The 72,089-nt window shown below is 40.9% G+C and overlaps 1 protein-coding gene across 1 annotated transcript; it reads right to left on the bottom strand.

Annotated features, from left to right (window-relative positions):
* Nucleotides 1-14,748: 14,748 nt before the first annotated feature.
* On the bottom strand, nucleotides 14,749-61,963 carry LOC124606887 (putative sodium-coupled neutral amino acid transporter 7). Its single transcript, XM_047138984.1, has 8 exons — nucleotides 61,814-61,963; nucleotides 39,370-39,494; nucleotides 32,091-32,289; nucleotides 31,817-31,952; nucleotides 25,818-25,968; nucleotides 16,586-16,848; nucleotides 16,282-16,481; nucleotides 14,749-16,188 (listed from the first exon to the last, which is right to left on the bottom strand). The coding sequence occupies exons 1-8, from the start codon at nucleotides 61,920-61,922 to the stop codon at nucleotides 16,004-16,006; spliced, it is 1,368 nt and encodes a 455-aa protein (XP_046994940.1). The 5' UTR covers nucleotides 61,923-61,963; the 3' UTR covers nucleotides 14,749-16,003.
* Nucleotides 61,964-72,089: the final 10,126 nt, after the last annotated feature.

The following is a 72,089-nucleotide window of genomic DNA, read 5'->3' as shown; positions in this document are numbered from 1 at the left end:
ATGTCAACCAGTAGGGTGATACCTTGTGGGCATACAGGCCCTCCCATTAAGGTTGTGTAAAGCCGTTGCATTGAATGGAAATTATATTGAAAAATAGGGTTTTCTTCACACAAATAGTGAGGAATAATATGGTGCATTGGAATTCTGAATGGAACTAACCTGGTTTCACGAAAAAAATGGTTGCTTTACTTATTGAACACCCCTTTGTATTAGGATTTATGGATAAACAGTGTAAAATGATTATTTCTATGCCAACATTAAATTATGTTATCAGAAGCGTTGAGCTGGCACCCAGTGTGTACCAGATATGTTCCATCAGGTTCAGATCAAGCCAACTTGGTAGCCAAGATATCAACTGCACTATCATGCTCCTGAAACCACAGTAGAACAATTCTGGTCTTGTACCAAGGACAGTTATCCTACTGAAAGACCTCAAGCACGAAGGATAGAAATAGTCGGCAATAAAGTTCACATCCACACCTGTCATGGTATCTTCAGTGACTTTCCCTCATGGCATAATACTGCCACTGCTGACCAGCATCCATGACACAGTGCACGTTTCAAGCACTTGTTCAATTGGATGATGGTGTATCTGGATGCAAACATCATCCTATGTAAAATCTCTAAGCGGTTCTAAGGCTTCCATCCAACACTTGTTGACCAGTCTGGTTTGGCAGTAGATGATAGCAAAAGGAAGGCCGAAATTTTAAATTCCAAATTTACGAAATCACTCACATACGAGAATCATATAAACATACTGTCATCTGACCATTGCACAGTCATGTATGGATGACATAATAATAAGTGTCTCTAACATAGAGAAACAACTGAAAGAGTTAACAACAAATAAGTTGGCACATCCGGATAGAATCCCAATTCTGTTTTACAAAGAGTGCTCTACATAATTGGCCCCTTACTTAGTTTGCATTTATTGTAACTCTGTTGACCAGCGCAAAATGTGCTGGAAAACAGTGTAGGTGACTCATGTATATAAGAAGGGTAAAAGAATGGATCTGCAAAATTACAGACCAATATTCTTAAAATCTATTTACTGCAGAATTCTTGAGCATATTCTGAGTTCAAATATAATAAATTTCCTAGAAACTATAAAGCTCATGCCCACGAATCAGCAGAGCTTTAGAATGCATTGCTTGTGCGAAACCCAGCCTGCTCTTTTCTTACATGATATACTGCTAACTATGAGTGAAGGGCAACAGGCAGATTCCATATTTCTAGATTTCTGAAAAGCATTCGACACGGAACCAAAGGTACATGCATCAGAATAGACTCCCAGATATGTAACTGACTTAAAGACATCTTAAGCAATAGAACCCAGTATGTCATCCTCAATGGCAAGTGTTCATTGGAAATGGGCAGGGGTAACATCAGGAGTGCCCTAGGGAAGTGTGATGAGACCATTGCTATTTTCTATATACATAAATGATCTGGCAGACAGGGTGGGCAGCAATCTGCAGTTGTTTGCTGTGGTGTACAGGAAGGTGTAGAAGATAAGTGAATATAGGTTGATACAAGATGACGTAGACCAAATTTCTAGTTGGTGTGATGAATGAAAATGTAAGTCAATGCAGATGAGTGGGAAAAACAAAACTGTGCTGTTTGGGTACAGGATTAGAAGTGTCCTGCTTTACACAGTCACGTCATTTAAATATCTGGGCATAATGTTGCAAAGCGATATGAAATGGAACCAGCATGGAAGGATTGTGGTAGGGAAGGCAAATTGTTGACTTCAGTTTATTGGGAGAATTTTAGGGAAGTGCGATTCATCTGTAAAGGAGACCGCATACAGGACACTAGTGTGACCTAATCCTGAGTACTGCTCGAGTGTTTGGGATCCACACCAGGTCAGATTAAAAGAAGACATTGAAGCAATTCAGAGGTGAGCTGCTAGATTTGTTACAGGTAGGTTCAATCAGCATGCAATTGTTATGGATGTTCTTTGGGAGCTCAAGTGGGAATTCCTGGAGGGAATAAGACATTCATTTCGAAGAACACTACTGAGGAAGTTTACGCAACTGGTATTTGAAGCTGACTGCACAATGATCCTACTGCCACCAATGTACATATCAGTTAGAGATCACAAAGACAAGATATGAGAAATTGGGGCTCACTTGGAGGCATGCAGACAGTCATTTTCCCCTCGCTCTGTCCGTGAGTGAAACAGGAAAGGAAACAACTAGTTATGGTGAAAGCTACCCTCCGTTACACACCATACAGTGGCTTGTGGAGTATGTGTGCAGATGTAGATATTGGTGTAATAAGAACCGGGTGACATATTTGCTTGGATCCACAGTCCAGTCTCAGTTGTATGCCTTTTGCAATTGCAATTAATTGTTTCGTTTGGTCATTACAGGAACACATAAGGGTTATCTGCTGTGGGAAACAGATAAGTAATGAGTAAGACATGCAAGCTAAGCTGCACAATTTTAAGATTTTATGACTTTACCTTACCATACTGGAAGTGCAATGCTGACATTCCAGAAACTTGAATGACATTTTCTAATACAATGACGCAAGCTTTTCAACAATAAATATCAGGCGTATAACGTCATATCAGTTTACACTTACGTTAACATTAAAGTTCTGTCGGAAGATGAGGAGTTGGGTCAAAACCGATTGCAGAGTAATAAAACAGAAGCATTAATAATGTCTTGGTGTAGTTATTTTACAAGAAAAAGAATAAGAAATAATGGAAGTAAGGGGGATTTAACTATTTTCAATATATTGGTAAATGAATGTGGCAACATCAAGAGCTTGGCTGGAAGTAGAGAGCAAAATGAAGAACATGAAAAATTAATCATCAGGCTACTGTACAAAGACTTACCTCACTATGCATACAGGGTGTTCGGGGTGAGAGTGATGAAAAAGGTTGACACTTATCTTGAAAACTAGTGGGTTGGTCTCCACGGCGGTGAAAGAGCATCAAGAAGAAATTAGCCAAGCTTTGTAGGGTCATGCGTTGGATGCTCAGTGTGCATGCAGAGGCAAACATAGGTGTGGATTGTAGCCATTCACAGAAGTTGAGATTTGCCCAGCAGGGCAAGATGATGTTTCCTTAGCAGATTTGCATACTGTGGCTGGCCAACATACAATGTTGTGTGTGCAAGCAGTGGTGTTCAAGCACACCACATGCACTGTTACAAATACCCCATAAGAGATGTCAAGGTAATATTAATACTTTATTTTCCAATGTACTTGTATTAACTACATTTTGATATATATTTGTAAATGTGTTTCTTTCTCTGCTTCATGTGGAGTTAATGGGATCTTTATAATGCAATTACTCACACACACACACACACACCCCTTTGTCTACATACATGTTCAATACGTATTACACATGTCACCTCCTCCTTGTCTGTCCACCCCCTCCTCCCCGGGCTCTCAGGTCAACTCCCTCCCTCCCTCCCTCCCTCGCTAACTCGCTCACTCTGCTCAGCTGTGTCCATCCACATGTTGAGCCCCACTGTGCCTGCCAATATTACCCACACTCATTTCTCTCCCCCTTCTCTCTGTCTACTTCTTCCTCCTCCATTTCTCTGAGCAGGAGGTGTGGAGTATTTATTTATTCCAATCTGTAATTGTACATGAAATATTGTGAACTGTGTTTGCAGTACCATTTCAAAAAAATACCATTAAGACAGTGAATAGTTCATAACTTCTATACTACAAAGAGAATTATGCAAGTGGAAGAACGCATTTGCAGGTATATCACCAAAGTAAGGAAAATAGTATGCAGTATACACAATTGACAATGAGGGAAAAAAATTAATTTAATGCAAAATATAATCATACAGAATGTTTATGATTGCACATCCTAGTGCTAGGATGAATATTCTCGAGTGTGCCCACCCCACAGGAATTGACATATAGGTGTCCAATGGAGAAACATGGAGATAAAAAAAAATCCACTCCACAGTATGTAACAGACTGCACTTCTGTGGCTTATTTATTGTAATCAAAAATGCAAGTTGGACATAATATTACAGTCTTGCATTTCTTGGACTGTGGGTACACTTGACCAATTGCTGTTAAGTTTCCTCAGAGGCATTGTGATGGTAGCAAACTGTGTAATGATGCAAGAAATGGTATGTTCCAAAACTAAGCTGTAGACAGCTGTATGTTGTTACCATGTAAATATTCCTGTAGTAACATTGTGTTATGAATCCAGAGAGCTGGAGTACCTGTGGCACTGATTCTACATGCATCTGCCTCCAATTAGTGATGTGAATTTTTGCACATATCAGCACCAAGGCCTTAGTGTTGCTGGAACTATGTCAATGGCCAGTAGTTTGTGTATGTTGTTATTTGTGCCTGGAAGAATACTGATGTGTACAATGAGCACAGATATGAGGACTGAATGACATTTGTGTTGGAACAAATATGCAAAAGTTATCCATTTGTTATTACTTATTACCGTAATATAATCCTATTGTAGCAGTGGTGTAAGGTGAATACATATAGGTCCAGTATGCAAGGTGCTGCTGCTTTGCACACAAGCTCACAACATCAGATGAAACAAATTTGTGAATGTGGCTATGGAAACACTTCACTGTTGCTTGTGCTATGTTAAAGGCTTTTGTTCTGATTTTTTAGTTTATAGCTGTTCAAAGCTTTCCAACTGTGAAGGCTTTCCCTATTCTGTATTGACTATTGTGCTGTCTTGTCACCACTTTGTGTGTTCTGATTGTCACTTAATACATTGTATTAAGCATTTCCTTGATGCAATGTGTAGAAGAACACATTGCATCAAGGAAATGCTTCCCAAGAATAGAAGATTCTCTGAGGATGGTTAAGTGCATCCAAAAACCTGAAGGTGTACTTTCAAGACATGTTGTGATGGGATGGTACATCCGCAACTGTTCAGTTGTGAGGAAATTGGATAATTTATTTTTTATTTTGACCATCTCAGTTGCACTGATATAAAATTCAGCTGTAGTGGTTACTGATTTTGGGCTGACACACTCATTTTCAGACCACACACCTTGCTATTAGCCATAATTATTGATACAATATAGTGTCAAAAAGCACAGCCAAGTACACAGTGAGCAGCAAGTACTGTCACTGATCATAGCATACGTGTCTGTTGCTACTGTCTGACACTGTAGCAACACACACATAGGCTAAAATCATTGAAGGGTACTTGTTGTCCACTGTATACTTTGCTGTGCTTTTTGGCACCATATTGTATCAATAATTATGGCTAATAGCAAGGTGTGTGGTTTGAAAATGGGTGTGTCAGCCCAAAATTTACCCACTACAAGTGAAGTTTATATCTAAGCAACTGAGATGCACAAAATAAAAAAAAATAAATTATCCAATTCCCTCACCTCAAGGTGTGACAGGTATCAGAATAAGTGACAACAAGAAAACCTACTACATGTACACCCTGCAAGCTGTGTCCAGAAAGTAACGACAACAAAACAACCATGTTTGCAAAATTACATGTCAGTTACTTGTAATCAAACTGCAATAAATAAGGATAAAAATTAGAAAATAAATGTTAATGCTTTCAAAAATAATTTCTCACAGTGAAAACTCATTTCATATTTATACTTTTTTTTATATTTATATGATTACTTGTGTCCAAACAGCCATCAGTAAAGTAACAAAAGAAGAATGGAAATACGAGAAAGAAACAATGTAATGCTTTCTAGGAAGGCCGCCTTATTGTAAACTGTGTGTTTCAAATTTACCCTATTTGAATATTAAAATAAGACATTTTCTTGAATAAAGTTCTGTATATTATCAACATTTTCAATAACATATTGGTATAAAACATTAGCAGCTGCACGAAAAACGTGATGGTAGAATTTCATTTTTTCAGTATTTTAATATTAGATAATACTGACCTGAACAGTACATTTGTACGGTAGAGATTGACAAAACAGCAGGGTTAATACACGTACCATGTCTCTCTCCTCCTCCTCCTCCTCCTCCTCCTCCTCCTCCCCCCCCCTCCCCCATCTCATCTCTGTTGTCCATCTCCTCGCCCAGTCTCTCAAGCCAGCTCCTCCTCTTACCCGGCCATCTACTCCTACACGTTCTCTATCTATCCACCTTACCCCCCCCCCCCCCCTCTGCGCAGTCATTCTCATTTCTCATGAACAAGTGTAGCCCCCAAGAGGCATGCTGATACCACCTGCACAACACATCTATCCTGCAGGACAGCCTGAAAATGCTTTTTGCTCACATCTCTACATCTCTGCTCCTGTAGGAACTGGTAGACTCTAATTCTCACAGTGCTCATTCTCATATAGCAAGCACTATATTAACCAAATTTTGTTGAAATCGAAGCAGTTTGCATTATTGAAGCCATGGATACTTTGTGGAAGCAACATAACTGGTTCACAAGGTACGACAGCAATATGTCATCTCACCTGGAGCAACATGGAGTGTGACTGCTCCATGCATCTGTATCACATGACACATGAGGGAAATTTCAAGTCGTCTGATGTGCCTCAAAAAATCGTTTTGTGTAGATGAAGCAATGCTATATCCATCTCTGTAGTTCATTTCTCACAAGGGAACCTCCCCATCGCACCCCCCTCAGATTTAGTTATAAAGTTGGCACAGTGGATAGGCCTTGATAAACTGAACACAGATCAATTGAGAAAACAGGAAGAAGTTGTGTGGAACTGTGAAAAAATAAGCAAAATATACAAACTGAGTAGTCCATGGACCACATAGGCAACATCATGACAGTGTGAGCTCAGGAGCGGCGTGGCCCAGTGGCAGCGTGAGCAGCTGCAGAACGAGAGGTCCCTGGTTCAAGTCTTCCCTCGAGTGAAAATTTTACTTTCTTTATTTTTGCACAGTTATTATCTGTCCATTCGTTCACTGACGTTTCTGTTCACTGTAATAAGTTTAGTGCCTTTGTTTTGCCACTGCATCGCAAAACCGTGCAATTAGTAGACGAAAGGACGTGCCTCTCCAATGGGAACCGAAAACATTTGATTGCAAGGTCATAGGTCAACCGATTCCTCCACAGGAAAACATGTCTGATATATTCTATACGACACTGGTGAGGGCATGTGCGTCACATGACAGGAATATGTTGTCGACCCACCTAACTTGTACACTTGGCGAATGGGTACAAAGATTCTTCTATCTTGCCCGATTTAGGTTTTCTTGTGGAAACATAAGAGTTTGTCACATAAACTGAAAATAAAAAATTAAACTTTTCACTCGATGGAAGATTTGAACCAAGGACCTTTCGTTCCACAGCTGCTCACGTTACCACGAGACCACAGCGCTCCTGCGTTCCTAATGTCCTTGATATTGCATATCTTCCCATGAACTACTCAGTTTGCATATTTTGCTTATTTTTTTTCACAGTTCCACCCAACTTCTTCCTGTTTTCTCAATTGATCTGTGTTCAGTTTTTCAAGGCCTATCCACTGTGCCAACTTATAACTAAATCTGAGGGGGGTGCGATGGGGAGGTTCCCTTGTCAGTGAAATTCTTACTTTTCACATAAACTAATACTCACTGTTTTGGGACTCATGCTTGCCCTCCACTATGCAGTCTCATTCAATTTTGAAGGAACTTTTCTTTAAAAAGGTTTTTGCTTATAAAGTCTGATGTGACAGCTTGATAATTCACTTGTATTCTTTTCAATCTTGCCCATTGTGATACTTCAAAACTAAGTAAAACACATTGCACATTTTGAAAAGTTTTCAGAAAAAAAAAATGTAGTTGCTGGTCAGTTTACTTTTGGTGCATTTTAGGTCACACAATGCTGCATGCCAAATGTAGCTAATATATCGAAATTGTTTTTAACACTGGAAGGACAACCATACCTCTTTCCAGCCTCAAGTAAATATGTGACACATTTGGAAGTAGTCCGCAAAGAAGCTGGCAGCAATGCACCACACACAAGGTTATCATCACCTGCTGCATTGCTCCTGAGCGAACACAGGAGTCTCACACGGGTAACTGTCACATTGCACGACCTTTATTGCAGTGTGTTGTACTGCATATCATATCACTTCAGCGACAACCATGCCTTAACATAATGTAGCAAAGCAGGACAAGATCTGAATACACAGAGAAAATGTGCCAAAACACTCTCTCGGTATAATAAAGATGACGAACTAAAGATCCTATAGAATGGTCCCTACAGAAAATTATTGATTTGAATACACTGAGGTGACAAGTCATGGGATACCTCCTAATATTGTGTCGGACCTTTTTCCCAGCGTAACGCAGCAACACTATGTGGCATGGACTCAACAAGTCTGTGGAAGTCACCTGCAGAAATATTGAGCTTCTATAGCTGTCCATAATTGTGAAAGTTTTGCCTGTGCAGTATTTTGTGAATGAACCGATGTCTCAATTTTGTCCCATAAATGTTCAATGGGAATCATGTTGGGCAATCTGGATGGTCAAATCATTCACTTAAATTGTCCAGAATGTTCTTCAAACTAATCATGAACAATTGTGGCCTGGTGACATGGCACATTGTCATCCATATAAATTCCATAATTGTTTTGGAACATGAAGTCCATGAATGGCTGCAAATGGGCTCCAAGTAGCCAAACATAACCATTTCCAGTCAATTATCGGTTCAGTCGCACCAGAGGAACAGTCCATTCCACGTAAACATAGCCCACACCATTATGGAGCCACCACCAGCTTGCATGTGTCTTGTTGATAACTTGGGTCCATGGCTTCATACAGTCTGTGCCACACTCGAACCCTACCATGAACACTTACCAACTGAAATCGGGACTAAGCTGACCAAGCTACAGTTTTCCAGTCATTTAGGGTCCAACTGATATGGTCACGAGCCCAGGAGAGGTACTGCAGGCAGTGTCATACAGTTAGCAAAGGCACTTGTGTCTCCCATCTGCAGATATACCCCACTAACACCAAATATTGCCGCAATGTCCTATCAGATAAGTTCGTCATACGTTCCACACTTATTTCTGCAGTTATTTCACACAGTATTCTTTGTCTGTTAGCAATGACAACTCTACGCAAATGCCACTGCTCTTGGTCACTAAGTGAAGGCTGTAGCCTACTGCATTATCAGTGGTGAGAGGTAATGCCCAAAATTTTGTATTCTCAGTACACTATTTATACTGTAGATCTCTGAACATCAAATTCCCCAATGATTTCCAAAATGGAATGTCCCACGTGTCTAGCTCCAACTACAATTCCATGTTCAAAGTCTTAATTCCCACCGTGCGGCCATAATCACGTCTGATGTCTTTTCACAGGAATCACCAGAGTACAAATGACAGCTCCAGCAATGCACTGCCCTTTCATACCTTGTGTATGCAACACTACTGGACTCAGGTTACACTCCTGGTACTGCCAGGGACTTTTCCTTGATGAGAGGGGACTGGAACAGAGTCCACTCAGCATCGCGATGCCAACTGAGGAGCTACATCACAAAGAAATAGCTGTTCCAAGGTCTGGGATGCTGATAACAACCAGGAGAACCATGTGCTGACCACATACTGCATCTAAATGTCGCCATATGGCAGAGGATGACGTGGCAGTCAGTCATCATCATGTGGCCTCTAGGCCCGACCACGAAAATTTTTTTTTCTGTTTTTAGCTTAGATGGAGTATGACAAGAAACACAGAAACAATGAAATCTTAAAATTTCAATTACAGTATTGTTTCAAATATCATGAAGTATCAAAACTTCATAACAGTAAGTAATGACCCTTAACAAATAAGGAAAACTGAAATTCCTCCCAAAATGAACTGTGCTGGAATCAATCTCAAATTTTAAGTTTGTGCATTGTACCAAAGGGTAATACTGTCGCCTAATAATGTAGTATCAAACCACATCACAAGATGTCAAAACTGCCACGGGCTATAAACTACTACTCTCTGCCAGTTCTTACTCTTGGATAAAAAGTATTTGTAAAATCCAAGTAACACAAAAGCAAGAACCTGATATTAAAGTACCTGTTGTAGATGCAATGAGTGGTCAGCACTGGCATGGTTGTTTAATAAGAATGGAGAATATACTGACAACCAAATTTTTTTACAAAGATATGAAAGAAAAAATACCAAGGTGAAAAACCAACATTAGCAAAGAACACTGCAGAAAGTAATACATGACAAGGCAGGGATTTTCAGTAGTTGTGGACAGCTGCTGCAAAACTGGAAAAGAACAGTCGCCCTGACAAAGATGTGGGATGCGAAAGAAATTGTCGACCTAAACATGGCATTCACAATGAATACCATACTAGCTACATAAATCAGCTCCAGAATCCACTTTTTAATAAATCCGGTAACTTCAAAGTGTTGCTATCAAACATGGAAATTTGAAGGCTGCTTCCTAATTTTGTGAGAAAGTGCAACTCAACTTTCTTTTTATTCATTGTCTTCTTCTCAATTATATGAAGGAAATAAAAAGGGCCAGGATTAGACAAATATTTTATTATTGTAAGTACATTAACAAATTTTTCAATTTTCAGATTAGTGTACAAAAATAGGAACTTTACAAAAATATCTAGTTTTCTGTCCTCTTGATATCACATGTAATGAGCGTACAGAATAGCACCACAATGAAGTATTTCTCATGTGTATGCATAATGTAGTACAAGTCTTACAGAATGGAATCTCATGGGGAATTTTTTAACACAAACTTAACATACTACTATCAACTTCATAACTTTTATAACATTTCTCTCACTACAAGTAGTTCATCACAGAATGTGCACATACTGTCTGGAGAGATGTAATGTGGCTATAAACAATTGAACAGGCAATAAAGATTCAGTTTCCATTAATACATAACAAAATATTTTTACACTAATATGATAAAACAATATTATCAGTTTCTTTAGCAGTACAGATAAGTATAACTGATAAAAAAGGTATCCATAACTGGATACTTTGCACCTTTCTACATTTTACAACTAATGACATAAAATTTGAATTGATAACTTTGCAGTTATGTTTAACTGCGCTTCTGAGTCTCTGTCTTGAGGTACGTACTCAACTTTCTGAAACAGTAGTTTTATGTTGGTGACCCCCTATTGTCGTAAACTAAATCATATACAGACATTTCATTTACTAATTTGACAATCTAGTGGGCCATCAAATAAAACACACTGCAGTATAGAATAAAGTACTTAATTAGACTAAAGATAACAAAATATTGGTATTCATTGCTTAAATGACAACTAAGAAAATGCTATGACATTCTTTTGGTAAGAACGATAAAAAGCTACAATGGAAAAACTACAGAAAAACTACAGCACAAGTCATTTTAAATCTCAGGTGAAAGCCACCCATTTTACAGGATGAACAGGAACAAAGAGCAATGGATGGAGAACAACAAATATTGAAATCCTATGATGATTATAAAATACTGTCAGAAAAAAGGTAACTGATATGTCACAGAGCTGCAATAATAAATGGTGATATAATGGCATTTAGGAAAATATTATGAAGCTAGCTGGCAACAGGTAGCCACAAAAAGGATGGAAAACATTCTCGAAACAAAAGAAAACTATCAAAACAGGTAAGTTGAACTAACACAATCAAAAAAAATTATATAACACATGGAAAGATTAACAAATGATACATAATAATAAAACAATTGGAGGATGCTGGTAGAAAGAAACAGCCTCAGCCAGCTGAAGGAAGTCTTCTAAAGCAGGGCCACACGCCACATTATGCCCACAGGAGTACTACAGTGTCTTAACAACTATGTCACCTCACATAAAGCCAAAAACTTATGTTGCGAAAGCTGCAGGCAATGTCTTACTTTGCAGTCTGCGCACAATATTTTTTTATGTTAAACTAGACCTATTATTCAGCAAAGATTTCATTTATTTCATCCTTGTTAGGGTTCACAAACTGGCTTGATATTATGGCTATAAATCCTGGAAACAACACAGCAGAGCACCTCAAGGTGACCACCAACTCCAACCTGCTTTTCTACTGAAGTATTTGTATGGAAATGAAACTGAAATGTGGTGCCACAGAAGAATGCTGAAGATTAAATGTGTTGATCACCTAAGTACTGAGGATTACTGAATACAACTGGAGAGAAAAGAAATTTGTGACACAACCTGACAAGAAGGGATTGGTTGATAGGACACATTCTGAGACATCAATGGATCACCAATTTAGTCTTTGAGGGAAGTGTGAGGGGTAAAAATTGTAGAGGGTGACCAAGAGAATGCAGATTCAGAAGGATGAAGGTTGCAGAACTTACTTGGAGATGATTTTGATCATGATGATGATGATGATGATGATTGAACAGGATAGAGTATAATGGAGAGCTGCATCAAAACCAGCCTTTGGACTGAACAACAATTACTATCAATTATATAATTAACAGCTGGATCACAGGTGGAGTAAGAGTTTTGTGCCAGGAGATGCACAAAATGTGAGCAACAAAAAATATCCACATCCAAATTCTCCGTTTCCTGTAAAAAATATTCCAAAATATTAAGAAGGTAATGAGATATGCAAAAAGAATGCATAATGATGAATACTTACATAGCCTAACAAAAGACATGTTCAACATTATTAAAATGAAACAGAAGAAGAAAAAAAGGCAAAAACACAATGAAAAAATATAACACTAACACGAGAAAACAATGTGACAACCCCCCTCTCCACTCCCACCCCCTCAGAAATAGTAAACACTTCTAACAACTTTTTGTAGGTGCTTCAGATGAGACTAACATTTCTATCTCAGACCGATGCAAATTTGTTTAAAAGCTTGGTATGTACCAAGACTGATTTTTTCAAACTTTTGCCAACAACATACAGCAAAAGCGGCAAGATCCTCACTTGACCTAAGAAGAAATATGTCATCAGCAAAACTATTGGAAGGCAAAATTAAAATGTTATAATTGTTTTTCAAGACCCCTACAACTGCTTAATAAAATTAAATGTGATTGTAATAACATATTTCTGTAAAGCATTAAAATTTTGCATCAACATGGAACACAAAACGAATTCATTTCTGGCAGAAGATGAGTAGTGTGTAGAAAGAAGTGACTGGGCTGCTTCTCAGTAGTGCATTGTTATGGAACTAATGCCACAGAACAATTCACTGTGTGTCACTAGTGAGTTTACAGTGAGGCACAGAGCTGGTCTTAGAGAGTGTCCACACCACGTGACATTAGTGATGCTGCGCTAGCAGATGAAGCTACCATAATTAGCAAGGCTCCAGCTAAAATTACAACTGTTTAACCCTTGTCACCTGAGGGAATTATTATCAGTCAGGTGACAGCCTTGAGGGGAGTGATGGCTGATGTTTTTCCTACCAGCACAGGTGAAGGACCTCACGACCACAATGAAAAATGCCCCAGATTATTAAATAACATTATTTGGAAGGCGGGTGATTTAACAGCTCTAATCCCGGGATTGGAATGACTCCTTACCCTCTCCCTTAAAACCCGCATCCTTTCGTCTTTCCCTCTCCTTCCCTCTTTCCTGACGAAGCAACCATTGGTTGCGAAAGCTAGAATTTTGTGTGTATGTATGTGTCTGTTTGTGTTTCTATCGACCTGCCAGCACTTTCGTATGGTAAGTCACACCATCTTTGTTTTTGAGTGATGGGTTTTATAGACTATCTCATCTTAAGTCTATGTGCATCCACCTAGTACATAAACAGTCTTTTCCAGTATCACACGGCCAAGCTGCCTGAGTAGATAAGGGGACGAATGAAAATAAAATACAAAATCAATGAAAGCAGGAACGGCAGTTTAAATTTGCCAGCTGTCTTGGCCATACTTCCTCTGCTTAGTTGTAGACCAGATATCACTGAAGCCAAAGTCACTAGAGCATAATTTTACACTGGCACTCTACTATGAAAGCAGAAACAAATTATCTTTGTTGAATAAATTTCCATCACCAATATCTGGCTAGCAATGGATGAGAAGTAACGCGAAATGAATTTCCATATCACATTTTGCTCCCATCTCATTTTCTGTATTCTAACATTCCCTGCAGTATCTCAGAGGAATGGCATTGATGGTTATCTGTCCCAGTAATAACGACTTAAGCTCTGCAGCCTTACAAGCACTCTTCAAGAATAGTGCATTATGAGCAGATACCTGGTTTCGCACTCTTCCACATCTATCTTCAGCATCAAAAACACAAAAAATAATGCTAATCTCTACGAATAATCTCATGGCTGCCTACAGTAACAGTTATACTTCATACATCTAAAACATAAGGCATCAATATGATGTCAACAACATGGGCTTGCACCATGCTGTAAGCCACACAAAGTCTGTGGTAAGTAGGGATAAAGATTTTAAATGGTAACTTCCATGTTCACAATCATGTCCTCCACCAAGAAGACCAGAGTGTTATGGAACAATTATCTCATTCTTGTTCACATAGTCCTAATGTAGTGAGACAAGTTTCTAGTCAAAAAGAGGTTACTAAAATCCAGAATCATCCCTTTTAACTTTAATGGGAAGAAAAGAAAAAAGAAAGCAAGAAAGAAAGAAAGAAAGAAAAGTTGGCATCACTCTGGGAAACTACTGCCGTGGCACACACACAAAACATACATACAAGAAAGGGCAACAATGCACCCGAGAGTCAACAAAAAACTACTCTCCACACCAACAGTATCAGTCTATTAACAGAAACTAATGAATGTAGTGGATCACCATCTATCAAAAAAAAAAAAAAAAAAAAAAAAAATTCCCCGGCTAGTAAAACACCATGCCATCAAAGATGTATATGTCAGTCTTAAAACCCAGAAAAATCTGCCTATTACTGTACAAATTTTCATAAAGCTTTTTGACTTTCTTTTATGCAACATTTTTGCAGCTAAAATATGCTCCCTCAGATTGTGTACTTGATAAAAATAAAAAATAAAAATTAGAGCTCACATTAACACAGTGTCCACCAGAAGCACAAATTATGAAAGTTTATCAAGGACTCTTCTTTCAGTTTACTTTAAATTAGTGTGAACTAATCCACTTAGTTCTCTCATTTATAACAAACTGGTTTAGAAACTAATCTGCAAAGTTACTAATTAAAGAATAGTCATCATCATCATCATCATCATCATCATCATCATGCACAGTTATCTGCCACGGACACAGCCTGCCTGGACCAATCCTTGCCACCATCTCCAATCTTCCTGTCACCTCTCTGTCACTAGTCTGGCTCACTCTTCTCTCTTCAGGATGATTTCTGCCATTCCTTTTAGCCATTTGTTCTTTGGCCTCCCTACTGGTCTCCTGCCTTGGCCTCCCTACTGGTCTCCTGCCCTTTATCTTTCTCGCACTCATCTTCTCAGGCATCTTTGCTGCCTCCATTCTCTTCAAATGCCCATGGTCACACCATTTTAAGCTTTTCTCCTCAATCTTCTCTTATACATTGTGGTATCTCCCCAACCCTTTCATATGTCATCTTTGAAGACTACTGAAACAGCTCTGTCAGCCGTACAGCAAAACTACCTCCCTCTGAATATTACTACCAGTCCCATTAATTTAAAAATAGTATTTACATTTTAAGTAATAAATAGAATTGTCCTCATCACGCTTTCTATGTAAAAAAGATAATTTGTAGAATAAGGATAAATTTAAAAAGTGGAAATCTACATCGCAGACTCAAAATATCATTTAAAATAGCATAGAAAGTACTGTCATTCACAAGGCATGACTGAAATCCTGATTCGTCATTTATCCTCCAGGCAATTTTGATATCATCAAATGTATGCAATGTAAACTATCTAGGTGGCTACTCCATTCTAGAGTTTCTCTGAGCATCACGACCAGTCTAAATTTACTGAAGCAATATGTGCACATTCTGTAAATTTATCAAATTAATTAACTTAGTATTTTAAAATTACAACAAAATCTGGAAGCAATATATATGAATCACATTTTATGATCAAGCAGTCAAAAGTTTTCAGAAATCATTAATGAAACTTTTAATAAGCACAATGTTGTCTTAACCAGATAAATAGGAATGTATAAATAAATAACAGATGTTTCCTACACCAGTGCTTGAGGGCACACACATGCACTGGCTACACACACAGTCTGATAGGTGATTGGTCTTTTTCTGAGAATCTTTCAATTGCCTGCACTAGGACTACTCCAAATACAAATGTCCCAGTCAGTATATACAACACAGACAAAAATACATAAAACCTGTCTTTATTTAAAAGAATAAGTGGATCTTTATGTAATGTTGACTGCATCCAGCATATACCTGCCAAAAAAAGAAAAAGCGAGAGAGAAATAAGTACGGCATTAGGTCTTATCATAAGTCAAAGACAGTTGTACTATAAGTATTTGTTATTACCTGGGAAAACAAATATGAAAATAGCTGCAAGACTTCCCAGACAATCTATCACAATTCCCATATCAGGGATGAGCACTGCTAAGAGCAATGTTAATATAAACCATGTTGTTGCTATTACAACTCGTCTCATTGGTTCTTTAACTGCAATATCAGCCTGACTGTCGTAGAAAAATGTACACCATATTTTGTTTACTGCCTCCCTACGAAAAAGAAAGAAAAACTTAGCTCCTTTTCATTTACCAGTTTTATGCTCATATTATGTATTAACCATGAGTACATTCCACAGCTAAAACAGTAACAGTACCTTCCACAGAATAGTAGTATTGGATAGGTTGTGTATGTCTTTATAGCAATAGCTGTAATACCAATCAGGACAGATGGATGGTATCCCGAATAAGACTCCAGAATATCACTTGTGACATCGGCACCAAATGTCAGGTATCCAAATGTTCCAGCTAGAGTGTATGACAGCATACAAATAAAGACAGCTGCTCCACAACATATTGAAAAATTAAATATGGTGCGTTCATGGAGGCAGGAATAAATTGGTATCACACTGACATGACACTGAAAAAGATATGTAAAAAAATAAATGACATCACCAGCAGGTACATATTAACTTAGTTCTGCCACCCAACCTACAATGTAAATTTTGGAATTTAATAGTAATTACAAAGATAAGAAGATACCCTGCAAGAAATACAATAAGCTTTAGAATTAGGTGGGGGAAAAAAATGACATTTCTACAGTACAATAAGTGAAACAGAATTATTTTGAGCATCACAGAATGAGACAGAAGTACCAAAAAATTAAAAAATTCTTCATGCAAGTTCACTAGAAAATATTTTATAAGGAACAGAAGAAAATATTGATTCACAAAAAGTCATCATCTGCAGTTTCCTTTTAACAATATCAATGATAAAGAATGTAAAAAATATGATGAAAATCAGGCTTATGCTTAGCTATTAAAACATGGAGGACCCACAACTAGAATGAGAGCTACAGACTTAAAGCTGTGCCCTCGTCAGGCATGGTAATTCTCACCATCTTTTTCGATGCCCGAGGTCTGATTCTCATCTAATTCCTCAATGGTGACATGAACTGTAGCTACACTCTGTAGCCTATGCATGTCCATCAGGAGCAAATGGCCTGGGCTGCTCATGGAGGGAGTGATTCTGTTCCACGATAACATGCGTCCATACAACTCTGAGGTCACAGAAAGTCTAATGGCCAAAGTTCAAGCAGCAGCAGCCTGGATATGTCACCCTGTGACTTCCATATGTTTGGTCCACTAAAGTAATATCTCAAAGGGAATTGCACGACTGGGACGATGAACTGAAGGACATAGTAGAGAACTGGCTCGCATCACAGCCATAGGAATTTTAAGAACAGGGAGTCCTTCCCTCGTAAAATAGTGGAATAGTTGTGCTCAAGCTGCTGGTGATTACTTTTCAATAAAGATTTCAATTGTATCCACAGTGCTGATTTGTACCTCTTCTTTCCAACACCTCTCATAAAACTGCAGCTCTTTCCCTCACCTTTATAACAAGAAGTGTCCTCTCGCATGTGATAACTGGAGGAATTTGACTTCTTTGTGTCAAAAAATCCTACCAGTTTACCTTTTAAAGCTAGAAGGACTTCACTTGTCAATCTGACTGGTGAGCATTTTTTAACACTTAATAAATAGTATATGTTCTAATTTACAGGGTTTATATTTCAGACTTCATGTATTTTGTCATCCACAGAAACTATAAACCACCAAACATCTATTATGAAAACAGAATAAATTATAAACATTTTTACCTTAAAGGAGCAGTCAGTCATTTTGATAGGTGAAGTATTTTTTTTACGTTTTGTGTATCTAAAGGATTTTTAAATCCACTTAGCTTATTTCACTGTGACGATCTCGTTCCATCTTTTTCCTGCCATTTTCCTCTATTCAGAGGAAACGTGGTCGCCGTTCTCTATAGAAGTTTAGTGCACATTATTATGGCACATCAGTCTTGCTATTCGACGTAGAATTACTGAATTACTTGAACAGTTTACCAGAAGAAGATTCTGAAGGAGAAGACTTTTTGAATCTGACGCGTTGGATCAAAGAAACAAAGATGACACGCAATATAAGTCTCACAAAACAGAACAAGGCAAATCATGAGAGTTGGAACATGAATATTCAGAACCCATAGAACAACATACAAAAAAATAATGATGATAGCTTATGAGTGACAGTGCTACACAGCAAGGTCATCAGTGTCCAACATACAAATAATCCAGTGCTTACAGGTTCAATTCCAGTTGTGCCAGAAATTCTTACTCCCAACTGACAAAGAAAGGGAAAGAATTGCATCCAACTCAGCATCTGGAAGCTGAAAGTGAAGAGCCTGCAGTCAATAAAAGTGTGGACTAATTGCACTGACCATGCACTTGGAAGATTAGGGCAACATAACATGTTGGTGGAAACTCCAGGACCAATGTCTAATGCTAAGAAGCAAATTTCTGTAAAATAATTATACTCTTCCTAGCCTTATACATAAGAGCTTTGCACAACCGCTCAAAAGTAACGTGCTCCTAAAATAGCGTGAACAGCTCCGATTTATTTTATGAGCATAACACGATGTCATAAGAGCAACAATGTACATAACTAAAAAATCATCCATAAAGTAAGTTATAATATGCCTAGTATATCTACTGATATAACTTATTCATACATCAAAATCGCAAGTGTCACTAATATATCCACTGTATGATACTTCCGCTTTAGATACTTGAAAATGGCCGAAATTGTACAATCGCACATGAAAGAAAGAGAATGGCAGCTGAAGGCATCAAGAAATCTTTCAAAAAATTCATCGCACTGAAACATCTTGTCACAGAGAGTTACATGTATGCTGGTTAGTGTTGAGAGAGTATAATATTCTACAAAACATAAAAACATTTACGGAAATTAGAGCCTGAGAAGTTCTCCAGGATGACACATGCTACTTGATATTGCCCACTTAGAAGCTGCCGCAGCCATTGTATATGCACATGGAGCATTTGGAGGAAAGAAATTCCTCCTCAAACTTCTATAGTCTCAAGTGTGTGGACTGCATTTTTTCCTCACATTATGGGACGAAAGAACTCATGGCAGTCAGGCAGTTTTTAAGATCTGATGACGATCATATTTTGCTGAAAGACTCAAGACCAGTAGCTTTGCAACAGCTATCCCACCCTGGAATACATTAGAGAACAACTGTATCCAGAACTGTAAATGAGATGCATTTATAATATTAGATGAGCAGTTCTATCTTGCCGAGTAAATGAACCAAGAGAACACAACCATAAGGGTGAATACAACTCTAAAAGAAGTTCCTCCAGCAGCAATGTCCACTGCTGGATCTTTGTATCATACACTCTTATATAAATCTGGTGACAACAACTACACCCTATCAGTGGAAGACCACAAAAATTATTGTCCTACTGAGCACAATGCGCCTCCCAGTTGCAGTGGACCAAGAAACACAGAAGACATTCCCTGGAACTGTGAGCTGCTACAATTCCACTGATATTCTGGACCTGATATCTCATCTGTACACTGTCAAGTCTGGCTGTTGCAGATGGCCTATGCACATTTTTTTCTCAATATGCTAGACCTTGTTGGAATAAATGCCCTTACCCTTTACAGAGAGACAATAGGAGAGGAAGTTACCCTGCGAATGTTTCTTTTCAAATTAGCAAGACTCTCTTCTGCTTATGCACAGTGAAGGAAAAGGTCTGGTCATACATTCATTGTGACCACTGAAATATACAAGGTACCAGTACAAAAGACCTGCCAGATAGCAAGATGAAAAAAAAAGAAACTATGTGTGCAGTACAAGCAATTTGTATGAGGTCCATGTGCTGGAAGCGTTCAGTACGTGTGTGCAAAGCATTTTGACAAAGGTGGTGGCTGTAATTGAAAATGTGCCACAGAGGAAAAAAAGTTATTTTTTAGTAATTGCCATAAATAGAAAGAAAAATGGACATATCATATGTCTGCCTGTGTCTGTATATGTGCGGATGGATGTGTGTGTGTGTGTGTGTGTGTGCGCGCGCGCGCGCGCGCGCGAGTGTATACCTGTCCTTTTTTCCCTCCTAAGGTAAGTCTTTCAGCTACCGGGATTGGAATGACTCCTTACCCTCTCCCTTAAAACCCACATCCTTTCATCTTTCCCTCTCCTTCCCTCTTTCCTGATGAAGCAACCTTGGGTTGCGAAAGCTTGAAATTTGTGTGTGTGTTTTTTATTGTGTCTATCTACCAGCGCTTTTTCGTTTGGTAAGTCACAGCACCTTTGTTTTTTATATATATTTTTCCCACGTGGAATGTTTCTGTCTATTACATTTTATAATTACACGTTCATTTCCATTTGTAAGTTAGTTTGAATGAATATTTAGTTAAATATAGTTTCCATAGAAAAATCTAAACATAACACATTGGTAGGGTAAGCAGAATACACTAGTGGCATTTAAAGACATTGTACTGAATTAATGCAATTGAAAAGAAAAAAAAAGAAAGAAAGGAAACAGCACCAGTCAAAATGACCGGAATTGCTCCTAAGCCAGTTATCCTACTGTGAAGCTCCATGATTCCCACAGCTGAAGTACTATAAGTGGTAGTCAAAGTTTCAATTACCACCTTAAAAAAAGTCATGTAGTTAATTTTAGGTTTGTTTGTGTATACATGCCTGCAGCTCAGGTATACATTGAAATCTTCATGCCACAGTACTCTAGCTTGCCACTGGAAGGAACAAAATAAAATGACACAGTCCACTGGCAAAGTGGAGAACTGTGTCTTAATCCATTGCATGTGGCAGAGGAACTGTCACGTTTGGATGAGATCTTTAGCCATCAGCACTGGCCTGATACAGCTGACATGAGCAGGTCCATCAGATGACTGAAGTGAGACTTGATATGTTACTTTGGTAACAAGATACTGGGAATATTTTTATTTCTATCTTTATCTTGTACTTTTTATATTTAATAGTAACACATTTTGTCTTTATGTATTTTCAATTCTGGTGATGAGTCATAAGAGTCAAAACTGATAATCCGGTTTAAGTCCAAGCAATGTGATCAAGACATTGTGAATAAAAAAGTATATACCTGAGTCCTAAAGGAAAGCATATTCAACACCAACTTCAAAATTACCTCACAGCAATGTACTATAATACTGGTATTATTGTAGGGATGTGAAGTTTCAATAATTAGTAAGAATGACAATGACACATAATACTCTAAAGGAAAACATTGTTAAAAAGAATTGGATTTGTGAGCAAGATACAAGGAAATGGAGGCTAGAAAATGAATATTTACTGGAGTTGTGTGAGCACTTTAATGTCTTCACAAGCTAAAACAGGCAATAGTCAGACAATGGTCAAATACACTACTGGCAATTAAAATTGTTACACCAAGAAGAAATGCAGATGATAAACATGTATTCATTGGACAAATATATTATACTAGAACTGACATGTGATTACATTTTCACGCAGTTTGGGTGCATAAATCCTGAGAAATCAGTACCCAGAACAACCACCTCTGGCCGTAATAATGGCCTTGATACGCCTGGGCACTGAATCAAACAGAGCTTGGATGGCATGCACAGGTACAGCTGCCCTTGCGGCTCCAACGCAATACCACAGTTCATCAAGAGTAGTGACTGGTGTATTGTGATGAGCCAGTTGCTTGGCCACCATGACCATACGTTTTCGGTTGCTGAGAGATCTGGAGAACATGCTGGCCAGGGCAACAGTCGACCATTTTCTGTATCCAGAAAGGCCTGTACAGGATCTGCAACATGCGGTCGTGCATTATCCTGCTGAAATGTAGAGTTCCGCAGGGATCAAATGAAGGGTAGAGCCACGGGTTGTAACACATCTGAAATGTAACGTCCACTGTTCAAAGTGCCGTCAATGCGAACAAGAGGTGACCGAGATGTGTAACCAATGGCACCCCATAGCATCACGCCAGGTGACACGCCAGTATGGCAATGATGAATACATGCTTCCAATGTGCATTCACCGCAATGTCGCCAAACATGGATGAGACCATCTTGATGCTGTAAACAGAACCTGGATTCATCTGAAAAAATGACATTTTGCCATTCGAGCACCCTGTCATCTTGACTGCTAATGATACGAGGCAGTAGGGATCCAGCACGGAGTTCATATTACCCTCCTGAACCCACTGATTCCATATCCTGCAAACAGTGATTGGATCTCGACAACCGCGAGCAGCAATGTCACAATACGATAAACCACAATCGCGATAGGCTACAATCCGACCTTTATCAAAGTCGGAAATGTGATGATACACATTTCTCCTCCTTACTCGAGGCGTCACAACAACGTTTCCCCAGGCAATGCCGGTCAACTGCTGTTAATGTATGAGAAATCGGTTGGAAACTTTCCTCATGTCAGCACGTTGTAGGTGTTGCCACCGGCACCAACCTATCGTGAATGCTCTGAAAAGCTAATCATTTGCATACCACAGCATCTTCTTCCTGTCGGTTAAATTTCGCGTCTGTAGCATGTCATCTGCGTTGTGTAGCAATTTTCATGGCCAGTAGTGTAGTAAAAATGTCCAAAGAGGGACTACCTAATGTAGCATTCTCTAGAAAAACGTAATAGACATGTGGAAGAAGAACTAGGAGTAGATGGTGGGACAACATCTGTGATGATGCAGCAAAGATGAATAGGTGAGGCTTGCAGACCAGGTTTGTTCTCTCTCTCTCTCTCTCTCTCTCTCTCTCTCTCTCGAACAATACAGTTGACACAGTATGTGTCTAATGCAATGCCAAAAAACCTGTTAAAAATTACACACACACACACACACACACACACACACACACACACACACACACACACACAGCTTGAGATTTACAAACACACACTCCAGTTCAAGGAGCTGTTGTAGGATCAAGTGATAAGCCTTGTTATTGGAATGGTTGCGGGGATTTATATTCCCTTTTATTGTCATCTTTTATGTTCATCTAACTACAATTAGTAAAAACAAAAAAAGGAAAAAACAAATACTGCTAGTTGGCATCAAAAATATTAATAAATGGGAATGAATAGTTTTCATTCTCCATGTAAAGAAATATAGCAACTGACATCCCCATCTCTTCCATAACTATGAAACAATAAAAGTAATCTGAGATGATGCATGGAAAGACAAAAGCGGATATTCCACATTTACTGTCCAAGACAGCTTTTCCTTTACACACTAACATGGCTCATAAAAATTTGTTTCCTGCAACATCTTTGACCATCACAAAACCATTTCGTAACACCTCAGATTATGTGCTATTATTCCTCAGAATAACACTATTTCAATCATTAATGGCTTAACAGCTCAACAGGCAAGAAGTCAATCATTAGTTCACAGTTGTGGGTAAGAAATTTCCATACACACTGTATCAGCACCAGTTGCGACCATCCACTCTGTCTAACATTATGCCTGACATTAATTACAATATTTTTTCTTTCTTTGGTCTTGTTTTATGAGTTATGTGTATACAGCTATTCCACTGACTATTATTCAAAACAGAATTTCCAGATTGCTGATGACAACAGGCCAATTAATTTGCTTTAAAATGATTTCAATGAAAAGATATCCATAATTTAAGATGTTCCACAAGCATGTGGCTACAGAATTTGGAATGAGCTAATAAGTATTTACAACTGGAGTGTTATAGCTCTGATTAAAGCCCTCATGTCTCTCTTCTTAGCAAACATCTTGCTTTTTACAAAAATGTCACATTTCAGAAGTTATTCGTAATTGAAGTTTTCTTCTTCCAGAATGTTTAACTTTTAACTAGTCATTATTTCCATTTCCAAAATTCAGTTACCTAGTTTTGAAGCTCTAATTTTCGTGATTGGAAAACTGCCCACTTCCATTAAGAAAACATGTTAGTGTGTTAAGTATTCAATCTAGAAAATTTCATATTTTAACCTATTTTGACAGAAATACTGAATTCTGCAGGAGCACATATAGTTTTCAGAATACAGTCCATATAACTTTCTTAATTTTTAAGTTGTTCAACTCCTAGTTAAACCTAATTAAACTTCGACTCTTAATGCCATATCCATTAATTTTACAAGTTACCAGTATTACTCATATGCAGTTTTACAAAGAATTATGCAGGATAATACTTCAGTTGGTCAGTGCCTAACAGTTAAACTGCAAAAATCAAACAATGGAAAATCCAGGATGGAATGTGAAAATGCCAGAGAAGGAAAGTTGCTACTCACCATATAGCGGAGATGCTAAGTCGCGATAGGCACAATAAAAAGATTCACGCACTCATAGCTCTGCGCCATAATGACCGTTGTCAGCAGTACACACACACACACACACACACACACACACACACACACACACACACACACACACCTACCTGCACAGTCTCAGAGAGCTGAAACTACACTCAAGTGTAGCTCTCTAAGACTGTAGACGTGTGTGCAAGTTACATTTGTGTGAGTATGTATGTGCGTGTGTGTATGTGTGTGTACTGCTGACAAAGGGCTTAATGGCCAAAAGCTATGAATGTGTGAATCTTTTTATTGTGCCTGTCACAACTCAGCATCTCTGCTATATGGTGGGTAGCAACTTTCCTTCTCTGCTATAGTTAAACTGCAAACATTTATATAAATATCTTTTGTGGAATTCTTTGAATCAGTCTGTGACTTGCTTTCATTGTAACAGCCCAGTGATCAACTTTTCTGTTAGGCATCATTTGTTGCAGTATCTTCATTTGGGCACTAGCATTTTTATTCTTTGTGAACTCCTTTAGGTCTGTCTGAGGGCAGCTATTATTTTGCAAAGATCATTTAAGTCCTGATCAGCTATCTAAATGTGAACAACTCCATATCATTATTGAACAGCTGACTGCCTATGGTCAAACAAATGATAAACCCTTCAGTTTCAATCATTTTTGTTAATATTATTCAGTCCCTAATTTCCTGCGATGAATGTACTGTATAAATTATCAAATACTGACTGAGCATTATAATAATTATTGTGTTAACAAATGTGGGAAAGTATCAAGCTAACTGCTGTAGCATTGCATTCATCATTTCAAACTGGTCATTAATCCAGATTTTGTCAAGACACCAAAAACTAGAAGACCAGCTAACAAGGTCTAGCGTAGCAAATAGGTTAGTCAGACAGCATGGCATGGAAAATTTCAAGACATTGCAGTGACATTATTGACCTCATACTTCATAGCTAATGGTTATTAACATCCATTTGTAGGGATATTAAGCAGTAAGAAATGTAGCAATGTGGCCAGACAGAATTCTCTACTTTCATATTTTACACAAACAGCCTCTCTCATCAAGAGCGATAAATTTGAGCAAACCTAGTAGGTCTGAAGTGAGTGAGTGCTGTATCTATTTGTTTCATGAAAGTAACAGTAAACTGAAACCACCACCACCACCACCACCACCACAGATAATGATGAGTCAAGACGCTGTGATTGTGTTTAGTATAAACCAAGTTATATTGTAAATACAAACCTGGTATCCAAAACAAATAACTGGGACCACCAGAAACATATCAGTCCATTCTGTTGGACTAGTTTTAATTGGACCAGGAGTAAATTCTCCTGCGAATTTTTGGTACACTATGAGCACCACAACATAAAAGACAGCTCCCACACCCAAATAGCTGCAAAGAATCAAACAAGCATGAAGAATGGTCTCATTTCTAAAATTTCACATTTGAAATAATGCATGAAAAGCATACATTAAAACCTACAATAGGTCTGAAAATAAGTTATACATGATTCACCAGTTTCTCTGTCATAAATAAAAGCTCTGGAACATATGTAACCTCATCCATGACTGATACTTGGAACAACTATAACTGGATAATAATGTCATGTCTCCTCCCCCCCCCCCCCCCCCCCCACCTCCCACTGAACATTTACATTCATCCCCAAAGAATTAGAATTTTTTAATTTTGGATGACAGCATCCATTTAATTTACAAATTTCATTGAGTTGTTGGCAGAAGGATAATCAAATATGCTTTACCTCTTTTATTAACATTTAAATATCTCTATACTACCTTTGTAGTTCTAAAAAAAAGTATCAACCATGTAAGATGCTATCTTATCATTCCATGAACAGGTATAACGACACAATTCAGAAGAAAATTGCGTACTAGAAGCACACACTATTTACATGGTAAACGAAACTTGCTCTACAAAATAATTTTAAATGACAAACATTAGTCCGACTAATTTATAAACGCATGACGAGTGTTTGGCTGCAGCTCAATACATGCACATACAGGTAACAGTTTTGAGATATGTTTACTGATTTACTTGATCTACAAAACTACATTCATTATAGAGGATAACATTGTAGCAATTGTTGAAAGGAGTATATACCTTCTTGTTATGACAATTATTAAAAACAGACATGCACTGTGAAGACAGCGTATATACAGAGTGTTACAGAATGATGACATTCACAAAATTTTGGAAAAGGCACCTGTAGCCAGAAACGTGAAACAGTTTCTACAGCACTATGAACTTTCTATGCATTTGGTAAGCGAAACGAAACACCACAATACTGTAGTTTGGAAAACTTTTATTGCTAAAACAGTAAAACTCAATCAAATATTGTAAACTGGCATAAATGTTCAATGTAATGACCACCAACTTCTTTACATAACGTGCAGTGACAAACCATATTTTGTCTGAGTGTGAAATTTCACACTCCCTTCTGAAGTTATCAAATGCTGTAAAGATCCACACAATACCTTGTACTCAGAACTGTTTCTACTGTTGTTGGGTACACAAGGGACTTTACATAACCACAGAGAAAAGAGTCAAGAGGAGGGAGGTCAGGGGAGCACACATGCCAAGGTACAGGTGCTCCCTTTTGATTACTCTGAAGTTGTCCGTGAGATATGACCCTCACCCAACAATCAAGGTGCGCTGGAGCACCATCATGCTGAAACCACAAACTAGTGCACAGCTGCAATGTAATGTCCACCAGAAGTTCAGACAAGGTACCTCAAGGTTCAAATACCATGCACCATTCAAACAATCTAGTACGATGTGTGGTCCAATAAGGTAATCTCTAAGAATTTCAGCCCAAATGTTTAATATGAGAATCTCACATGGCAACTTCTTGTTCAGGTGGTGTGTGGATATTTAACAGTCCATTGGTGGTTATTTCAGGAGTTAAAAACACCTTCCCTCATGTAAGTTGACTCGTCAGTAAACAGTACATGGTCTGGTCTGGAAAATTGGAGACAGCAGCACACTGATGAAGGAACTACTGCATAAACTCTACCATGGTTCAAAATCAGGCTGTCCTAGAGTCTGAACTGGTTGATCACAGAATGGCTGTAGGTAAACACTATGCAAAGCTGCCCAGACAGACAGTGATCTAACAACATTGCCTTCAAATTCAAAGGTTTGTGTCCTCCTCCTTGCATCTGCCTGATGTGTATCAGATGACACGATTTCTCTCCATCATACGATGATCAACTTTGGCGAAAAAATTGATGCTTGAAAGTCATCTGTTTGGATATGCTCCTGTTCACAACCAATGAGCAGCACTGACATTCTCAGGAGCTTCCCCATAACACAAATGCATATCAGCAAGCTCTGCAAATGTGTAAAATCACACAATAGAACATAGCTACAATATGTACACTGACTTACATTAACTAGCTGTGTGATTACAGCACATTGCTGGTGGATGGAAGGGGGAGAAGTGGTAGATGACACGCATTAAGTAACTAACTTCCTGTACACACCATAATTTTGTGTTTAGTCTTCTGTCTCCAGGAGTAAGAAAAATGAATGGATGGAAGCGTAGCTACCCAAATGAAAGTGTAATGTAATTAGATAGATAAAACAAAATCTACTCACAAAGCAATGGCAGGAGAACACACATGTAAAGGTATTGCTATCTGGAAGTTTTCAGAGCCACTAGCTCTTTCAGGCAGAAGGGGTGAAGGGGAAGGAAGAGGTGCGAAGGAAAAGGAGTAGTGAGGTTTAGTAGAGTGTTCAGGAAATGCACCCAGAACTCTAGGTCATGGGAGACTTACTAGACATGGTGAGAAGGTAAGGAAGACTGTAGCTGAAAGGTGAAAGATAAAGTAATACGCACAAGAGAGAATACTGACAAAACACCACGCACAATTTAATAAGAGCACAAAGCTATGTGAATTGTATGTGGTAGATGCATGAGGTGGGGAAAAATAGACAGGTCGGGAAATGAAAGATATAGAAAACTGAACGGGAATGTAGATAGGAATAGTTACTGAGAACAAATGCTGAGACCAGAGGAATTAACATAAATTATGGCCAGCTGGGTGGTGAGAACCGAGAACATGTTGTAACACTAGTTCCCCGCCCCCCATCTATGGAGTTCTGAGAAACTGGTGCCTGGGGGAAGAATCCAGATAGCACAGGTGGCACTGAGGTCATGACTGTCACGTTGCAGAACATGCTCTGCGACAAGATATTGTGTGTTGCCAGTAAACACCCACTGCCTATGCTCATTCATCATAACTGATAACTTGGTGGTCATCATGCCAATGTACATAGCAGAACAATGTTTACATAACAGATGGTATATGACATGTCATTTCACAGATAGCTCTCCCTTCAAAAGTATGTATTTTGTCACTTCTCTGCTCTAACTTGTGCACTGTATTTGGTCAGCAATCTCTTCCCCATCTTGCGTATTACCCTATTTCCCATCTTTAAGCTTTTGGGTTTTCAAATTCGTATGTTGCAGTTCCCTACATTCATTCTTTCCGTCTCACCCTGGCTGGAAAGTCTCCCCTGACAAGGGGTTCTACACAACCTTTTGAACTCTCCTAAACCTTGTCAGTCCTTTTTCTTTGCTCCTGTTCCTTCACCTTCAACCCATCTGCCAGGAGAAACAGCCACTGATTCCAAAAGCTTGCAAACTTCCGTACCTTTATGTGTATGTTCTCCTGCTGCCACTTAGTGAGTAGATTTTTTAGCTATCCACTTACATTAAATTTTCAAAAATTGATTATTTGCATTGACATACCCAAAGAATACATCAAACAATTCTTAATGCTGTAGAAATTTTACTACATTTCCAGCTATAGAGTTCCTTACTGCAAAGTGTTCCACATGTTCTCCTTCAAATATCCCGAATTTTTAAAATGCCATTCCATAACATCTTGTGTATCAACTTAAGAATTAATTGTGAGATAACAGCCATAACATTCAAAATTATTGCGTGCTGGCCACAAATAGTTACATTTACATTTGACATAAACTGGTCAAACGAAAATAATGCTGGAGCATGTTGCTGGGAAGCAAGAAGTGTAATGATATGACAAACCACATTTACATTTGCTAACATTATTCTTTCTTTTTTTTCTTTCAAGATAACAACAGATGCTACACATTGCTACAGAGGGAAAAAAACACGGATACACAGATATGGCAAAGGCAATCAGTTATGATCAGTGTTTCATGTTTGGCAGATAAAATGAATAATAGATACTGCAAACAGTTGGAAAATCATCTGGAGTACTGTGACCATTAGAGAAGCAGCTAGTTGAAACAAAGAAACATTAGACTATAACAGAATACAATAGGATCTTTATTGTCACATGACATATTATATCCAATCATTTGATTGAAACACTGGTGACTCGTCATGCATAAAAAAACATACACTAAATGAAAGCACATGCATGCACCCAGAAGCACATTACAACATGAAAAGATAAATACATGTTACATTTCTCCTTTTTTAAAAAAATTTTCCACAATGGTTAAAATTCTTTTTTCTTTTTAAGGATTTTTCATGCTAGCTTTTGTTGTTTATAAATATGGTCATACATAAAAATAATACATACCTCCATAAATAAGGAACATATTGATACACCTAGATACTTAGATACATAGTTTATATACATACATATTTCGTAAGTATGGACACATACAAAAAGAACATATACCTTCATTAAAAGAGAACCTAAACATACACACAATGTAGAAAAAGCACAGAAACAAACCAAATTTAATATCTCCTACTTGTCCTCCTTGTTTATAAAATCATCCACACTGTAGCAACATTTGCTTTTTGTCATGCAATATGAAATATGAAATATTTTCAAATAATGCTAATCTGTGGCAAGGCAACGTGATCTTGTTTATGCCTTGTTTCATAAGCACGTAAAAACGGATTTCCTTCAAAAAGGTGTGGGATTTTTAGCTCAAAGAGAAGTGTTTCATATACTAAAATATAAGAAATTGTCAATTGAAAGTATAACTCATGAGACAATATAGTGCTGAAAAGCAAAAACAACTTGAAACTTCCTTTAAACAGAAAAAGAAAAACTACATCATAGTGAGATGGAAAAGGTAGGTGGGGTGGGGGAGGGGGATGGGTGGGGGATGTGGAGGGGCAGATTATGTGAAGCAATAAGTAGCAATGATGGGAAGATGAAGAACACAGAGATATAATCAGAATACCAAGTATATTGTGAGAATTATGACAGGACATGTGAACTTTTTCATTCAATAACAAAAGAACACTATCAAGATACAAATTACCATTGTATTGTCAGTATTTTATGGCACTACTGCTGTGTCACACACAAATGTTTCACTGTTGTTAAATGTTTGTTCTAATTAGCTACTATTTCATCACACAAAAGTGGCACCTGATAGACAACAGACTGATGGAATTTGAAAACAATAAATGTTAAAGATGTATACTACTACTACTACTACTACTACTACTACCACTAAGATAGTAGTTTACATGAAGTGTCTTCAGAGATATGATCGTGTAACTCCCAAACATATAACACAACCATGTTGACATATAATATATATTTATCTGTATTCAGTATTAAGGCATAACATCAGTCTCACACTCTTTCAATTATGATATACAAAGTGGAACTCCTATTCAGTGAGGTAGAGCATTTAGATTGAAATTATGTGTCAACATATCATTCAGAAACCCATGTGATACAAGCATGACCCACATACCAAGTAACATAGTAGAATAAATAATAAAAAAAATTACTTAAGTCAATTCTCTGAGGCTGACTTTGGTATAGGCATGCATTTTAAAATAGTAGGTGCCACACCACAATGGGTAATTCAAATGATATAGCTCACCTCCAGGAAGAGGATAAATTTATTATTTGGAACTGCCAGTGCACAAGTTCTCTGAGAAAAATTCAGTTCATGACTAGCATTAACTAATTAATTCCCTACTTCACCAACAACATCTCTTATAAGACTTGCCTCTATTTTGTTTTGCTTTGACTTGACAAAAGACATGCTAGTAGGTAAGTATTTTCAGTAGTGAAGAACTTCATTCATGCAGCAATAAGACTGATAAAAATGTCAAAAGTCACAGTTACAAAATCTACCTGATTTCAGAGATATCCAACTCCATAAAAAACTACAAAAAATAAATCACAAGCACATGACTGTAACCTTTGTAGTTATATAACAGATCAGAGAAGTGTTATGTTCACCTTACCTGACATATTTGAGAAAATCAATCCTCCTGGAATAACAAAATGGAAGAATACACACTGTGGAGCTTGCCACTATTGTAAAGATGCGATTCATATACCAGTAATGGCAGAAGTCAGATCCATGAAGTGACGAAAATACTTCAAATAAATGAGAAAAATATTAATTTCAATGAAACAAAACAGAAATATAAAACAAAATACTACTAAACACAACAGATCCTTGCATAAAGAATCATGCAACTAGCTAATGAGCAAGAGAGAGAGTTTGTTGGGTACCTCTGTCAAACTGATCACCTATGATGACGAGGAAGGTGAGGCAGGTGCCAAAGCAGTACAAAGCGACACAGAGGCAACACGCGATAAGACCTGGAGTTCCACACAGACCCTCCAGTATGTCCTGCAGTGTGCGCGCCCCTGTCTCGTCTGAACAGTGTGCCAGCGTCACCAGTGCTCCCAGTATCCATACTAACAGTACCTATACAGACATACAACACACATCATTGCAGTGCTGCATCATCATACAGAAGCAAATACCTGACAGTTTAGCATGGAAAACAGTAGCATATTAAAATGATGGTAAATTACAAATGCAAGTCCGTCCCACCGCCCCCACCACATTTTTCCTTCTATATGCAAAGGCTAGTCTCTCAGGAAATGGCACAGGGATTTGAACATTGATTTTGGTAATAGACTGAATCATAGGAAAGTTTTGTGTATATAATTTACTACCACTAAGGTAGAAAATAATGTGGTCATAGATACACATTGCTACCTGTGCAAAGCCATGATGAGTCGCTAGTCGCTACTTTCATATGAAGTCAAACTGTCAGTCACAAGTGTTAAAATACACATTGATCAGAAATCAATCAATGATTAATAAGGAATTTCCCTCTGTTAGATTGTTATTTAAGCAACTGAAAAATTGAACTCTCAATAGTTGTCTTAACTGGTAGACATGAGCATACAGTCATACAAGAATTGTGCTGTTCGGTTCATTTGAACACAGAGAGGCACAGATAATTCTTCCAGTCAAGAGAATATATGGTGTGTATTGTTGCTGGCCTAAAGGAAACCATTATGTTATGTTCAATGTCATTTATGCACCAATCATAATAAAGTGTTCACCATTCTCACAGTGCTTTGCACGGAGGCCAGCAATTTTCACAGAAACAAACAGCTGAATCACAATGACGAAGAATAAATCATGGAACCAAAAAGGCATTTGCTATGAACACACAATTTTCGTTATGTACACCATATCTCTCCCAAGACTTGTCCGGTGCATATTCTCCAGTGCTTTGACACACAAGAGCTATTCAGAAAGTAAGTTCCAATCGGTCAAAAAATGGAAACCACTGTAAAAATCCAATGAAGCTTTGTACAGATGTGTTGGGCAGCATCTCTAGTAAGCCCGTTGATCACATCACTCTTTTCAGCTCTGAATGCACAGTGAGCACATAAAGATGCCTAAGAAATAGCGTCTCCTGCCAAATATGAGGGCCTGGTGAGAGATTTCACTTGATGTCACACAGCCCACATAACACAACTGCCACGCAGTTCCTCCTTCATGACAATCCTCGGCCACACTCTGGAGGGACAATGAAAATGCTCCTGCAGCATTTTTGATGGAAAGTGTTTGATCACCCATAATACAGCCCGTAAATGACTTCCCCTGAATTTCATCTCTACTTACATTAACAGCTGGCTATGAAGACAACATTTAGGAACAGGTAGTGAGCTGTAGACCAGCACAGAGAACTGGTGGATAGCACAGGCTGCTGCCTTCTATGTCAAGAGTGTTGGAAAGTTGATACAGTGCTATGACAAATGTTAAATAGGAGCAACGACGATGCATAGAAGTAGCTGGAAGATATAGCTAATTGTTGCAAATAAAACATTTTTTATTTTCACAGTGGTTTCCCTTTTGCAACCAATCTGAACTTACTTTCCAAATAGCCCCTCATACTTGCAGTTTTGTTATTGCAATGTGTAGCTAAAGTCCACCCAAACAAATACTGCTCACAGCATCTTTCAGGTGCAGAAGCATTGACTTGTTTCTCACTACAAACAAGACGACTTTTAAAGCGGAATTTTACATGTCTGCTCGAAGGAGCAGTCCTAAATTAGGCTAGAACAATTTTCATTTTATCAATACATATTAACATGGACAGTAAAACATGAAGAATAATCAGTACTCCAGCAGTGCTAGCACCATCCTGCTCCACACAGACTGCTGCCACCATGCAACAGTTCTGCTCAGTTGCTGCTAGTATGTTGTTTATTCTTACTGCTCTGCTGTCCCTGTTAATATTTTTTAATAAAACATCACACTAGACTAATATGGACCTGCTCTATTGAATGGGCACATAAAATTCCACTTTAAAAATAATTTTGTTTGTAATGTGAAAAAACCAATGCTTTCCGTTGATACTGAAAGATGTGATAAGCGGTACTTGTTTGACATGACTACAACCACACGACACAAAAAAAATTTCAGGTATCGGCCAAAACATCAGAGAAATTCTGCCTGACAACCCTTACAAGAGTCACACTGTATGTGAACTTGTGACCTGCAACAACTAGCTGCTGGTCCAAAAGACAGACATGAGTAATATAAGACTATAATTATGTTCATCTGTCTGATGATCCTCCTTGTATGACCTACATCTTTTTTAATGATATGAATATAATAGGGAAACATTCCATGCGGGAAAAATATATTTAAAAACAAAGATGATGTGACTTACCATACGAAAGTGCTGGCAGGTCGATAGAAACACAAACAAACACATACATACACACAAAATTCTAGCTTTCGCAACCAATGGTTGCTTCGTCAGGAAAGAGGGAAGGAGAGGGAAAGACAAAAGGATGTGGGTTTTAAGGGAGAGGGTAAGGAGTCATTCCAATCCCGGGAGCGGAAAGACTTACCTTCGAGGGAAAAAAGGACAGGTATACACTCGCACACACACACATATCCATCCGCACATACACAGACACAAGCAGACATTTGTAAAGGCAAAGAGTTTGGGCAGAGATGTCAGTTGAGGCGGAAGTAAAGAGGCAAAGATGTTGTTAAGAGATAGGTGAGGTATGAGCGGCGGCAACTTGAAATTAGCGGAGGTTGAGGCCTGGCTGATAACGAGAAGAGAGGATATACTGAAGGGCAAGTACCCATCTCCGGAGTTCTGACAGGTTGGTGTTAGTGGGAAGTATCCAGATAACCCGGACGGTGTAGCACTGTGCCAAGATGTGCTGGCCGTGCACCAAGGCATGTTTAGCCACAGAGTGATCCTCATTATCAACAAACACTGTCTGCCTGTGTCCATTCATGCGAAAGGACAGTTTGTTGCTGGTCATTCCCACATAGAAAGCTTCACAGTGTAGGCAGGTCAGTTGGTAAATCACATGGGTGCTTTCACACATGGATCTGCCTTTGATTGTGTACACCTTCCGGGTTACAGGACTGGAGTAGGTGGTGGTGGGAGGGTGCATTGGACAGGTTTTACACCGGGGATGGTTCCAAGGGTAGGAGCCAGAGGGTAGGGAAGGTGGTTTGGGGATTTCATAGGGGTGAACTAAGAGGTTACGAAGGTTAGGTGGACGGCGGAAAGACACTCTTGGTGGAGTGGGGAGGATTTCATGAAGGATGGATCTCATTTCAGGGCAGGATTTGAGGAAGTCATATCCCTGCTGGAGGGCCACATTCAGAGTCTGATCCAGTCCCGGAAAGTATCCTGTCACAAGTGGGGCACTTTTGTGGTTCTTCTGTGGGAGGTTCTGGGTTTGAGGGGATGAGGAAGTGGCTCTGGTTATTTGCTTCTGTACCAGGTCGGGAGGGTAGTTGCGGGATGTGAAAGCTGTTTTCAGGTTGTTGGTGTAATGGTTCAGGGATTCCGGACTGGAGCAGATTCGTTTGCCACGAAGACCGAGGCTGTAGGGAAGAGACCGTTTGACGTGGAATGGGTGGCAGCTGTCATAATGGAGGTACTGTTGCTTGTTGGTGGGTTTGATGTGGACGGACGTGTGAAGCTGGCCATTGGACAAATGGAGGTCAACATCAAGGAAAGTGGCATGGGATTTGGAGTAGGACCAGGTGAATCTGATGGAACCAAAGGAGTTGAGGTTGGAGAGGAAATTCTGGAGTTCTTCTTCACTGTGAGTCCAGTTCATGAAGATGTCATCAATAAATCTGTACCAAACTTTGGGTTGGCAGGCCTGGGTAACCAAGAAGGCTTCCTCTAAGTGACCCATGAATAGGTTGGCGTACGAGGGGGCCATCCTGGTACCCATGGCTGTTCCGTTTAATTGTTGGTATGTCTGGCCTTCAAAAGTGAAGAAGTTGTGGGTCAGGATGAAGCTGGCTAAGGTAATGAGGAAAGAGGTTTTAGGTAGGGTGGCAGGTGATCGGCGTGCAAGGAAGTGCTACGTCGCAGTGAGGCCCTGGACGTGCGGAATATTTGTGTATAAGGAAGTGGCATCAATGGTTACACGGATGGTTTCCGGGGGTAATAAATTGGGTAAGGATTCCAGGCGTTCGAGAAAGTGGTTGGTGTTTACTGTCCTACACTCATACTCTCTGCTTGAAATATCACTTTGCCACGAAGAAAAATGATCCTAATACTATTCCTAATGATCCAACTCCCCAAGACACTATCCAAATTGAACCCTGCCTGGAACAGTTCCGACCTCCGTCACAGTGGGACCCACCTCCTCTTCCTCAAAATCACCCTCTCCAAACCTTCCAGGAATTTCTGAATTCCAGCCTTGCTTCTCAATCCTTCTTAAAAAACCTTAATCCTACTCCCAACATCACCACTGCTGAAGCCCAAGCTATCCGTGATCTGAAGGCTGACCGATCCGTCATTCTTCCGGCGGACAAGGGTTCCACGACCGTGGTACTTGATCGTCGGGAGTATGTGGCTGAGGGACTGCGTCAGCTTTCAGACAACACCACATACAAAGTTTGCCAAGGTAATCCCATTCCTGATGTCCAGGCGGAGCTTCAAGGAATCCTCAGAACCTTAGGCCCCCTACAAAACCTTTCACCTGACTCCATCAACCTCCTGACCCCACCGACACCCCGCACCCCTACCTTCTACCTTCTTCCTAAAATTCACAAACCCAACCATCCCGGCCGCCCCATTGTAGCAGGTTACCAAGCCCCCACAGAACGTATCTCTGCCTACGTAGATCAACACCTTCAACCCATTACATGCAGTCTCCCATCCTTCATCAAAGACACCAACCACTTTCTCGAACGCCTGGAATCCTTACCCAATCTATTACCCCCGGAAACCATCCTCGTAACCATTTATGCCACTTCCTTATACACAAATATTCCGCACGTCCAGGGCCTCGCTGCGATGTAGCACTTCCTTGCACGCCGATCACCTGCCACCCTACCTAAAACCTCTTTCCTCATTACCTTAGCCAGCTTCATCCTGACCAACAACTTCTTCACTTTTGAAGGCCAGACATACCAACAATTAAACGGAACAGCCCTGGGTACCAGGATGGCCCCCTTGTACGCCAACCTATTCATGGGTCGCTTAGAGGAAGCCTTCTTGGTTACCCAGGCCTGCCAACCCAAAGTTTGGTACAGATTTATTGATGACATCTTCATGATCTGGACTCACAGTGAAGAAGAACTCCAGAATTTCCTCTCCAACCTCAACTCCTTTGGTTCCATCAGATTCACCTGGTCCTACTCCAAATCCCATGCCACTTTCCTTGACGTTGACCTCCATTTGTCCAATGGCCAGCTTCACACGTCCGTCCACATCAAACCCACCAACAAGCAACAGTACCTCCATTATGACAGCTGCCACCCATTCCACGTCAAACGGTCCCTTCCCTACAGCCTCGGTCTTCGTGGCAAACGAATCTGCTCCAGTCCGGAATCCCTGAACCATTACACCAACAACCTGAAAACAGCTTTCACATCCCGCAACTACCCTCCCGACCTGGTACAGAAGCAAATAACCAGAGCCACTTCCTCATCCCCTCAAACCCAGAACCTCCCACAGAAGAACCACAAAAGTGCCCCACTTGTGACAGGATACTTTCCGGGACTAGATCAGACTCTGAATGTGGCCCTCCAGCAGGGATATGACTTCCTCAAATCCTGCCCTGAAATTAGATCCATCCTTCATGAAATCCTCCCCACTCCACCAAGAGTGTCTTTCCGCCGTCCACCTAACCTTCGTAACCTCTTAGTTCACCCCTATGAAATCCCCAAACCACCTTCCCTACCCTCTGGCTCCTACCCTTGGAACCATCACCGGTGTAAAACCTGTCCAATGCACCCTCCCACCACCACCTACTCCAGTCCTGTAACCCGGAAGGTGTACACAATCAAAGGCAGATCCATGTGTGAAAGCACCCATGTGATTTACCAACTGACCTGCCTACACTGTGAAGCTTTCTATGTGGGAATGACCAGCAACAAACTGTCCTTTCGCATGAATGGACACAGGCAGACAGTGTTTGTTGGTAATGAGGATCACCCTGTGGCTAAACATGCCTTGGTGCACGGCCAGCACATCTTGGCACAGTGTTACACCGTCCAGGTTATCTGGATACTTCCCACTAACACCAACCTGTCAGAACTCCGGAGATGGGTACTTGCCCTTCAGTATATCCTCTCTTCTCGTTATCAGCCAGGCCTCAACCTCCGCTAATTTCAAGTTGCCGCCGCTCATACCTCACCTGTCTTTCAACAACATCTTTGCCTCTTTACTTCCGCCTCGACTGACATCTCTGCCCAAACTCTTTGCCTTTACAAATGTCTGCTTGTGTCTGTGTATGTGCAGATGGATACGTGTGTGTGTGCGAGTGTATACCTGTCCTTTTTTCCCCCCTAAGGTAAGTCTTTCCGCTCCCGGGATTGGAATGAATCCTTACCCTCTCCCTTAAAACCCACATCCTTTTGTCTTTCCCTCTCCTTCTCTCTTTCCTGACGAAGCAACCATTGGTTGCGAAAGCTAGAATTTTGTGTGTATGTATGTGTTTGTTTGTGTTTCTATCGACCTGCCAGCGCTTTCGTATGGTAAGTCACATCATCTTTGTTTTTAAATATATTTTTCCTACATCTTTTTTAACTGGTTGAAAACTTCATTGATCCAGCAACATGTGATAATCTGAAGCCAGAATGGTGAGCGAGCTCTTCCACATACTCAGTATAGAATTACACAGGTATTTCACCAGGTTCTGTCCATTTCCCTTTGTTGAATGATATTAGCTGATTTTCATTATGCAGCACTTATCTCAATAACTACCATTTTAGCACTCATGTGATGACAACTCTTTCCTTTTGTATATGGTAAACACGAGTGGTAATGTGGTAATCCCACCACCACCACCACCACCACCACCACCACCACCACCACCACTTCGACCCCCAACCCCACCCCTACCCACTCCCCCTCTCCTTCATAGGCACAAGATGGCTGTCTCTTATGAAACAGGACATAACCACCTCTTAATTACTTGGCAATTTTAACATACTGCAGTTTTGTTTAATGTTATTCTATTTATGTTCTAAATGACTTACCACCTGCACAACCACAGCAGTTGCTATTCCACCAGCCTGGTCAAAAGCTTGAGGGAAATTCAAAAGACCAGCTCCCAGGGCAGCATTCACTATCAGGAATATAGCTGATACTCGATTGGAGCCACCTGAAATTTATCATCATCACAGTGCACTTCTCAAACTGACAAATTTCTTTATACAAGGTAACTCAAAAAGGAAAAAGCAATTTCAATTGTTCATTACAAAAAAAATCTATAAAAAACAGAAAAACTCTGCACATGTCACTGGATGGAGGAAGGTTCAAAGTTTTGACACTGCCATACTGCTGCCTATTTGTAGCAACATGGTGACTACACTACCAGAGAAATCATTTTGCATGTTGGAATTTGCGCGGAGTCATTCTATTGTTCAAGTGCAATGTGCATTCTGCCCTCAATTAATCAAGAATCCACTTATGCACAAGCAGATTTATGATTAGCATTTAAATTCTTGGAAGTTGGTTGCATATGGAAAGGGAGAGTACTGGTCAACCACACGTCTCACTAAAATGTCAAGTTTATACGAGACAAATTCACACTGCGCCCTCTGAAGACTACAAGACAGGCAGGCCAGGAACTTCAACTTCCTCAGAAAATTGTGAGGAATGTCCTGACAAAATGTCTGCATTTGAAGCCCTAAAAGCTGCAGTTACTGCATCCCAGCAACCATAACAGAAGGTATGAATTTTGCATCTCAGTTCTCCAGGTTGTAGCAGAGGAAACTTTTCCAAATGACTCATCTTTTTGGGTGAATCAATGTTTCACCTATTGGATAAGTATTGGTATTGGTGTTTCTTTCACAGACATGACTTGGCAGCCCTCAAGATCAATATGCCAGGAACAGTGCAGCATTAGAACATGCCCATAGTGAGATGGTGCTATGACAATTTCAAACATATTCAACAGAACCACACCCAAGAGTATCATTCCTTGGTGTCGTCCACGGAATGAGGTCTCATGCAAAAATTGGTACCTAAAGACAGCACCAAAAGTAAAGACAATCACTGCAAGACACAGCAACAAAGCTGAGATATCTGCATAGACATGCCCCCAGTGTTTCCTTATACCACCTCAGCAAGAAAGTTATTTATGCCCGGAAACAGTGCCATTCAGCCCATTCTCTGTGTAATCAGCAATCAATTTTGATAATCACAACGACAATATCATCGCAGTACTGATCCGGCTGTGTGCAAATAGAACAGTTATCCTGAACTTATTATCAGTTGAGGACTATTGTACTCTGATGCGAACTCTCATTCTGTAATGAAGAACTGAATGATAAGTAGCAGCAGCAGCAGCATCAAATTCGTGTCATCTATGCGAGCACTAGTCATTTCCAAAATTATGTATTTACCATGGCCAAATTTTAATAAATTACTAGGTAATAATTTGTGTGTATTGCAGCATCTGCTAGGTCTCCTCCTGAACTTGCTACAATATGTCACATTGTAAACGAAGATGATCCTTTTGAGTTCTCTGTCTGCCAGCTAATAACGACACTAAAAGATGCAAGTTTTTTCAGTGAATAGTCTTCCCATTCTCAACGTGAACCATGACAGTATTCCTTTGCACCTTTGTCTCTTTCTGCATAACAGAGTATTTAACCATGTCTTTATCCCCATGAGAAATGTCTCTAAGTGAAGATATTCTTTTCCAGATGCATCAGACTGAACTACTGCAGCTTAGTGTACACCAGATGACCCCAGCGTTGTCCCAACAAGCAGCACCACAACCAGTAAATGCTCTGAGTTTCAATGTAGAGAGGAAAATTAGCCCGAACATCTTGTGCACCTGGAAGCCCTCTTCCTAACTTACAACATAAGGTGTAAATTGAACAATGGAAAATCCAGAATGGAATGTAATGCAATTTTATGAAAAGGGAAGTTGCTACACTCCCATGTAGTGCAGATGCTGAGTCGCAGAAAGGTACAACAAAAAGACTGTCACAAATAAAGCTTTCAGCCAGTAACACTCATCAAAAATCACACACACACACACACACACACACACACACACACACACACACAGTCTCTGGCAACTGAAGATTGAAGGTGTGGCACACTGTCCAGAAGAACACTTGACCCTACAATGTCTTGTTGGCCCTTTAAGTTTGGTTATCCATTGTTTTAAAGACTACTCCAGCTGCTCCTTAAGATGGAAGAATTTAAATCTAGCTGCAGCTACATGAAATTGTGCATCAAAATGCTTGCTGAACTTATGAATGAGTCTTCATAAGCAAACTCTTCAGGACGAGATTCTGGGTACAACTTAAGACAGTCTACACACGTTGCCTCTGACAGTGGACAGCGCACCATATTTTTAATGTTTTAAGCTGTGAAGTGGGCTCCCAGGTGTATAGTTGTCAGGTGTCGCTAGAACGAAGTGAGTAAAGTGTCAGTTGAGCTCAAGTTTGGGAGCCCATTGGGTCCAGACAGAGCCATGAGCTACATGAGTCCCCACTGCTGTGGATTGACCCTCAGCAAAACATTAGCAATTCAAGACATATGATATTCCCAACAAGTGTTTACAAAGGTTATCGGTGTTCTGCATTTTTGTGTTCAACTCAACTGTGTCAGCCACATCTCGCATTGCAGTGAGGATTGTGTGTGGTGACCATTGTTACATCATGTGACATAATAATCAGAATTTTGACCTGTCATGAGATTAACCATAATTAAAGTGTGAGATAAAAGTTGTGTCTGCTTCATACTGTGTCTAAACAGAATATATAAGCCAAACAGTGTAAAACATCTTTGCACTGGCATTTGCAAAACCCTTCATCACTGTGTCAACATTGTCAAGCAGCCACACCCTGATCAGAAACAACTTTCAAAGCAACTAAATCTGATTACCATTTATCTACTAGGTCATAGCCATATCAAATGTAAAGTTAGGCTGCCTTTTCGATAAATAACAATCAATGTCATATTAATCAGGTGTGTTTCAACTGGAAAGGTGTTCTCTTGAATGCCAGGATGCATTTCAGCAGTTAAAGGAGACATTGTTAAGGTGCCGCAGTCTGATTCATTTTGATCCAGCTAAGCCTGTTGTCTTGGCTGTGAATGCATCTTCTTAGGGGCTGGAACTGTGCTCTCCCATAAAATTGGTCCTTATAACAGCCCTATTGCTTTTGTCTTGAAAAGTTAACAAGGTACAGTACAGACACAGTCAACTTGGAAAAAAGGCTCTCACCATTATATATGCTGTTACCAAGTTCCTACAATTTTTCTATGGTCATAAATTCCATTTGATTACAGACTGATTAATTTTTAAGAGAGCGACTTCAGTTGTACTTACAATTTATTCAAACCATGACCAGTTTTGGAATGTTAAAATCCCATTCCTAACACGTGGTCAAGTGAGTTTATGCAAGGGCTCCAAATCATTGCATCTTGCATGGAAACTGTTTGCTGTCAGGCTGCCACACGGTATAAATGCCAGCCATGTGGCTGGCATTCATACTGTGCAGCTGCCCGACAGTGGGCAGTTTCCACCTGAGAAGAAGTGATTTGGAGCCCTTGCACTGACAGGCCAAACCGCACATTTTGTGTTACCAAATACAATAATTTTATACTCCTGAAGATGGGATTTTAACATCCTAAAACAGATTGTCTTTTGAATAGATCATTAGGACAACTAAAATGGATGACTTTAAATTAATTAATCATGCCTCTCAGCTGTGGATATTCTACAGACCAAATCTTGTGATTACAGATCACCAGCCTTTAACAGCTTTGTTCAATCCTTCCCAGCCTGTCCCAACACAGTTAGTGCAAAAATTGCAACCATGGGCTCTGTTGTAAAATTATCACCAGGAATTTTTGTACAAGCCCACTCCACGACATTCAAGTGTTGACTCATTTCAATTACTATTGATGCTGACAGAGTGTTTATTCATTTGACGAATCATGTTATCAAATAGATACTCAGGATTTTAAAATTCTTCAAAATTTTCCTCTTGGCTTTTGGTGTATTGCTGGAGCAACTACTTCTGACACACCTTTTCAGGTTGTTTTGCAATACATGCACTACAGGTGGCCATGTGTTTGAAAGAAATTCCCCACTCAGTGGCGCATAACTACTTTTCGCATTGCCACATGCTGTTCATGCGATCATGTGTTTTGCTGTTGCATACAATGATGATGCATGGGTTGTGATTCCTCACCAGGAAGATGTGCCTTTATTGCACCAATGTCATTGGCACATAGGTAACACACGGAAACTCGCCCAACATCATTGTACTTGGCAGGGCATGGACACCCGGATTCAGTAAACAACCAGTCTAACGTGTGTAGAGAGCATTAATCCACTCTGCCACAATGCTTTGAGTGGTCACATCCATCTGAACCATGGCAACACATACATATTAATTTTGTGGGTATATTCTGGAATACGCGAGTGTGACTGGTGGGAGATGACCACAGAAAATTTCCTTTTGAAATCCCTACATCAGCCACTACTGCTAGTAAGGTATAAGCTTAATCTTCTATTTTTTGTCTCAAAGGTCTTCCTGAGGTCCTTTTTTCTGACTGTGGACCACAATTCAGGTCAGCCAAATTTCAACAGTCTTGTACCAACAATGGCATATACTGTGTAACTACTGGACCTCTTCATCCTCACCTTAACAGTGAAGCTGAATGTTTCATTCAAATATCCAATAGTTACATACAGAAACTCTGTTCCTCCCACACATAGGAGCAAGTCTTACAGATTTTCATTTTTTCCTGCCACTCATTGCCATGTGATGGGAAGTCGCCGGCATCACAGTTATAGTTTGTTCTGCCACGTCAGAAAAAGTTTCAGCCTCAAGATGGAGTCTTCTTTAAAGTTCTTGGCAAGAAACAGCATTGGGAGAGTGTTACATCATTCATCTTACACCGTGCAAGTTTCTTCCAGGCTGCATCAGCGTCACAAGGATCAGCTGTAGCGCTCTTATGTCTGATTCTGCTGCAGAATTTTTGGCCACAGACCCAGTACACCACTGGCATCCACAGCAGCAGTCATCTCTGTCTCTCTGCTAGGCATGGATGGCACCAGCCAGCATGGTGGTGATGGATATCAATGTCGTGCCACCTCCGGTCCAGCTGCCAGAGACAATGTCCGTGGATCCGCCACTCCCAAACAGCAACACAACACCCCTTGAGTCCCACTTGCAATCCAACTTCAGTGTCTACATCACTGGATGCAGGCATGAACTCTGGGACCAGTTTTTCGGCCCATGTTCCCAATGATGTGCAATGTGCATACCAAGATGCAAACAAGGCACTGTCATCAGTCATCATCGTCACACTCCCTGTCTCCTTATGTACGCCTCCCCCCCCCCTTCCCCCCTAGCATAGACATTTGACAACACTACATGACGGTGACGTGACGTGGAGTTTGGGGGGGAAGGGGGGGGGGAGATAGGAGGCACACGGTGTCATCCACAGAATCAGGTCTCATGCAAAATTTGCTTCCCCAAGATGACACCACAAGTAAAGATACAAAGGTAGTCATTGTAATATGCAACAATGAATCTGAGATGTCACCGTCGACACCCCCCCCCCCCCCCCAGTATTTTCTTATGTCGCCACAGCCAGTTCAAGAGCAGTGCCACTGAGCCCATTCTATATGTAATCAGCGATCAATTGTAATCATCGCAGGGAAAGATCAGGCTGCATGTGAACAGAAGAGTTATTCTGAACTTATTATCAGTTAAGGACTTCTGTACTCTGATGTGAACTTTCATTCCATGATGAAGTGCTAAATATTATAAGTGTTAGCACCACTATCGATCTCATGACATCTGTGTGGACACTGTTTCCAAACTGAAGTATTTATGTTGTTCAAGTTTTAATAAATTACTAGGTAATAAGTTGTATGTGTCTTGTAGTATCTGCTCGACCTCCTTCTGAGCTAGTCTTGCCACAAAATGCCTCATCTTAATAACATATACTGTCATGGAGTAGATGCACTGATCACTTCATACCGCAATTTTGCCTTAATCCTAGGCAAATTTGCAAGTTGTCTTGAACTAACTCACAGCTAATCTCTCACCACCCTCAGCTTTTGCTTTTTCCACAAAAACTTCACTTTGGGTTACTGTTACACATGTACATTTACATATAACACAGCCAGCATGTACAAACAGGATCTGATGAGTTAGGTTTCAGATGAAATTACGCCAGATAAAGCAAGTAGGCAGAAAAAGCATATAGTAGTCCTGCGGATCTTTGGGCAAGAGCGTATTTTTTTCTTTCTTTCTTTCTTCCTTCCTTCCTCCTCCTCTAAAAAACTTCACCCTTACAAGTGGTCTATGCTGATGGCCAGTTACAGCCAGCTGCTCAGTGGCACTTTATTCATTTCTGCTTCTGTTTCCTCCTGCATAGTTAATAGTTTTCTATTTCTTACTCATGAGTGGGACAACCAATGAATGTTACATCTGGCTGCCTGTTTCAGAATGTTACCATTACAGTTAAATTTGAAGGCCATATGGGCTGCAAGGCTATGCACCTAGTCTATATTCCCACAACAATCAAATCAATCACCCTCGCACTCAATACGGACACATCAATAAAGAATGTTGTGGTTTTCCCCAGAAGATATGCAGTCGATATGCAGCAAGGAATGTCAGACCGCATTCACATAAAAGACACTGACTGCCAAAATTGTATCAGTAAATTGTCAAAGTATTCGTAGCAAAGTTCCGAAAATTACTGCCCTTCCAGAAAGTTCTTGCACTCAAATTATTCTCAGGATAGGGCTGGCTGAAACCTGAAGTGGAAGCCTCTGAGATATTTAGCAAGCCATGGAATGTATATAGGAAACACAGATTAGAGGCCACATGAGGGAAAGTGTCGATTGCAGTTGACAAAGATTTTCTCTCTACTGAGGTCGAAGCTAAGTGTGACAGTGAAGTTATCTGGTCGGGTATATCAGGTCCAGGTGAAACCACACTAATTGTTGGATGTTTTTACTGGCCCCCCAATTCTGCTCTGACAGTTCTAGATTCATTCAAAAAAATGTCTATGGTCAGTAGTGCAAAAATACCCAAATCATGCATTACTAGTTGGAGGCGACTTTAACCTACCGAGTATAGTCTGGGATGTCTATGGATTCAATGCAAGGGGAACAGACAGGCAGTCATGCAAAATAATTTTGAACACATTTTCTGAAAACTGTCTTGAGCAACTAGTTCAGCAGTTCACATGCAATGGAAATATCTTTTATGTTGTAGCTGCAAATGAGCTGAACCTTACCGACAATGTCAGTACAGAAATGGGGATTAGCGCTCATAATGTCATTATAACAAACTATGGCTACAGAAGTTAATAAATCAGTTAAGAAGGCTAGGGGAGAGTTTCTGCTAGGAAGAGCACATAAGCAGTTGTTACCATCTCACTTAGACAATGAATTGACATCATTTGGTTCCAGTAAGATGGATGTAGAGGAATTAAGGGCAAAGTTTAAGCAGACTGCAAATACTGCTCTGGAGTATTAAATGCCTAGTAACTGGATTAAGGGTGGAAAAGACCCACCATGGTTTAACAATGAGATCTGGAAACTGCTAAGGAAGCAGAAGCCGTTGTACTCTCGGTTCAAATGAGAACACACAAAGGATGACAAGCAAAGGTTAGCAGAGATTTGTGTGTCCTTGGACACGAAACATACAACAACTAGCACCATCATACCTTAGCAAAAGTTCTGGCAGAGATCCCAAAATAATTCTGGTCCTATGTAAAGTTGCTAAATGGGTCTAATACTTCCATCCAGTCACTTGTTGACCAGTCTGGTGAGGCAGCTGAAGATAGCAAAATGAAAGCTGAAATTTTACATTTCGTAATTCAAGAAATTGTTCCCACAGGAGAAATGAACAAATATACCATTGTTTGACAATTAGACAGACTCCCGTATGGAAGACATAGTAATAAGCATCACTGACAGATAAAAAACTGGAGTAGTTGAGAACAAATAAGTCACCAGGTCCAGATGGAATCCCAATTCGGTTTTAGTGACCAGCACAAAGTCCCAATAATTGCAAAAAAGTGAAGGTGACTCCTGTGTATAAGAAGGCCTAAAGAACAAACATGCAAAATTACAGACCAACATCACTAACATCAGCTTGCTGCAGAATCCTTGAGTATATTCTCAGTTCGAATAGAACAAGTTTTCTTGAGACTGAGAAGCCTATGTCCATGAACCAGCATGATTTTAGGAAGCATCGCTTGTGCGAAACTCGGCTTGCCCGTTTCTACATGAAATATTGCGAACTATGGATAAAGGGCAACAGGCAGATTCCATATTTCTAGATTTCCGGAAAGCATTTGACACGGTGTCCCACTTCAGGCTGTTGAAGAAGAATATAGAATAGGTTTCCAGATATGTGAGTGGCTAGAAGACTTCTTGTGCAATAGAACTCAGTACGTGGTCCTACATGGCGAGTGTTCATCAGAGACAAGGGTATCGTCAGGTGTGCCCGAGGGAAGTGTGATGTACATAAATGATTTGGCGGATAGGTGGGCAGCAATCTGTGATTATTTGCTGATGATGCTGTGGTGTATGGCGAGTTGTCGAAGCTGAGTGACTGTAGGAGGATAGAAGATGACTTAGACAAAATTTCTAGTTGGTATGATGATGACAGTTTGCTCTAAATGTAGAAAAATGCATGTTAATGCAGATGAGCAGGAAAAACAAACCTTTAATGTTCATATACAGCATTATCAGTGTCCTGCTTGACACTGTCATGTAGTTTAAATGTCTGGTAGTAATGTTGCAAAGCGATATGAAGTGGAGGATAATGAGGATAGTGGTATGAAAGGTGAATAGTCGACTTCAGTTTACTGGGAGAATTTTGGGAAAGAGTGGTTCACCTGTAAAGGAGACTGAGTACAGGATGCTGGTGCAACCTATTCTTGAATACTGTTTGAGTGTTTGGGAACAGTACCAGGTAGGATTGAAGGAAGACACTGAAGCAATTTGGAGGCAAGCTGCTAGATTTGTTACCGGTAGGTTCGAACAACACATAAGTGTTACAAAGATGCTTTGGGAACTCAAATGGGAATCCTTGGAGGGAAGGGTGCATTCTTTTTTTAAGAACACTATTGAAAAAATTCAGAGAACCGGCATTTGAAGCTGACTGCAGAACAATTATGTCCAACAAACATTGCAAGTAAGGACCACGAAGATAAGGGCTTGTATGGAGGCATAGAGATAGTAGTTTTCCCATTGTCCTATTTGCGAGTGGAACAGGAAAGGAAATGTCTGGTACTGGTATGGGGTATTCTCCGGCATGCAGCGTATGGTGGACTGCAGAGTATCGATGCAGATAAAGAAAACAGGAAACTTTCTACCAAAGGACACAATTTCACTGTTCAATAGATATATCCTTGAAAGTGAGATCCAAACATAAAGATGGAATACAGGCCTTACAGGCTATATGCATAATGTTAAGTTGAAGCACTATAGATATGACTAACATGGCAGAAGGGGGACAAAAGTCACCCTTGACAGAAAGAAGCACATGACATTAAACACAGATATTACAAGCCTCAGAGTGACAATTATTAGCCACCTTACTGCTTCATGAATTGTTTGGTCAACTTATTTTCATCAACCATTTAGCTAAACGGTTCATTTATCACCAAGGTACTTCTTTATTCCTCTATTGGAAAAATGCTGGCTTCCTACATTTAATCACAGATGTGACATAACACAACACCTTGCACTCTCAGCTCCTTTGTGTTTCTCTTTTTAACCAAAGGTGAGGTGTTTTAAGAATGTATACATGCTGTATGCTCACCTCTAAACAGCACTGTTCCGCTAGGCAGATTCTCTACTGAGCTATTCAAATGAGCCGGGTCAGTTGCTGTGTTGTGCCCAGCGGCACAGACTGCTGTGTGCCGCTACACTTCTCACCACTGCTACATTACCTCACTGCAGACTAGAAATCTACCTTGTTCTTCACCAAAGATCTATGTACCATGATCTCTCCAGCTCCACGTTAATCAAGGAGCATGTTGCCTACACTGTTTTGGAGAACTGCTTCCCTAACATTAACGTAGTTGTGGCTGCTTTGCACAATCGTCTTTTATTATACTCCTTATTGGTTGGTTGGTTGGTTAGTTGGTATAAAAGAGGGAAGAGGGGGAGGGGCAGAAGGACCAAACTGCGAGGTCATTGGTCCCTTGTTCCTGGTAAAATGATTACACAATGGAAAGAAGAAAAGAGAGGAGACGTACAGCACAATAACAGGAGAAAGGAAGAACCAGAAGAATGACAGAAGGACAACCAACACTAACAAAACAGGAATAGAAAACCACAGAGAGAAGCAAGAAACAGGTAGAAGGGGTAAAAACAAGAGAGCTGATGGCCGTGGCTGGCTGACCAGGAGAATAAAAAAGGAAAAGCCAGCCACTCTGCAAAACATTAAAACATCCACCCTAAAAGCATTAGAGTGAGAACACAAAGGGACAAAGGACACGCACTAAAACTTTATAGAATGATACAACCCACCATCACGCATAAAACGTAAAAGTAAATTAGCCGATGAGGCATTGTCAGGTAAAATATATGGCAACGAGTCCAGTAACTGAAGAGTCCGTTGCAGGGCAGGCAAAGAGGGACGGCTCACCAGAATATGGGCCATTGTCAGCCGGGCACTGCACCAACACTGAGGTGGGTCATCAGTTGCATAACACATGACTGCGGGCAAAAACTGGAAACCGTGGGCTAGAGCCCATGACTGCACCTTGTGGACAGCTCCCTCTAGGCACCGCTCAGCAATATCAGTACTGGTGGAGCGGTACAAAATGCAGAAGTCGTCTGCATACAGAGAAGGCGAGACGGATGACCCTCCATCTGCTGCTAGAACATTGATGGCTACTAAAAATAGAGATATACTCAATACGGAGCCCTGTGGGACTCCATTCTGCTGGATATGGGGGGAACTATGGGAGGCACCAACTTGGACACGGCAAGTATGAAGCGACAGGAAATTCTGGATAACAATCGGGAGCAGCCCTCAGAGACCCCACTTGTATAATGTGGCAAGGATATGATGTCACCAGGTGGTATCATAGGGCTTTCGTAAATCAAAAAAGACGGCAACCAGGTGTTGGCATCCAGAAAAGGCTGTTCAGATGGCAGACTCGAGTGACACAAGATTATCAGTGGTAGAGCGAACCTGGTGGGAGCCACCCTGACTTAGAGCCAGTAGGCCACTTGACTCCAGAACCCAACCCAATCACCAACACACCATACCTTCCAGCAGCATATAAAGAATGTTGGTGAGGCTGATGGGCTGATAGCTAGCCACATCCAGTGGATTTTTACCGGGTTTGAGCACCCGAATTATGGTGCTCTCCTGCCATTCTGATGGAAAGACGCCATTGCACCATATCCAACTGAATATGACGAGAATATGTTGCTTGTAGTCAGATAATAGATGTTTAATTATCTGACTTTGGATCTGAGCTGGCTCAGGAGTTGTGTCGGGGCAATTTGCAAGGGCAGTGAGGAGCTCCCACTCTGTAAATGGGGCGTTATAGGATTCACTGTGGCATTTAGTGAACAAGAAGACTTTCCCTTCCAGCCATCGTTTGAGGGTGTGAAAGACTGGGGGGGGGGGGGGGGGGGTAATTCTCCGATGCAGAGGCTCAAGCATAGTGCACAACAAAGTGCTCAGCAATTGCATTTGCATCAGCAGATAACACACTATTTATGTTAACACCGGGAAAACCTGTTGGGGGTCTGGTACCCGTAAACACGTTTGATCTTTGCCCAGACTTGGGAAGGTGACGTATGGCACCCAATGGTCGAGACATATCTCTCCCAGCACTCCTGCTTCCATCGTTTGATAAGCTGGCTGAGAGGTGACTGGGGTTCGCAGAACTGATGGGGCTAGAATTGTTGTAGCGGCGGCGTAAAATGATGTCATGTGTACAGGGTGTAGCTGTTCAAATTTCCTCTTAGCCTCAGTGTAGGTCAGTTGGTACAGGGTCTTGTACTCCATTATTTCCCTGCAGTCTGGCGAGCAAGGCAAATGGTGCTCTCCACAGCTGACACAGATGGGAGGCAGGGCACATGGAGTATTGGGATGTGATGAGTGTCCGCAATCTTGACATGTGACGCTGGAAGTACAGCAAGAAGACATATGACTGAACTTCCAGCATTTAAAGCACCGCATCACAGCAGTAGACCATCACATTGACCATCTCGGGTAATGTATCACCCTCAAAGACCAAGATGAAGGCACTGGTGGAAACTTCGTTATCTCTCAGGCCCTGGTGGACACGCCGAACAAAATTTACACCTCACCATTCTAAAATAGCACGCAGCTCATCATCAGACTGCAAAAGAAGGTCCCTGTGGAAGATAATACCCTGGACCATATTTAAGCTATTATGGGCATGATGGTTACAGAAACATCCTCCAGATTGTCACATGCGAGTAACACCCATGACTGGACAGAGGATGCTGTTTTGATCATGACTGACCCAGATATCATTGTCCTGTAAATGCTCTATAAAAAACTGAGGCTTCATTGTCACGAAAGATTCACCATCAGCTCTCAAACATACAAGGTACCGGGACGAATAAGAGCCGCTGTCATCCTTAGCCTGACGTTCCTCCCACGGTGTGGCCGGGGAGGGGAACCATTTGGGGCTGCACTTCTGTGTGTTGAATCGAGCCTATGAATGCTTAGTGGCTGCTGGTGTTCGAGCACCAGCAAGAGATGATGTACTACGCTCCATCACGTGTAATCCACCCTGATGCCACCCACTCCGACTAGGGGCCCTCCCCATGGGCATCACCCAGCCGCAGCAAAGGCCACCTGGCAGGATGGCCATTGCCATGAGTCTCAATGCCCCAGGGAGATGGGCATCTACTCCATGGCATATGTGGGAAGTTAATGGCACAGACATCCGCAGAGCGATCCCTGTGTTGTCATGGGGCTACAACCAACAGGGTACACGGCGGCCCCACCACAACAGATTGACTACCGTGATGGATATCAGGTGCAACCAAGCAACAAGTCCATTATCATCGTCACTATAGAAAACGATACTGCACAGTTGATGGAAAAATACACAGCTAGGAGTGGGACTTCACCCACCAGTTGGACAATCAGCAGAAGTGCAGATCCACATCGACGAAGGATGCGATAGGTCACAACGCATGATGGACACGATGCACCATCTAAGGCGCCCTTCTCCAGTTGGCCCCCTCTTCGGGAAAATTTTGAAAACATGTAGGTCAAACCCTACAGGGGACCATCTCAAAGACCAAAACATGTGAGACTCCTTTTAATCGCCTCTTACAACAGGCAGGAATACCTCGGGTCTTTTCTAGCCCCCGGACCCACAGGGGCAGACTGAGTCACTTTTGTGTACTGGCAATGTTTCCACTCTATAGAGGCCTGCTTGGTTTGGGATGTGTATGCCCATGAATCATCCCCAGTGACGAATTCTTTGAATTCTTTCAGCAACTCATGCCCTTCTGTGGTGTAACACGTTAAGTGATCCAACCTTGTCATTATTCGCTGGCTGTTGTGTTTGTCTGTCAGGTTCTTAGGCACCCAGCAAGCACTACCATTACAAAAGTTCAATGTATCATACACCACACCATAGGAAATGACGAACTGCTGTGGTAAGGTTCATAGTTACACAGGCCAGTTGTTCAAAAATGCTGCCTCCTCAATGCCTCCAGCATTCTGCATGGTTGCTACTGTTACCTGTTGCCTGGAGCATGGTGAAACACTAAGGTTCACATGGACCTCCTGAAAGAATGAACACCACCTGAAGAACATTGATACGGTCTATACAGTCGACCTTATACATGCCATGCATGGCCCTACAAATTTCACTCAGTTCATTCCGTTTGGCAAACAAATATAAAATTACATTTTGCTGCTCTTCACAAGTTTACAACAGAAATATGTGAGCCACGTTCATTTCATAGTTCAGGTTTCTCTTACTACGGCTGCATATGAAAATGAAGTACCCACTGCAGTACAAACTTCAAACTATATTGTTGTGAAATTTCAACACTCCAGTTGCAATACCAGGAGAGAAAAAAGTTATTGTGCGTTACTTACTGATCTCCCTCATAAATTTGGGAACATAATTACTGATTATTTCACCCTAAACCTCTGAACAAAATGGTGTAGCCAAATTACTGAAGCTGCATGTTCAATGGTGAATTCAAGTAAAATACCAAAAGGACTGGACACAAGCTTACAATACAACAGTTTACACTTCCTGATCAAAAAGTGAAGCACCCAGAAGAGGAGAAAAAAGCCAAAAGACTTCATGGATTGAGGCAGAATGTAATTTTATTGCATTGATAACAATGAGTCAAATTTACAAAGCATTTGGTAGTATGAACGCATGTTTCAGTATGATGTTCTTCCCCTTTGATGCAGTCAGTAAAGGTGTCATATAAAGCCATTGTATCCTCTCCTGAGGCAAGTTGGCACATAAATGTTTATATCCTGGATACTGGCACCAAGACAGAACTGACATCCAATCTGGTCCCACAAATGCTCTATCAGGGACAGGTTTGGGGATCCTGCTAGCCATGAGAGCACCTCAACATCATGCAGACAATTCATAGAGAATTGTGCCATGTGGACCAGCACTGTCCTGTTGAAAAACGGCACTTTTATATTGTCACATGAGAGGTAACACATAAGGATGCAGGATATCCGAGATATATCAGTTTATTGTCAGATTTTTTGCAATCACTACCATTTGTAACCTGATGGCTCCCCACACCATAACGGGAGTAAAACTGCTGTGTCCTACAGAACATGAGAAGACTGGGACCTCGACCCAAATCACCACAATACTAGCCAATAAATCGTGAGGTATTTGAGAACCACGATTTACCACTGAATACAATGCAACACCACTGACAAGCAGTCCATGTTTCCTGTTCACGGCACCACAGCAAATGCAGCTGTTTGTGTTGCAACGTTAACGGCACCATGGGATCGTCAATCCCCAGTTGAGCTGCCGCTAGTCTGATCATTGGTGCAGGATGACACAGAATGTTGCAGGGAATCCATTACTTATTTTTGGAGGAAAGCTGCAGATTTTGAGGATGCTACAGTGCACTTCGTGCCTAATACTGCAAACCTTTGTTGTGGCGGTCAGATGTGTTCGACCAGATCCTTGACAACAAATATGACCACTCTCGTATTTTCATGCAGTCGAACAATGGGCCACTGTCACATCCGAATGCCCCACAAATCTGGCTATTGCAAGATTTGACATGCAGGCCAAATGAAGGCACACAATAAGGTCCGCTTCTAACTCTGGCATGCCTCCGTGTCACTCAGTATCTGACACCATTCACACCCCTCATCTGTTATACAACCTACCAGGCCCGGTAACAATACTAAACCCTAACCACACTAATACACTCTGGTGGCCCTTCTACCTGTCACAGAGAATTGCAGCTTTAAGCATTCACATACCCACCAGTGATTGGCATGTGTAGAAAACTTTGTACACATCCAACCATTTCATCTGGGTACTTCACTTCTTTTGTCAGGCAATGTATAACATAAATTTTACTTTAAGTTCCTCAGTTCCAGACAAATCCCCTTACCAACTACAATACACTCAACCAGTAGAAAAGTGGTGTATTCAGAAAAATACTTTATTAGTCAAGATTGCAAGTCTAATTTTTTTATTGTCAACTGCTTTTTAATACATATCAATTATCCATCTACAGATCACAATTTTTTCTACATACATCACCAATTGGCAAGACACATCATCCTACTTTTGTTTATACTGCACTGCTTATTATGCAACCCAAGTTTATGACATCACTCAGTGCCATGTATAACAAAAATAAAAGTCAATCAATCTCCACATGTGCATAATGAGAATATACCACATGGATATTTTACTCTGAAGATGCACCACCAGGATAAATGTATAATGTTGACTCCATTATCTGAGACTTTCACATTTGCTGTGCAAGCCTGTTAAGTACGCTACACTGGCACTTCCTTGTTTACAAATAATTGTATCATGAGCAACCAATGCTATTTATTTATTTACACGTCAAGTTCCGTAGGACCAAATTGAGGAGCAAATCTCCAAGGTCATGGAACGTGTCAGTACATGAACTTACAACATAAAAAGTAATAACAAATAAAAATAAATGTTCATGAACCTGAAAAAAGTCAGTCCATAAGTTTAAGTAAACGCTATCAGCAATACAATAAGAATCAGCTTAATTTTTCAAGGAACTCCTCGACAGAATAGAAGGAGTGACCCATGAGGAAACTCTTCAGTTTCGATTTGAAAGCGCATGGATTACTGCTAAGATTTTTGAATTTGAGTGGCAGCTTATTGAAAATGGATGCACCAGTATACTGCACACCTTTTTGCACAAGGGTTAAGGAAGTCTGATCCAAATGGAGGTTTGATTTCTGCCGAGTATTAACCGAGTGAAAGCTGCTTATTCTTGGAAATAAACTAATATTGGTAACAAGAAACGACAATAAGGAATATACATATTGACAGGCCAATGTCAAAATACCCAGATTCGTCAACAGAGGTCGACAAGAGGTTCATGAACTCACACCACCCATTGCCCAAACCACCCATTTCTGAGCCAAAAATATACTTTTAGAATGGGAAGAGTTACCTCAAAATATAATACCATATGGCATAAGTGAATGAAAATAAGCAAAGTAGACTAATTTACATGTCGAAGTATCACTCACTTTTGATACCGTTCGAATAGTGAAAATGGCAGTATTAAGTCTTTGAACAAGATCCTGAACATGGGCTTTCCACGACAGCTTACTATCTATCTGAACACCTAGAAATTTGAACTGTTCAGTTTCACTAATCATATGCCCATTCTATGAGATTAAAACGTCAGGTTTTGTTGAATTGTGCGTTAGAAACTGTAAAAACTGAGTCTTACTGTGATTTAGCGTTAGTTTATTTTCTACAAGCCATGAACTGAGGTCATGTACTGCACTACTTGTAACCGAGTCAGTGCTGCACACAACATCCTTTACTACCAAGAAACAGAAATATTTTAGAGTTACCCATGTTACTAGAGGGCATATCATTTATATAAATAAGGAACAGGAGCGGCCCCAACACTGATCCCTGGGGCACCCCCCACTTGACAGTACCCCACTCAGATCCCACATCACAGCCGTTATCAACATTGTGAATAATGACCTTTTGCTGCCTGTTGCTAAAGTAAGAGGTGAACCAATTGTGAGCTACTCCCCTTATTCCGTAATGGTCCAACTTCTGAAGCAATATTGTGAGATCAACACAGTCAAATGCCTTTGTTAAAGCAAAAAATATGCCAAGCATTCAAAGCTTTCTGTTTAGCCCATCCAGTACCTCACAGAGAAAAGAGAATATAGCATTTTCAGTTGTCAAACGACTTCTAAAGCTGAACTGTATATTTGATAGCAAATCGTGTGATATAAAATGATCAATTAACCTTACATACACAGACTTTTCGATAACTTTTACAAACACTGATAGCATAGAAATAGGTCTAAAATTATCTACATTATCCCTTTCTCCCTGCTTACATTCGCTTGAGAAATGTACTTACTAAACAAACTAACACAGTGAATACAAAAGTCTCTGATAATGGATTCCACATTATACATTTATTCTGATGCTGTGTCTTCAGAATAGCATGCCTGTCAGTTATGTTCTCACTATGTATGTGTTCAGGATTTTTTTTTTCTTTGTTATGCATGGCACTCAACAATCTCCTAAACTACGGTTATATAATAAGCAATGCAGCTTAAACAAAATTATGACATGTCTTGCCAATTGGTGGTGTACACTAAACAAAACAAAAGTGTGATCTGAAGACGGCTAATTAATGCAACTGAGACTAGTTATCACTTAAAAAATTATACTTGTGATCTTGAATAATAAAGGGTTTTTATTGAAACCACAACTTTTAACAAACAGATCACTTTATTTCCAATTTGACTATATCAAATATAGAACAGTAGGAAAACTATCAACGCAGAATATTTGGCACATGTTGCTATATTCATATAAAGTAACATCCCCATTCGAACTACGATGACAAGATGTTTTGGACAACCTACTGGGTATTTTAATCACAAAGATGGATTTACAGTCTGGATTCCTTCTAAAAAGGATGTACTCATAAGTCACAACATAAATTTTAGGTCAGAATAGTTCACAGTTTCCATAGTGATCACACTGAATTCTATATTTCTCAGCAACAATTCCCAGATCTAAAATGGACAGATGTGGTACCTGAAGTAGAAGGGCAAAAGTCAAAGGCAGTTTGGTTTTGGCGAAAGTGAAGGAAGTCAAGTATTAAGTCACTAAAAAAGAATCAACAAAATTCTTTAAAGCAGAAGACTGTCAATTTTCTAAAGAAGATGTAGTGGAGAAAAGAAGAAAACCAGCATGGATGAAAAATGGTGAATTGTTTATCATAACAAAAGTTGATGTTGATAAAGATCCAAACTGTTTATCTGATGTATTGCAGTTGAATTAGAAGGAAAAAGAGAAGTAAGCTATTAATGAAGAGATCTGATCACTTATGAGAAACAAGGGGTGTTAGTTGAACATCCTGACATTTATGTAGTGCAGAATTGTTGGGGTTTACATTGAAAAATTGTGGCTGATTGAAGTAATTGCCCCAAATCCTGACTGGTGGTAAAGGGTATACTCAGGATGGTAGAATTCATTCTGAAGATGAATTTATTTCTATTTCACATTATGACACCGTCTGAATGTTGCTAGCAAAACCTGCTTCACGGAAGATGCTGTAAAATATTTTGATGTTAAGACAGGTTTTTTAAACCGAATACTTGAACATGGAGTATATACGGAACAACCAGAGCTTTCAAAGATAACACAGATGGAGTGTGTCTCTTGAACAAGAGTTTTTGTGGAGTCAAGCAAACATCACACAGCAGGAACAACAGTTTTTTAGATGTCAGAGAGAACATGGGTTTTCAGAACAATGCAGCAAATCCTTATTTGTTTAATCAGGAACAAAATGAAAATATACTTCCTGTAGCAATTTATGTCGATGGCCTAATTGTGGGCAGTGACGAGGAAGAAACTAAAGCTTCATTTAATACATTTCACAGTGAATTTGATACAACAGATAACCTTGGTAGTTTCCTTGGAATAAAAATAAAGCAATCTGAAGATGGAGTGAGTATGTAAGCGAAGAAAAAACTCTGAATATCATCAACAATCAAAACACATAGAGGTCTGACACTTCCATGCCCATGAAAGATTTCTGAATGGGGAAATTATGTTTGAACATACAGATGGAAAGAACCAGTTGGCTGATCTGACAAAGCCACTTGTATGAGTTCAGTTTAATTTGTTACAGGCAGAGACTTTTCTTTATCCCAAGGTATTTTAAAATATCCTTGACTTTTATACAAACTCTTTATAATATGTTTTTCTAGCCTACTAAATACTCTGTATCCTGCAAATAAGTCATTCTTAAATTAAATTCTGCTGATCAGACTTAAAAAATATGTTTACACAACATTCCACTCAAGACTTTCCAGTAATACAGGCCTCTTCTTCCACCATATATTTATTACGCTTTTCTTCCTAATTTTACTGTACTGATGCACATACTCATTACTTGGCTGTATCACTAAGCTATAGTTTATCACATTAAACACTACTTGTAACACTAATGTTAATTTCCTCTGAATGTGTTTTTTCTATTTTGATGTAGGTCATGTTTCTACAGATTTTCGTGTTGTTTAAATTCTGTTTTTGTAGCTCAATAAATATGACTGATATGAAGCATGTACCAAGCAGTCATTTATACCATCCAACATCAAAGCTTTCATTTTGTACTTAATAAATGTTTAAATATGTATCTTCAGCTACCCTGTAGACAGGAATTTGAAGCAATTAGTAATACATTTCTATAGATTATACATACAACTGTACATGCTACATGCTTTCTGGTCAGTTCGCTCACAATAAGTGAAGGGGAATAACCATCACATATATTCAGCTGTAAATAAAGCAAATGGCAGGTTTTAATTAACTGGCAGGATGGTCAAAATGTGTAATTTTTCTTGCAATGAGACTCCTCCAGGAATACTGGACAAATAAATGGAATTACCATCTGACATCCCCTGCTCTGGAAATTAGTTTTACAGAGTTAGTGAAGGCAAAATTATACAAATAACTCTCACAGAGGCACATAAGCAATCATCTGCTCACACTCCATCCCAGAATGCAACCAACAAACCTTATAGGCTGTATTGTACAGTAAGAATTACTGTCACACACTTTGTAGTGATTCGTATACAATCAATGGCAACACCACATGACTACACCAGTTCATTATATATTGGTGACTGATTCAGTCAGCACCAGTTAGTAGGACTCAGAGTGTTGCTTACCCTTATTTATTGAACTATCTGTAATGTAAATTCCCACAGACTTTTGCATTTTCTCAGCAGGTTTTAGTCTGGGAAACTATTTCATGTGATCATAGTCCACTGTATTCTCCATGTTCCATTACCGTTACCTCTGAAAAGCTGTAACACCCATGTGTGACCATTGTGCTGATTTTACTGTTTCTGAATTAAACTGACAGAGACCGACATACATTACTCCACAGCAAGTACAGTGCTAAAAACATGTAAAGGTCCAAGACCAGAATCTTCCTCACTCATGCCCTCATTTTCCATGCATGTAACATTTATTAACTGTTTGATATCACTTCATGAACTCAAAACCTAACACTTACCTTTCAGCCAAACCTAAACTTTGGGCTATGCTACAGATCAGTATGTCAGCACATCTAAGTTTTTGTATTAGCATTCACTGGCTTTGTAACTAACAACCAAACTGTCACCACACTCTACATTCCAAAAACTAATTAAAGATGTGCTACAGTCAGAGTTGTTTATCGAAGTTATTACTTACTGGAACAGTGTTAAGGAGTTGATGAGAACCCTACAATATGTGAAGAAACCGAACACCTACAGGATTTCCAGTCAAGCAATGTATTGAAACTGTCCTTCAGCCTGACCTAAATAACATATCGGCCATGTTGGCAGCAGATGATACTGGCATTCACTCTCACCACTACATTATTGTAACTGGGTGAACAATGTTTCATCTCACATGAAAAACAATTTTGAACACATCTTTTCAAAGAGGATAAGGGAGATATTACTACACAGCACTGTACCAATTTGAGTCAATTGTTGCGCTTTTCCAATGAGAACTGACTCCAACATTCAAAGCTGTATTTGGAGCAAGAATATACCTAGGACTTGCAATTGGATTAGAGCAGTTCTAATGTTAGTTTCATAGAGAATGAGTCAACAAATTGGATTTCACAACAAATGGCTCTGGCTACACTTGCTACTAGTCAATATCCAATAGACACTACATGTTCGAGTTTTCTTCACTGTGAAGTAACAGACCTGTCAGCCTGGTGGGGCTGGATGCGATTTTAGTTGCGAAGATTTTTTTCCTAGTGTGAGGTGGTGGCAGTTGCACTCCCCTCCCCAATTTGGATAGGCCTACATCCTTTATCTGAAGTCTATTCATTGCATGCAGTTCTACTGTTCATATACCATGATAGATTTCTTCAAATTCATGCGTTCAGATATGTTTACAAATCGAGCAGAATCCATCCCAGTTCAAAAAAGGAGTAATAATGCCCGTAACTGCAGTACTAAATCTAAAAAAATAATTGTTTATCTTCGGTGAATTTAACGTGGGCCAATGACGTAAAACGACTGAAATATAACAAAGCTACGTACCGATTAATCCATCCAACAATCTATAAGAAACATTACTCATTCACCCACTTGTTTGTGGTTGGTACCATATGCATGTAGTCGACGTTATACCATATCAGGGATGCGTACTTTACCTAACTACGCATAAAGAGTATACATATCGTCCATCAAAGAGGCATTCTTGCAACGCAGACTTACAATATTTTAATTAAACTCATCATTAAATTCACAGACGAAAGTACGTAATGATTATGTTCTTTACAGTTTATAGGCATACGATTTGTAGCTGAGCAGAAGTAAGAAAACATCACCATACATATGAATGACTTGCAAATGTTCACGAAACTATAGATTAATTTAAAAGTGATATCACTGGGCAACACCTACGGCCATAAAAAAGAAGAGGAAATATAATATGGTAAAAAATTGTGCCTTATGGATATGTTCGCTCGTAACTTAGGCTAGCCTGAGTAAGATTTTATTCCGCGCAATTACCTTCCACATACGATCACAGTGTAAAAGCCAGACACCAATACAGGCTATATGGCTTTATCGATCAGACGACAACGCTTACCTGCCACACGGTGGACTCAAACGCGTGAGTGATTTTTCATCCTGTCTGAAATACCACTAATTTTAATCAAGCACAACTTACCGTTACTGACATCTGTTGCAGGAACATTTGCTGAAAACGTAGAAAGAACGAGTTCATTTGCGCTGTTAACATCAGAATCGTCCATATTATCAACATCACCTCTGTACATCACAAACACTTCCCCAACATGAGTTTCACCTGTCAAAATATGTCAACACACTCAACCAAAGAGATAGAACACCATAGAGAGGCAACTCCACGTCCAGGGTGAAGTAAATTGGATCACGGAAGTACGTTTGGTCAAAGATAACATAACAGTCGCTACACTCCTCGTTTTCGTTACCCCCCCCCCCCCCCCACCACCACACACACACACACACACACACACACACACACAAACCGATAGTAGCACAGCAAGCGCCATGGTTGGTTTGTGGGATTGAAGGGACCAGACTGCTAGGGCCATCGGCCCCTTTTTCCAAAATCTTCAAACACCCACAAAGAATAAAAATTAACAATGGAGACGACACAGGACAAGAAAGACTCAAACAGAGACTACACAAAAAGGAATTAAAATCACACAGAGTGTGACAGTGGTTGGCTGACCATAGACACAAAAAGGGAAAATGCAACCACCAAGAAACACACTAAAAAACTCAGTCTAAAATCGTAGGCCATAGGCCAGACTCAACACACTTAGATCAAGTGATAAAAGCCTCCTGCACGAATAAAACGCAAAACTAAGCCTGCCATGGCAGTGTTATCCGTTAAAAGTGCAGGGAGCGTATCAGGCAGTGCAAACGTCTGCTTGAGTGCAGTTAAAAGGGGACAGGCCAACAGAACGTGGACCACCGTCAAGGCCAATCCCCAGCGATATAGAGACGGGTCCTCATGGCGCAGTAAATGACTGTGTGTCAAGTGGGTGTGGCCAATGCGGAGTCGACAAAGGACAACTGATTCCCTGCCAGTGGCTCACATGGATGACAGCCACACATTCGTTATCTCCTTGATAGGACGGAGTTTGTTTGGTGTGGTCAGGTTGCACCATCCAGTGTCCCAAAGTTTGAAAATTTTGCGGCGTAAGACTGCTTGCAGATCAGTCTCCGGGATGCCAATGTCCAGACACGGTTTACTGGTGGTCTGTTTGGCCAGGCAGTCAACATGTTCATTGCCAGGTATCCCTACATGGCCTGGGGTCCACACAAAGACCACAGAGCGGCCGTAATGGGCAAGAGTATGGAAGGACTCCTGGATAGCCGTCACCTGACGAGAGCGAGGGAAACACTGGTCGATAGCTCGTAAACTGCTCAAGGAGTCGCTACAGATAATGAAGGACTCACCTGAGCAGGAGCGGAGATACTCCAGGGCACGAAAGGCGGCGACCAGCTCAGCAGTGAAAATGCTGCAGCCACCCGGCAATTAGTGATGTTTGTAATGGTCCCCTAGAGTGAGAGCATACCCAACACGACCAGCAACCATCGAACCGTCAGTGTAAACAACACTAGAGCCCTGAGACGTGGCAATGATGGAAAGAAAGCGGCGGCGGAAGGCCCCAGAGGGACTGAGTCCTTCGGGCCCTGTGCCAATTCAAGCAGAAGGCAAGGGCGGGGCACACACCACGGGGGTGTATGCAGAGGGGCCCGGAAAGGAGGTGGAAGAGGGAAAACGCCAAGCCTGGAGAGAAGCTCTCTGACGCAGACCGCGATCATACAACCCAACCGGGGCAGACATTCTGGGAGACGGATGACCGACTGAGGGAACAGGAGATGATAATTAGGATGCCCGGGCAAGCTACAAACGTGTGTAGCATAAGCAGCCAGTAAACGTTGGCGCCGTAACTGCTGTGCAGGAACACCTGCCTCCACAAGTATGCTGTTCACAGGGCTGGTCCGGAAAGCTCCAGTGGCAAGTTGGATCGGGCTGTGAAGGATGGGGTCCAGCACCCGCAACACAGAGGGGGATACTGAATCATAAGCCAGGCTCCCATAATCCAGACGGGACTGTATTAATGCCTGGTAGAGCCGTAAGAGGGTAAATCTGTCGGCGCCCCAGCTGGTGTGGCTCAAGCATTGCAGAGCATTAAGATACCGCCAGCACATCTGTTTAAGCTGCCGAATATGAGGGAGCCAAGTCAATCAGGCATCAAAAACCACACCCAAAAACCGATGTGTCTCCACCACAGCAAGATGTTCGCCGGCAAGATAAAGCCGTGGTTCAGGGTGAACTGTGCGTTGCTGGCAGAAATGCATAACGCATGTATTGGCAGCCAAAAACTGGAAGACATGCGCCACAGCCCAAGACTGCTCCTTGCGGATAACACCCTGCAGCTGACGTTCAGCAGCTGCAATGCCAATGGAGCTATAGTAGAGACAGACGTTCCCACTGCAGCAGCGAACCCATTAATTGCAATTAAAAACAGGTAGACACTTAAGACAGATCCCTGTGGTACCCCGTTCTCCTGAACTCGGGGGAACTATGGGAGGCCGCAACTTGCACGTGGAAGGTACAATGCGACAGAAAATTTCGTATGAAAATCGGCAGTGGACCCCAAAGACCCCAACCATGAAGTGTAGAGAGGATGTGATGTCGCCATGTCGTATCGTATGCCTTCTGCATGTCAAAAACGACAGCGACAAGGTGCTGACGGTGGACAAAGGCCGTACGGATGGCTGACTCCAGGCTCACCAAATTGTCGGCGGCAGGGGGGCCTTTATGGAATCCACCCTGAGACGGAGCCAGAAGGCCCCGAGACTCGAGTACCCAATTCAACTGTCGGCTCACCATGTGTTCGAGCAACTTGCAAAGGACGTTGGTGAGGCTAATGGGGCAGTCGCTGTCCACCTCCAATGGGTTCTTGCCAGGCTTCAAAATGGGGATAACGATGCTTTCCCGCCATTACCACAGAAACTCATCATCAACACAGATACAGTTGTAAAGGTAGAGGAGGCGTCGCTGGCAGTCCACTGAGAGGTGTTTAAGCATCTGACAGTGGATGTAATCGGGCCCGGGAGCTGTATCAGGGCAAGCGGCTAGGGCACTTTGGAATTACCACTCACTGAATGGAACATTGTAGGATTCAGGATGGCGCATGTGAAACGAAAGGCTCCAACTATCCAACCGCTCTTTCAGGCAGCAGAAAGCCAGTGGGTAATTTGCAGAAGCGGAACTCAGAGCAAAATGTTCTGCTAAGTGGTTTGCAATAATGTCGGAGTCAGTACAAACTGCTCCATTCAGTGAGAGCGCAGGGACACTGACAGGGGTCCGATAGCCATAGAGGCGCCTAATCTTGGCCCAAACCTGTGACGGAGAGATATGGAGGCCAATGGTGGAGACATACCGTTCCCAGCACTCCTGCTTGTGTTGGCGAATGATGCAGCGGGCCTGTGCACGCAGCCATTTGAAGACGATGAGGTGTTCTATTGAGGGATGTCGCTTGTGACGCTGGACCGCCCGCCGGCGATCTTTAATCGCCTCAGCAATCTCAGGCGACCAACAAAGCACAGTCCTCCGCCGAGGGGACCCAGAAGAACAGGGAATGGCAGATTCTGTGGCAGTAATGATGCGGGTGGTGACGGAGTGAACCACCGCATCAATAGCGTCATTGGAAAGAGGCTCAATAGTGGCAATGGAGGAGAACAAGTCCCAGTCAGCCTTATTCATAGCCCATCTGCAGGTGTGCCCAGAAGAGGGACGCAGTGGCAGTGACAGAAAGATCGGAAAGTGATCACTACTGCACAAGTCGTCATGCACACGCCATTGGACAGACGGTAAGAGGCTAGGGCGGCAGATCGAAAGGTCGATGGCTGAGTACGTGCCATGCGCCACACTGAAATGTGTGAAGGCACCATCATTCAAAAGTGAAAGGTCGAGCTGTGCCAATACATGCTCAATGGTGGCGCCTCGGCCTGTTGCCACTGATCCACCCCACAGAGGGTTATGGGCGTTGCCCAGTAACAGAAAAGGGGGCGGCAATTGGGCTATCAGCGCAGCCAGGACATGCTGTGGGACATCACCATCTGGTGGAAGATACAGACTGCAGACAGTAACAACCTGAGGTGTCCACACCCGAACAGCGACAGCCTCTAAAGGTGTTTGTAGAGGGACAGACTCGCTGTAAAGGGAGTGAAGGACGTAGATGCAGATGCCACCAGATACCCTTTCATAAGCTGCCCAGCTCCTATAATAACCCCAATAGCTAGGGAGGGCGGGGGTTCGCATTGTCGGAAACCAGGTTTCTTGAAGAGCAATGCAGAGGAAAGGGTGAAGGCTGAGAAGTTGTCGGAGCTCCGCAAGATGGTGGAAGAAACCGCTGCAGTTCCACTGGAGGATGACATTGTTCATGATTGAGAAAGGCGTGAAGGGACTGGGGATGCAGATTACGCTGCTGGGTCACCTGCTGAGTGCCCGTGCGAGTGACATCCATTGCGTCCGAGGGTCCGGCGAGATCGAGGTCCACAGCAGACGCCAAAATCTCTACCTCATCCTCAGACGCTGAGCTTGTAGGGAGTGGTGAGATGAGTGCCACCACAAGGACTGGATTCTTTGGTGCCTTCTTCTTCGTCTGTTTTTCTCGCTGTGCCATCAGGGGTCCTGGCTGGGAGGGCTTCACTGGGTCAATCTCAGGGACAGATGAGGACCATGAAGCCCTACGACCAGCGACCGGTGGTTGTTTCAGCCACTTGTGGGTGTCCGCATTGCCACTGGTCAGAACCTTACGCTTCTCCAGCTGGGAAGTGGGAACTAATGTCCCTGATGGTTGGGGGGTGGGGGAGGGGGTGTTGCTCCTGAAGTAGATGGAGGAGGAGCAACAGGGAGTGAAGTGTCCCCCACAATCAAGGGGGCAGGTGGAGTCTGATGGATCAGAGAGCCAACCGTACGCGACGACAGGGAGACATTGCAGCAGTGGCGTAGGTGGATGTCATTGGCACAGGATGTAGCCTCTCATATTTCCGCTTAGCCTCAGTGCAGGTCAAGCGGTCCAGGGTCTTATATTCCATTATCTTCCGTTCTTTCTGGAATATTCTACAGCCCAGCGAGCAAGGGGAATGGTGTTCTCTGCAGTTAACACAGATGGGAGGTGGGGCACATGGACTATTGGGATGCGAAGGTTGTCCACAATCTCAACACGCGACGCCGGAAGTACATTGGGATGACATACGCCCAAACTTCCAGCATTTAAAACACCGCATCGGGGGAGGGATATATGCCTTCACATCACAATGGTAAACCATCACCTTCACCTTTTTGGGTAAGGCGTCACCCTCGAAGGCCAAGATGAAGGCACCGGTGGCTACCTGATTATCCCTTGGACCCCTATGGATGCGCCGGACGAAATGAACACCTCATTGTTCTAGGTTGGCATGCAGTTCATCGTATGACTGCAAAAGAAGATCCCTGTGGAATATAATACCCTGGACCATGTTTAAACTCTTATGGGGTGTGATGGTAACTGAGATATCCCCCAACTTGTCACAAGCGATTAACCTCTGTGACTGGGTAGATGACGTTGACCCAGAGCGCATTTTGGACAAGCCCTCCACCTCCCCAAACTTGTCCTCTAAATGCTCCACAAAAAACTGAGGCTTCATTGACATAAATGATTCACCGTCATCTCGAGTACAGACGAGGTACTGGGGTGAATAAATGTCACTGCCTTCTTTAGCCATGCATTCCTCCCATGTAGTGGCCAGGGAGGGAAATGATCTGAAATCGTTTTTCTTGGAATTGAGGTTAGACCTCGATCGCTTAGAGACTGCTGGTGGAGGCCCACCAGCAAGAGCTGATGTACCACGCTTCATTGCATGTCATCTGCCCTGGTGTCAGCCACTCCAACCAGGGGCTCTCCCCATGGGCGCCACCCAGCCGCAGCAAAGGCCACCTGGCTGGATGGCCTTTGCCAGGAGTCCCGATGCCCCATGGAGATAAGCATCTACTCCTTGGCATACGTGGGGAGGTAGCAGCTCAGGAATCAGCAGCACAATCCCTGTGTAGTCAGTGGGCTACCACTAAGAGGGTATATGACGATCCCACCACAACGGACTAGCTACTGTGCTGTATGTCAGGTGTCGAATATCCATGTATGTCATGAGGGTGAAGATGGAAGTGCACAATGGAGGGAAAGTATGCTACCCGGAACACACTGCAGCTTATGTGGCCGGAAACTCAGTGTAAGTACAACTCCATGACAATATCGGGTGTGCCAGATCTTAGTGTAAGATAGATTTAAGATGCACCACCTAAGGCGTCCTTCACCAAATGGTACGCACTAACGGAAAATTTTGAAATGTAGCGGTCAAACCCCTAAGGGGACCATCACATTAAGGCCGAAACGTTGGAGACTCCTTTTAGTTGTCTCTGACAACAGGCAGGAGTACTGCGGGCAAGCGCCATGTTAGTGACAATAACAAATGTGATATAGGATGAGTGGGAATACTAACGTTTATATTGATTTGTAACATAGTTTTTACTGTAGAGAGACTATGTAGCGCCATAAAAATCGAATAACTAAAACATTACACCAGATTTGTGATTATTTAGTTACTTAAGGACCCTGGGAGATACGATACGAGCATTAGAGCATGGCCTGTTTATGATTCTCTTGTAACGTATAGATGTTTACTGAATAGTATGGTTTTCCTTTAATAACAAAAAATTGCTAGTACACACCTGAAGACCTAACCTTTAACAAAAATACGTCATATTTCTATCCTACAAAGGTGGTTTTGTTCGCTACAGTTTCAGCCAAATCAGTGAATGCAAAACATAGAAAGTCTATTTGGAATGTAATATTTACATTATTTATCGTATGAAATAAGCCACCACAACTGTAGCTTAAGGGAAAACCACACAGATGTGACAAGTTGTCAAACGCAAAAAACTGTTTCCCAACACAGGAAAGCGATTCCGTAATTGTTGCTAAATCTAATCCACAAACGGCAAGAATCTTTAACACATTCGCTTTTGAAGCAGAAGTAATTACACTTACAAAAATATTCAAAACTAGCGATTATTTTTGAGTGGTGTATATGGGTCCTGAAGATGGCTTAATGAATTGCCAAAACAGGTAGCGAAAACAAAATAGAATAACTTCTTAAAATGTACGGATGTTCAGCGAATTTCTTTGTTCAATATTTAATCAGTCACTATTTCACATCCACAAAGGATCAACAGAGACTAAATTTTATGTATGTTTCTAGGTCAGAGGAGTATCGAGCACAGCTCACATTGCTGCAAATGGAACGAGCAGCAATTATATTTACAGTCTCGCTTGTGACAAATGTTTAGCTGTGATCTAATCCTTAACAACACTTTCGCAAATTTCTTGGTTAAAACACAGATCGTACCACATGAGCGAGGACTTCACATGACCGCTTTCCCATTTCAGCTGAGTGCCAGACCACAGTCTAATAAATACAGTCATGGCTCTCTCTCTCGTGCGAAAGTGGTTACAGTTTGACAGCTGGAGCGACACTAGCGCTCCATGCAGTGATAATACAATCATATGTGTCTTAAGGATAATGTTTAGTTTTCATTGTTTTCTACTTTGACGCTCAATTCGCCAAAGAGGCGTCACCTCAAAAGACTTTTACTAGGTGATCGTGTCTATCCGCCGGGAGGCCCTCGCCACACGACATTTCATTTCCATTATTTTCTACTAACTTAACCGAGTAGTTTTATATTTTTGCGTTCCATGAGTTAGTAAGTTACCAAAAGACATTAATTATCGAGAAATACATGAAGAAAGAGCCAAATCACACTGCTTCAATGACATAAGTTACAACTCATTCATGAAGAAATACTTCCGAATATGCCTGTACTTCCTACTTATGCCACTGAGAGCAAGAGCATACTTCCTGCATGAGGAGTACATGTTTCTGTTGCCATCTGTTGTTATTACCATAGGCACTTTCCTTGACACATCACAGAGTCCAGTGATTCCCCATTTTACACTCCACTAAGTTTTCTGATGCACGAATATTTTTGTGAATGCAATTATTTTTGTTTCAAAAGCGAATATGCTAAAGATTCTTGCCCTTTGTGGGTCAGATTTAGCAACTATTATGGAATTGCTTTCCTGTGTTGGGAAACAGTTTTTTTGCGTTTGACGTCTATCGTCACGTCTGCGAGGTTTTCCCTTAAGCTACAGTTGTGGTGGCTTATTTCATACGTTAAATAATGTAAATATTAAAATCCACTTAGATTTTCTACATTTCACATTCTCTGATTTGGCTGAAACTGTAGCGAACAAAACTTTCCTTTGTTGGATAAAAATATGACGTCTTTTTGTAAAAGGACAGGTCTTCAGATGTGTACAAGCAATTTTTTGTTATTGAAGGAAAACCATATTATTCAGTAAACATTTGTACATTACAAGAGAATCATAAATAGACTGTCATCTAATGCTCGTATTGTATCTCCAAGGGTCCTTAAGTAACTAAATAATCACAAATCTGATGTAATTTTTTGGTTATTGTCGATTTTTATGGTGCTGTGTACTCACCCTAGAGTAAAAAGTATGTTACAAATCAATATAAACGTCAGTATTCCCACACTTCCTATAACATATTCATTATTGTCACTAACATGGAACTTGCTGTACTACTATCGGTTTGGTGGTGTGGTGTGTGTGTGTGTGTGTGGGGAGGGGGGTTAACGAAAACGAGACGGAGTCTAGTGACTGTTACGTTAGTCTTTGACCAAGCGTACTTCAGTGATTCAATTTACTGCACTCTGGACGTGGAGTTGCCTCTCTATGGTGTTCACTGTTCTATCTCTTTGGCTGAGTGTACTGACATGATCTAACAGGTGAAACTCGTTGGGGAAGTATTTGTGATGTACAGAGGTGATGTTGATAATATGGACGATTCTTATGTTAACAGCGCAAATGAACTCGTTCTTTCTACGGTTTCAGCAAATGTTCCTGCAACAGATGTCAGTAACAGTAAGTTGTGCTTGATTTACATTAGTGGTAGTTCAGATAGGATGAATAATCACTTACGCATTTGAATACCCATTTGGCAGGTAAGCTTTGTCGTCTGATCAATAAATTCACATAGCTCGTATTAGTGTCTGGCATTTACACTGTCATCATGTGTGGAAGGTGACTGAGGAGGAAAAAAATCTTCCCAGTACAGCCAAAGTTAGGAACCAATATAGCTAGAAAGCACAAGTTTTTTACCATCTTACATTTTATTTCCTTTTCATTTTTATGACCATAGGTGTTATCCAGTGATTTCACTTTTAAATTAATCTGATAGTTTTATGATCATTTGCTAGTCATTCATATGTATGGTAGTGTTTTCTTAGTTCTGCCTAGCTACTAATCCATAGGCTTACAGACTGTAAAGAAGATCATCATTACGTACTTTCGTCTGTGAATTTAATGGTGAGTTTAATTTAAATATTGTAAGTTTGCATTACAAGCATGCCTCTTAGATGAACAGTATGTATTAGGTAATGTGCATATCACTGACACAGTATAACTTCAATTGCAAGCATATGCTGCCAGCTACTGACAAGTGGATGAATGAATTATGTTTCTTACAGATTGTTTGATCGATTAATCGGCAATGTAGCTTTGTTATAGGTCAATCGTTTTACTTCATTGGCTGAAGTTAAATTTATTTTAAGAATCATGATAATTTTTTCGATTTGGTATTTAACTTACGAGCATTATTACTTTTTTTTTTTAATGTGATGCATTATTCACTGCTCCTTTTGTAGACATTTCAGAATGCATGAATTTGAAGGAATCTGTCAAGCTATATCAACAGTAGGCTTGTCTGCAATGAATAGACTTCACACAAAAGATGTATCCAACAAAGGGGAGGGGAGTGCAACTGCCCCCACCTTACATTAGGAAAAAATCTTCACAAACCGAAATTGCATCCATCCCCACGAGGCAGACAGGTCTGTTAATTCAGTATCACACTGAAGAAAACTAGAAGACGTAGAGTCTATTGGATATTGACTAGTAGCAAGTGTAGCCAGAGCTGTTGACTCATTCTCCATGAAACTAACATGAGTCGTGCCCTCCTCCAATTGCAGACCCCAGGTACAGTCTTGCTCCAAATACAGCTTTGAATGTGGGAAACAGTTCCTGTTCCAAAATCGCAACAAATGCTCACAAATCGTTACAATGCAGAATATTAAGATCTTCCTTATTCCCAGGTTTGAAAAGATGCGTTGAAAATAGTTTCTCATGGGAGATGAAATAATGCTCACGCAGTTACAAAAACGTAGTGGTGAGAGTGACTGCCTGTACCATCTGCTGCCAACATGGCTGGTATGTTGTTTTGATGCATGAATTTGAAGGAATCTGTCAAGCTATATCAAC

Source organism: Schistocerca americana, chromosome 3 (genome assembly GCF_021461395.2).
Source record: "Schistocerca americana isolate TAMUIC-IGC-003095 chromosome 3, iqSchAmer2.1, whole genome shotgun sequence".
In the NCBI taxonomy this organism is placed as follows: Eukaryota; Metazoa; Arthropoda; class Insecta; order Orthoptera; family Acrididae; genus Schistocerca; species Schistocerca americana.
Note: the sequence above shows the minus strand (reverse complement) of the source record. Positions and strands in the feature narration are given on the sequence as shown.

Bases quoted from the DNA above. Each gene is read 5' to 3' on its own strand.
- LOC124606887 (XM_047138984.1), bottom strand. From the start codon at position 61,922: ATGTACAGAGGTGATGTTGATAATATGGACGATTCTGATGTTAACAGC. The intron at 39,495-61,813 runs GTAAGTTGTGCT...GATAAATTTCAG, and splicing joins TGCAACAGATGTCAGTAACG to GTGGCTCCAATCGAGTATCA. The intron at 31,953-32,090 runs GTACCCAACAAA...ATTTATTTGAAG, and splicing joins AGGTGATCAGTTTGACAGAG to TATTTTCGTCACTTCATGGA.